At 49.3% G+C, this 69,657-nt stretch overlaps 2 protein-coding genes across 8 annotated transcripts; both read left to right on the top strand.

The window, feature by feature from the left end:
* The first annotated feature begins 4,902 nt into the window (after positions 1-4,902).
* Positions 4,903-15,609, top strand: Zp3 (zona pellucida glycoprotein 3). The gene is made up of 8 exons (XM_051161283.1): positions 4,903-5,208; positions 7,624-7,742; positions 8,686-8,789; positions 8,872-9,049; positions 12,050-12,167; positions 13,863-13,954; positions 14,096-14,232; positions 15,398-15,609. The coding sequence occupies exons 1-8, from the start codon at positions 4,903-4,905 to the stop codon at positions 15,607-15,609; spliced, it is 1,266 nt and encodes a 421-aa protein (XP_051017240.1).
* A 10,819-nt stretch (positions 15,610-26,428) lies between these two features.
* On the top strand, positions 26,429-68,054 carry Dtx2 (deltex E3 ubiquitin ligase 2). Of its 7 annotated transcripts, none has more exons than XM_051161273.1 (11): positions 26,429-26,571; positions 28,169-28,334; positions 43,158-43,500; positions 45,251-45,887; positions 55,479-55,582; positions 61,190-61,327; positions 63,341-63,414; positions 63,876-64,034; positions 65,645-65,806; positions 66,453-66,542; positions 67,442-68,054. In XM_051161273.1, exons 3-11 carry the CDS (start codon positions 43,233-43,235, stop codon positions 67,667-67,669), a joined length of 1,860 nt encoding a protein of 619 aa, XP_051017230.1. In that variant the 5' UTR covers positions 26,429-26,571; positions 28,169-28,334; positions 43,158-43,232; the 3' UTR covers positions 67,670-68,054. The 7 variants fall into 7 exon arrangements, with proteins under 7 accessions (XP_051017230.1, XP_051017233.1, XP_051017229.1 ...); XM_051161276.1 differs by having other exon boundaries at positions 26,429-26,622; positions 63,344-63,414; XM_051161272.1 differs by having other exon boundaries at positions 26,429-26,622.
* The last annotated feature ends 1,603 nt before the right edge of the window (positions 68,055-69,657 follow it).

The following is a 69,657-nucleotide window of genomic DNA, read 5'->3' as shown; positions in this document are numbered from 1 at the left end:
AGGCATCTGTCTAGCTCCTCTATTTACTTACGGGTATGTATGTGTGCCTGCACAAGTTTATGTGCATCTAACACGTGCTGGAACTGGGGTTACAGATGGTTGTGAGCCTCCATATGGGTGCTGGGAACTGGTCTTCTGTAACAGCGTCAAATGTGTGTTAACTACTGAGCCACCTCTCCTGCCCCCTTCTCTGTGTAGCCTTGATTGTCTTGGACTCACTCTCCAGACCAGGCTGGCCTCGAACTCAGAGATCCACCTCCTTCTGCCTCCTGAGTGCCAGGATTAAAGGTGTGCATGTGCCACATCTACCACTGCCCAGCTACTTATTTTTAAGGATTTATTTATTTGTGTGTGTGTGTGTGTGTGCGCGCGCGCGCGCGCGCGCACGCGCGCGCACCTGCTCACGCACCTTGTAAATGAGTGTCTGAGGAGGCCAGGAGAGGTTGTCGGATGCCCTTAGCTGGAGGTGGTTTGTGAGCCACCTAATATGAGTGCCAGGAATGGAACTCAGATCTTCTGAAGAGCAGTAAGTGCTCTTAATTACTGAGTCACATCTCCAGCCTTTTTGTGGATTCCAAAGATTGAACTGAGATTCTTAGACTTTGACACAAGTACTTTTTCTTTTTTTCTTTTCTTTTGGTTTCTCAAGACAGGGCTTCTCTGTGTAGCCCTGGCTGTCCTGGACTCTCACTCACAAAGATCCTCCTGCCTCTGCCTTCCAAGTGCTGGGATTAAAAGTGTGTGCCACCACGCTCAGCTACTTTTTTTTTTTGAGATTTATTTATTTCTTATGTATACAGTGCTCTGCCTGCACGTATACCTGCACACCAGAAGAGGGCATCAGATCTCATGAAAGATGGTTGTGAACCTGGGAATTGAACTCAGGACCTTTGGAAGAGCAGCCAGTACTCTTAACCTCTGAGCCATCTCTCCAGCCCCACGCAGGTATCTGCTGAGTCATTTCAACAACACGTATCATCAAGGCTGCCTTCAAACCGATGGCCCGCCTGCCTCAGTCTCCCAAGCACTGTGATTTTAGGAGTGTGGCACCACTCCAGCATTTTTTTTCTTTTTTGCAGCCTGAGAGGGAGGATTAGCTTTGTTCAAGGAGGAACGGGAACAAGCATAAAGCACAGATTAACTCTGGCCTTCCATCTCCAGCCTTGCTCAGTCTGTTTCCAGCAAACCCAGCTGAGGAAAACAAGCTTGCAAGCCAGGGTCCCTACTCCGAGGAAGCTTGAGCCTTTTACTAATTAGTGCTAGGAGTGGCACTGTAGACACCCGGCTCTAATCGCCTTTTCTCAACCAGCGCTGACCACATCATCCATCAGTTTCAGCATGTTTTGTTTTTGGTTTTTTTCAAGACAGGGTTTCTCTGTGGAGCCTTGGCTGTCCTGGACTTGCTTTGTAGACCAGGCTGGCCTCGAACTCACAGGACCCTCCTGCCTCTGCCTCCTCAGTGAGTGCTGGGATTATAGGTGTGTGCCACCACGCCCGGCAGTTTCGGCTTTTAATACTCTCACCAAATTCAACATCCCAGCCTGACACCCTGAGGGTCCAGCCTTCTAGGCTCACCTCCAGGGACCTGGGCTGATGTAACTGAGTTTCTTGTCCTTCATCTTGGCTCACACAGCTGCCTCTGCCTAAACAGAACTTCTTGCCTCTTCCCATAAAATGAAAGGAGTGAGCCTTGTTCCTAAGTGTATTCGGCCCAATCATTTGTCCCAAGACATTCTAAAACCAAAACTAGCGCAAGGTCCTGAGTTTGACTCCCAGTGTCACAAAAACAAAATGCTAAATCAAAGCTGGGTAGCACTAAGGAGGCTGAGGCAGGAGGATTCTGCTGTCTGAGAGATCTTACTATGTAACTCTGGCTGGCTGGAGTTGGCCTTGAATTTAGAGATCCACGTGCCTCTGCCTCCTTAGTGCTGTGATTAAAGATGTACACCCTCATGCCAGCAGTGGGAAGATTCTGATTTTGAGGCCAGCCTGGGATACATAGTAAGACCCTATTTGTTTACATAAATATATCCACTGGGGAAAAAATGTTGAGGCCCAGGTGGGTGGCAAAAATCTGGAGGCTAAGCCGGGCAGTGATGGTGTATGCTTTTAATCCCAGCACTTGGGAGGCAGAGGCAGGTGGATCTTTGTGAGTTCGAGGCCAGCCTGGTCTACAAAGTGAGTCCAGGACAGCCAAGGTCACACAGAGAAACACTGTCTTAAAAAAAACAAACAAACAGGGCTGGAGAGATGGCTCAGAGGTTAAGAGCACTGGCTGCTCTTCCAAAGGTCCTGAGTTCAATTCCCAGCAACCACATGGTGGCTCACAACCATCTATAATGAGATCTGGCATCCTCTTCTGGTGTGCAGGTGTACATACAGACAAGATCACTGTATAAATAGTAAATAAATCTTTAACAAACAAACAAATAAACAAAAAATCTGGAGGCTGAGACAGAAAGATTACTCTAGCCCAGAATTCAGGGATAGCCTGGGTGACGTAGTAAGAATACAGCTCTAAAAAGTAAAACAAACAAACAAACAAACAAAACAAAGCTATAGTCAGGTAAAAGGAAAAAGTAATAAAACAGAAAAATAGAGGCTGGCAAAATGGCTCAGCACAGAAAGGCACTTGCTGAATAGCCCTGGCCACATGAGTTGGATCCCTGGGCCCCACAAGATGGAAGGAGAGAACTAACTCTCAAAAGTTGTTGTCTGACTTCCACATGCATGCTGGTGACACACGCGCAGCCCCTCCATGCACATACACACACAAAAATGTTTTTGTTTTTAATCAGTTAAAGGAAAATAAAACTGGATGTGGTGGCATATACCTGTAATCCTGGCACTGGGAAAGCTAAATCAGGAAAATTTTTCTGTGTTTTAGGTCAGCCTGGGCTACAGTAGTTCCATGCCAGTCTGGGCTACTTAGCAAGGCCCTGCCTGAAAAAACAACAAAAATCAACATTTCCCTAGTAGAGGAAAATACCAAGCTCAGTAACCTGACTAGCAGAGAACATCTTTTTTTTTTTTTTTTTTTTTTTTTTAGCTGTATTGATTTATTATATATATGGTGCTCTGTTTGTATGTACACCTGCAGGCCAGAAGAGGGCACCGGATCACATTATAGTTGGTTGTGAGCCGCCACCTTGTGGTTGCTGGGAATTGAACTCGGGAAGTCTGGAAGAGCAGCCAGTGCTCCTAATGTCTGAGCCATCTCTCCAGCCCCCTAGCTGAGAACATCTTTAATCCCAGTGCTTGGAAGGCAGAGCAGGTGAATCTCTTTGAGTTCAAGGACTACATAGTGAGTTCCAGCACAGCCAGTAGTACCCTCAGAAAAACCCAGTCTTGAGAAACAAACTAGCAAGCCAGGCATGGTAGTGCACACCTGTAATCCCAACACTCAGGAGGCAGAGGCAGGTATGGATTTCTGTGAATTTGACGCCAGCCTAGTTTGACAAAGTGAGTCCAGAACAGCCAAGGCTGTCTTGAAAGAAAAAACAAACAAACAAACATGATAAATAAATAAAATAGTCAAATGAATGAACTTCATTTGCTTTTGACTGGCAGGGGTTAATCATAATTGAGGAATTTACCCCCAGGGAGAAGCTGTTGAATAGGTCCCAGGCACATACTTTTTCTCTTGATGCCTAATTAATGTCTTTTTATTCTTCACTTGGCAAGAATTCCCCAGCTGTTTCTAAGAAAATCCCTGCATCCTCCAAAGTCTCTCTCGAGCCTCTACCACCCCCCTGCCCCAGACCTGTGATGACTCTCAGCTGCCTAGAGCTGTGAGCTTCCTACATACAGAAACAGAACATGTGAGAACAGGGAGAAAGTGAAAAATTATGGCAGACCAGGCTTTAATGTGCATACAAAATTGAGACTCGTGGCCCAGGCCTTTTATCACTGCTACTTGGGAGATTGAGGAGCGAAGACTGAAATTCAGGCCGGCTAAGCCACAGAATGAGTTGAAGGACAGGTTGAACAACTTAGTAAGACTATCTCAAAATAAAGTGAAAAGAAGGCTGAGGTTAAAGCTTAGGGTAGAGCACCTGCCTAGAATGCCCCAGTGAGGGGCTAGGGTGTGGCTCAGTGGTAGAGAACCTGCCTAGAATCCCCCAGTGAGGGGCTGGGGTGTGGCTCAGTGGTAGAGCCCCTGCCTAGAATCCTCCAGTGAGGGGCTGGGGTGTGGCTCAGTGGTAGAGCCCCTGCCTAGAATCTCCCAGTGAGGGGCTGGGGTGTGGCTCAGTGGTAGAGCCCCTGCCTAGAATCCCCTAGTGAGGGGCTGGGGTGTGGCTCAGTGGTAGAGCCCCTGCCTAGAATCTCCCAGTGAGGGGCTGGGGTGTGGCTCAGTGGTAGAGCCCCTGCCTAGAATCCTCCAGTGAGGGGCTGGGGTGTGTCTCAGTGATAGAGCAGCTGCCTAGCATTCAAGAAGCACTGTGTTCAACCTTCAGTTCCACAGGGAAAAGAATTACAACTTGAATAGGAGCCTAGTGTGGCAGTGCACGCCTTTAATCCCAGCACTCGGGAGGTAGAGGCAGACAGATCTCAGTGAGTTCGAGGCCAGCCTGGTCTACAAAGTGAGTCCAGAACAGTCAGGGCTACACAGAGAAACCTTGTCTCAAAATACTAAGAAACAATGCTAAACAAAACAACAACAAAACCCCCAACCAAACAAGCAAATAAAAATTTCGAATACAAATCACGTGGGGCATCTTTAAACTACAACCCAGATTCTTATTGTTGGTCCAGATGAGGTTTGGGGTCACAGGTCTAATAATGTGTTGCTGATGAGCTTCACCGGGGACTGAGGCAAGCAGAGGGAATTCAGGTGGGAGAGTGGGCCGTCCACCGATATAAGACTCTACTCTACACCCGGGCTTTAATCCATGCAGCACCATGGGGCCAAGCTTTCATCTCTTCCTCTGTTTCCTACTGTGCGGAGGTCCCCAGCTGTGCCGTGCCCAGCCTCTGGGGCTCTTGCCGGATGGAACGCCCTCCCCAGTGGGGTCCTCCTCATCCGTGGAGGTGGAGTGTCTGGAAGCTGAGCTGGTGGTGACTGTCAGTAGAGACCTTTTTGGCACTGGGAAGCTCGTGCAGCCCGGGGACCTCACCCTTGGCTCCAAAGGCTGTCAGCCCCAGGTTTCTGTGGATACCGACGTGGTCACATTCCAGGCCCAATTGCACGAGTGCAGCAAGGTGCAGGTGAGGCTGAGCACCCCTGGACTTGGAAAACGGATGTTGGGAGGTGGGCCGGTGATGGAGCTGGTGAGGGACAGGATGGTCTCCTTTCACTGTGGATAGGAAGTGGTTGTTGATGGAGGATGGGGGTGAGTGCGGATGACTCCAGGCTCTGCTGGAAGCTGGTGAATGTTTTTTTTTTTTTTTTCCCCAAGATAAGGTTTCCCTGGGTAGCCCTGGCTTGTCCTGGAACTCACGCTGTAGACCAGGCTGGCTGGCCTCCAACCCAGAGCTGCTTGCCTCTGTCTTTTGAGTGCTGGCATTAAAGGCGTGCGCTACCACTGCTAGGTTCTCACTCCAACTCTTGATTCTCCTGAAGATCTGTGGTTCCTTCTTCACGAAAGGAGTACAAGCGAGATGGGACTAAGTGTTGGAGAGGAATGCAGGGGGCAGCTCAGGTACTTGACACAGGCATTAATAAAGCCCACTTAAGCCATGCCTGGTTATCACGCACCCAAAATTCCAGCACTCAGGGAGCAGAGGCAGGCCGATCTCTGAGTTCAAGGCCAGCCTGAGTCCAGAACAGCCAAGGTTACACAGAGAAACCCTGTCTCAAATAAAACTTAAAACCAAACCAAAACCAAAACAACTACAACCTCCTCCAAAAACAAACCTAAAAAAAAACAAAACAAAAAGAAACCAAGCAAGCAAGCAAAAATGCTGAACCTGGCATATGCTGTTGTAATCCCAGTACTTGGAAGGCTGGGACGGGAGGATCTAAAAGTCAAAACTAGCCAGAGCAACATCAGACATACCTCAAAAGTAAACAAAACAATAAAGGTCGGGCTGTGGTGGTGCACACCTACGGCCCCAGCCTTTACTTCCCCTGGTGCTGGGTGTACCGAGGTGCATCACTCCATGCCTGGCAGCTTTGAACTAAAAGATGGTATGGGGCAGAGGGCATTATGACAACCTTTATTTAAGATAAAGACCTTAAGCATTTCAATGGGGTTGCAGACCTAGCTCAGTTGGTTGAGTGCTCACTTAGCAAGCACAAGGCACCGAGTTTGAGCCCCAGCACCACAAAAAATAGGACGTGATGGTGCATGCCTGTGTAATTCAGCACTCAGGCAGAGGCAGAAGAGTTAGGCGTCCAAAGCCATCCCAGATTGCACAACGAGCTTAAGGACAGCCTGAGCTACACAAAAGCTTGTTTTTTCATGTTTCAACAGTGGTGGGCGGTAGGTCCAAGCAGATGAGGCTGAACCTGGGAGACAGGTGTGGGTAGACCTTGGATAAGCCAGGCTGGACCCTCCCTGATTCCTCACCTGCTCTCAATTGCCTCCTCATACTCCCTTCCAGCTAGCTGAATATCATTCTGCCTTCATTGCATACGGCTAGGAGGTGTGCAGGAGCACATAAGGGGAGAAGAGGTGCGGTGGGGGAGGGGCGATCCTACACAGCTATAGGAAAGTCGTCATCTCTGACACAGTAAGCTTTCCAGGGATGCCAGCAGCTTTGAAAGGCACCCATGATTAGTACATAAGCCCAGTAAATGCATAGGTGTCCTAAAGTAGACATTTGTAGACTCAAACCTCGATAATCCTATCTTTTGAGAGGCTGAGGCAGGAGGATAGCAAGTTTGAGGCCAACCTGGGCTTGACTTATCTCATAAAATTAATAGCCTGTTAATTTTTTTGTTTTGTTTTGTTTTTTGTTTTTCAAGACAGAGTTTCTCTATGTAGCCTTAACTGTCCTGAAGTCTCTTTGTAGACTAGGCTGGCCTCATACTCACAGCCATCCACCTGCCTCTGCCTCCCAGGAGCTGGGATTAAAGGTGTGCGCCACCACACCTGGCCTTTTCTTTTTGGTTTTTCAAGACGGGGATTCTCTTGTAGTCCTGGTTGTCCTGCCCCTGAGTGCTGGGATTAAAGGCATATGCCACCACGACTGGCTTCTTTTCATTTTTTTTCAAGATATGGTTTCTCTGTGTAGACCTGGCTTGTCCTGGCTGTAGAGTGTGCTGGACTCAAACTCGGAGACCCACCTGCCTCTGCCGAGCTGTCTGGCTGCTTCAGCTTTTTTTTTTGTTGTTTGTTTGTTTGTTTTTGAGACAGGGTTTCCCTGTGTAGCTTTGGTTGTCCTAGACTCGCTTTGTAGACCAGGCTGGCCTCGAACTTATAGCGATCCACCTGCCTCTGCCTCCCAAGTGCTGTGACTAAAGGCGTTTGGCACCACACCTGGCTCGAGTGCTTGCTCTTAATCACTGGGTTCTCTCTCTAGCCCAGCTCCTTAATTTCTTTACTGGCCAGCAGAGAGCAGGTTGAACTGAGCCCTGCCTGCTTTGCTAGGCTGGACTCCTATACCCTCCCATGGGCCAAGCAAACATCTTAAAGGGTGTGTGGCTTGGATCTGGTTAACACTACACCTTTGCTTCAGGTGACGGAGGATGCTCTTGTGTACAGCACCTTCCTGTTTCACGACCCTCACCCTGTGGGCGGCCTGACCATCCTGAGGACTAACCGCGTGGAGGTTCCCATCGAGTGCCGCTATCCCAGGTCAGAGTGGGAGGGGCTGCAAGGCTCCTAGATTGAGTAAGGCTGCCTGCATTATTAGGATGTTTGCTCTGCAAGGGAAAAAGGCTTCGCAGCTGTAGTTATTGTCCCATGTGTGACTTGTTAGGCAGTCTGCTGAGGATTCTGAGGCCAGGTGATCATTAAGGGACTGATTGCCTTTTGCGGGGGAGGAAAGAGATGAAGTTGAGACGGCTTAGGAAGCCTGGGCTGAAATTCAGATCCTCATGTCTCCCCACCTCCTAAATGCTGGGTTACTTACGTGTGTGGGTGTTTGCTAGCCTACGTGTTTTTCTTTTAAAGATTTATTTATCATTTGTATAGTATCATTTGTTTCACAGGATGGCCTGGTTTCTCTGTGTAGCCTTGGCTGTCCTGGACTCGCTTTGTAGACCAGGCTGGCCCCGAACTCACAGTGATCCGCCTGCCTCTGCCTCCCGAATGAATGCTGGGATTAAAGGCGTGAGCCACCACACCTGGCCAACTCGGTGATCTACCTTGGGCTCCCAAGTGCTAGGATGGAGGATGTTAGCCTGCCTGTTTTAAGATAGTGTTCTGCCTGCATGTACACCTGCAGACCTGACGAGGGCAAACCACCATGTGGTTGCTGGGAATTGAACTCAGGACCTCTGGAAGAGCAGTCAGTGCCCTTAACCTCTGAGCCATCTCTCCAGCCCCAGCTTGTAATGGATCTTTTACCTCCAGCCCTGTCACCCATGCTTCAGTCTCTGTCCTCACGATTGGTTGCTTTCAGGTGTAGGCATTATTGGGGTGGGAGTGGGGTTAAGGAGCAGGCCTTTGGGGACCTTAGCCTGGCTACGGAGGGATCCTATTACAGAACTCTATAAAAGGGTAGGGACAGTGCCCAAAGCCCACACAAACTGCTCCGGGAGGGGTTCTATGAAGGCAGCTGGAGTTTTTCTCACAGGCAGGGCAATGTAAGCAGCCATCCTATCCTGCCCACCTGGGTTCCCTTCAGCACCACCGTGTCTTCAGAGGAGAAGCTGGCTTTCTCTCTCCGTCTGATGGAGGGTGAGTCAGAGGCCTGGAGGAGTTGGGAGGGGAAACGCAGAGGCTTCTGGGTAGCCTTTAGCCCCTGACTGTGCTCCTTCAGAGAACTGGAACACCGAGAAAGCATCGCCCACCTTCCACCTGGGAGAGATAGCCCACCTCCAGGCAGAAGTCCGCACCGGAAGCCATGCCCCACTGCAGCTGTTTGTGGACCACTGTGTGGCCACACCTTCACCAGACCAGAACTCCTCTCCCTATCACGTCATTGTGGACTTCCATGGGTGAGGCCTTTCTCCATTATAGTTTTTTTAATTGTCCTTTGAATGTTTTATTAGTGTTGTATTAATTATATGAATTGAGGATGTTGTGACATTTTCTTTTAAAAAAATATATTTATTTATGAGTATTCTATTTGCATGTATGGCAGAAGAGGGCATCAAATCCCATTACAGATGGTCATGAGCCATCATGTGGTTGTTGGGAATTGAACTTGTACCTCTGTAGGAACAGACAGGAATTGAACTTGGACCTCTGTAGGAACAGACAGTGCTCTTTTTAAAAATTTATTTACTTATTATGTATACAGCATTCTGCCTGCAGGCCAGAAGAGATGGTTGTGAGCCACCTTGTGGTTGCTGAGAATTGAACTCATGACCTTTGGAAGAGCAGTCAGTGCTCTTAACCTCTGAGCCATCTCTCCAGCCTAGCCCTATGTTGTGACATTTTCCTTTTTTTTTTTTAAGATTTAAAGATTTCACCTTTAATCCCAGCACTCTGGAGGCAGAGGCAGGCGGATCTCTGAGTTCGAGGCCAGCCTGGTCTACAAAGTGAGTCTAGGACAGTCAAGGCTACACAGGGCAACCCTGTCTCAAAAAACCAAAAAAAAAAAAAAAATTAAAGATTATTTATTTGCTGGGCATGATGGCTCATGCCTTTAATCCCAGCACTCCGGGAGGCAGGCAGACAGGCAGACACAGGCAGATTGATGGAGTGTCAAGGCCAATAAAGAGTGTTCTGCCTGCACGTACACCTGCAGGCCAGAAGAGGGCATCAGATCACATTATAGATGGTTATGAGGCATCATCTGGTTGCTGGGAATTGAACTCCGCTCTCAAAGTGCAGTCAGTGCTCTTAACCTCTGAGCCATCTCTCCAGCCCATGGTGTGACATTTTCATTTGTGTGTGTTGGTCAGATTCACAAACACACACACAGACCCCTGTTACTTTTTTTATTTTGTTTTTGTTTTTTTCGAAACAGGGTTTCTCTGTGTAGTCTTGGATGTCCTGTTAATTTGTTTTTTGAAACAAGGTTTCTCTGTATAGCCCTGGCTGTCTTGGAACTCACTGTAGACCAGGCTGTCCTCGAACAAATTCTGAGATCTGCCTGCCTCTGCCTCCCACGTGCTGAGATTAAAGGAGTGTACCAGGCCTCACCTCCATTACTTTTTTTTTTTCTCCTCCAGTTGCTCCTTTTTCTATTCACAATGTCTTAAAAGATTGATACAATTTTTTTTTGTTTTTTGGTTTTTCCAGACAGGGTTTCTCTGTGTAGCCTTGCCTGCCCTGGACTCACTTTGTAGACCAGGCTGGCCTGGCACTCACAGCGATCTGCCTGCCTCTGCCTCCCGAGTGCTGGGATTAAAGATGTGCACCACAATGCCCGGCCTCAAATTTTTTAAAAATGGTCTGTCTTTCTTTTTTTTCCACCAGAGCTGAGAACTGAACCCATGGCCTTGTGCTTGCTAGGCAAGCGCTCTACCACTGAGCTAAATCCCCAGTGTTGGGATTACAAATGTGAAGCCACCCACTATGTTTGGTGTGATTGCTAATCTTGGTTTGTAATTTGACATACTTTAAAGGAGAGAGCCTCAGGTGAAGAAAATAACTCCATCGGATTGGCCTGTGGGCATGTCTGTGGGCCTTTTTAAAGTTACTAATTGATGGACGATCCAGTCCTTTGGTGCAGGCAGGCTTGGGTTATATAAGAAATATAGCCAGGTACGGTGGCGCACGCCTTTAATCCCAGCACTCGGGAGGCAGAGGCAGGCGGATCGGTGTGAGTTCGAGGCCAGCCTACAGGACAGCTACACAAAGGAACCCTGTCTCGAAAAACTAAAAAGAAAAAAGAAAAAGAAATGTAACTCAGGGGAGGAGATGTGGCTCAGCAGTTGAGAGCACTGGCTGCTCCTCTTGAGGACCCGGGTTCAATCCCCATCACCCACATGGCAGCTCACAACTGTCTGTGACTTCAGTTCCAGGAGATCCCACACCCTCACACAGACATACATGCTGGCAAAACACCAATGCACATAAAATAAAAATTCATTTTTAAAAAAGTAACGGAGTCCAGGATGGCCAAGGCTACACAGAGAAACCCTGTCTCGAAAAACCAAAAAAATGCCGGGCGTGGTGGCGCACGCCTTTAATCCCAGCACTCGGGAGGTAGAGGCAGGCGGATCGCTGTGAGTTCGAGGCCAGCCTGGTCTACAAAGCGAGTCCATGATGGCCAAGGCTACACAGAGAAACCCTGTCTCGAAACCCCCCCCCAAAAAAAAAAGAAAAAAGAAAAAGAAAAACCAAAAAAATAAAAAATGAAAAATAAAAAAGTAACTTGATGCATGGCAGTGGTGGCACACACCTTTAATCCCAGCACTTGGGAGGCAGAGGTAGGCTGATCTGAGTTTGAGGCCAGCCTGGTCTACTGATTTCAGGACAGCCAGGGCTACACAAAGAAACCTTGTCTCAAAAAACTAAAAACTAAAACTAAAAATAACAACAACCCCCCCTACAAAAAAACCCCAAAAAACAACAACAACAAAAAAAAAAAACCCAAAAATGAAAAACTTGAGCAAGCCTTAAGTTACTTTTCTTCCAGATCTGCACTTTAGCTCAGCTCAGGTCCCTTGACTTCCTACCTTGGTTTTCCTCAATGATGAACTGCCGCCTGTAAACCAAACACTTTCCTCCCCAAGATGCTACTGGTCAGTTCTTTTTTATTTATTTATTTATTTATTTATTATTATTATTATTTTGGTTTTTTGAGACAGGGTTTCTCTGTGTAGCCTTGGCTGTTCTGGACTCACTTTGTAGACCAGGCTGGCCTCGAACTCACAGGGATCCGTCTCTGCCTCCCGAATGTTGGGATTAAAGGTGTGCGCCATCACGCCCGGCTCTACTGGTCAGTTCTTATCATAGCCACAGAGAGCAAAGTAAGACACCTGGCCCTTTGGTAATGCGGTGTCCTAGCTGTTGATGACATTTTCCACTTCTTCCCTTCCAAGTTGCCTTGTGGATGGTCTGTTTGAGAGCTTTTCTGCATTTCAAGTCCCTAGACCCCAGCCAGAGACTCTCCAGTTCACAGTGGACGTGTTCCACTTCGCCAACAGCTCCAGGAACACGGTAAATGACACTTTCCCACAGCCAAGCGCAAGCTTGAACCCCTGGGTTGCCTTAATGTTTTCCCGCTGGTCCCCACACGTGCTTCCTTTAAGCAAAGGACTTGACCTTGATGGAACTAGAAAGTAAGAGCAGATGAAGCTGTGGGCTCAGTGAGATCCTCACAGGTAAGGGTTTGTGGGGTTTAAACTGGAGAGCTGGGTAAAATGGAGACTGTTGGAGAGATGGTTCAGCGGTTAAGAGCACTGGCTGCTCTTTCAGAGGACCTAGGTTTGAGTCCCAGCACCTACACGGTGGCTCACAACCATCTGTAATTCCAATTCTAGGGAATCCAGTGTTCTTTTGGCACTGGGTATGCATGCAGGCGAAACATACAGTCATAAAATTAAAACAAACAACTTAAGCTGGGCAGGTGGCGCATGCCTGAGGCAGAGGCAAGTAGATCTCTGAATTTAAAGCCAGCCTGGTCTACAAAGCAAGTCCAGGGCAGCCAGGGCTACACTGACTCTTTATCTCAACCAAACCAAAACAAAAAAGCCCTAAAAGAACAAAACACCTAAATATCTGGGTCACACATAGTGGCATGTATGTACACCTATTAATCTTGGGCACTCCAGAGGCAGAGGCAGAGGCAGAGGCAGAGGCAGGTAGTTTGAGGCCGAGCCTGGTCTACATAGTAGTTGCAGGCCAGCCAGCCAAGGCAAAGTAGTTGAGACCCTGTCTTTCCAAAAAAGCAATAAATAGCAAAAGTTAACCTCCAGGGCCGAGGAAGATGGCTCAATGCCAAGAGCTCTTGTGGAGGCCTGGATTTGGTTCCCAGGACCCACTATGCCTGGAATATAAGAGATGTCTCAAAAAGGCAAAAGCTGGGCTGAAGAGATGGCTCAGAGGTTAAGCGCACTTCCTGCTTGCTCTTCCAAAAGTCCTGAGTTCAATTCCCAGCAACCACACAACCATCCGTAATGAGATCTGGTGCCCTCTTCTGGCCTGCAAGCAGACATGCAGGCAGAACACTGTGAACATAATAAATATATACATCTCTTAAAATAAAAAAAGCTAGGCTGTACATAGACCTCAGTGGTAATACTTGTGTAGATACACAGAAAGGCTCAGGGCTTGATTCCCCCAGTCTCACAAATCAAGCCAAAAGTTATTTTAATTAAACTTAAAAATGTTTGTTTTGTCTTTTTTTTTTTTTTTTTTTTTTTTTTTTTAAAGATAGGTTCTCAGTGTGTACTGAGCCTGGAGCTCACTATGTAGACTAGGCTGGCCTTGAATTTACAGAGATCTACCTGCCTCTGCCTGGATTAAAGATGTGAGCTACCACACGTGGCTTAATTAAACTTGGCAATGTAGAACATTGTATCTGAGTGTGTAGGTCTTGAGGCCAGCTAGTGGCAGTTGGCTGTCTCCTCCTACCAGCCAACTTGATCCTTGTGGATTCCAGGGATCAAACATGAGTCACTTGTCTTGGTGACAATCACCTTCACCCAATGAGCCATCTATCTCTGCAGTCCCTTCAAGTTTATTTTTTGTTTTTGAGACGGGGATTCTCTGTCGCCCTGGCTCCCGTGGGCCTGGTGTCGAACTCAGATCTGCCTTGTCCCGACCTCCTGAATGCTGCGCCTCCACATCTGGCTTCCTGCCAAGTTTTCCAAGAGTGGTTGACACATTTTTAAACTCACAACTCTATTTCAGATCTACATCACCTGTCACCTCAAAGTCACCCCAGCTAACCAGATCCCAGATCAACTCAACAAAGCCTGTTCCTTCAACAAGACTTCTGAGAGGTGAGCAAATCAGATTCTGGGGTGAGGAGTGGGGTACCCCGGGTAGCCCTCACTTCTATTTCCCTCCCATTGTACAATGGGCAAACATCTTCCTCTCCTGGGAACCTGGAGCTGATAAGCCTCTTGTGTTTGTACTCTCAGCTGGTTGCCAGTAGAGGGCGAGGATGGCATCTGTAACTGCTGTACCAACGGCAACTGTAGTAGTTCAAGGTATTCCGATCACCAGGCCAATAGAGGGAACCAGTGGCCCAACTCGGTTTCTCGCAAACGCAGGCACGGTATGTCAGCAGCATAAGCTATTTATTCCTTTTCCTCTTTAAGACATCTGCTGTCGTGTCTTCCTTTTTTCCCCCCAAGATAGTTGACTTCAAGGGCACTGATCGATCTTGACTCTCAAGTGGGAGGGTGTTGAGCCTGTTCTTTCCTCTCAGTGGCTTTTGGGGTGTTTCTGCCAACTCTTAGATTCTCTCAAGACATTACGGGGTAGTGGGGGAGAATATGTGGCTGGTTGGATGATATTTCATTCAACCCACTGAGGCAGAGCAAAAATTTAATCCTTAGGAATTATACTTAACTGGTGAGCCATCACTCTCAGCTCTCATCTGTCATCCCAGCCCTGGGCAGGCTATAACAGGAGAAATCCCACTTCAAGGACAGCTTGGTCTACGTAGGGAAACTCTGTCTCAAGATACCAAACATGAAAGGCTGGGAGAAAGGCTCAGCAGTAGAGTAGCTGCCTAGAATCTCCCCAGTGATTCTGGGATGTGGCTCAGTGGTAGAGCCCCTGCCTAGGATCCCCCAGTGAGGGGCCTGGGGTGTGGCTCAGTGGTAGAGCACCTGCCTAGAATCCCCCAGTGAGGGGCTGGGGTGTGGCTCAGTGGTAGAGCACCTGCCTAGAATCCCCCAGTGAGGGGCTGGGGTGTGGCTCAGTGGTAGAGCACCTGCCTAGAATCCCCCAGTGAGGGGCTGGGGTGTGGCTCAGTGGTAGAGCACCTGCCTAGAATCCGCCAGTGAGGGGCTGGGGTGTAGCTCAGTGGTAGAGCCCCTGCCTAGGATCCCCCAGTGAGGGGCCTGGGGTGTGGCTCAGTGGTAGAGCCCCTGCCTAGGATCCCCCAGTGAGGGGCTGGGGTGTAGCTCAGTGGTAGAGCCCCTGCCTAGGATCCCCCAGTGAGGGGTGGGGTGTGGCTCAATGGTAGAGCACCTGCCTAGAATCCCCCAGTGAGGGGCTGGGGTGTGGCTCAGTGGTAGAGCCCCTGCCTAGGATCCCCCAGTGAGGGGCTGGGGTGTGGCTCAGTGGTAGAGCCCCTGCCTAGGATCCCCCAGTGAGGGGCTGGGGGTGTGGCTCACCAGTAGAGCTCTTGCCTAGCATTCCTGAGGACCCTGGTATGATTCTCTAGCATTAAGCATAAAACAAAACTTTCCCCATGTCCTGTTCTTCCACAGTAACCGATGAAGCTGATGTCACTGTGGGGCCCCTGATCTTCCTGGGAAAGGCAAGTGACCAGGCTGTGGAGGGCTGGACCTCTTCTGCTCAAACTTCTGTGGCTCTTGGCTTAGGCCTAGCCACGGTGGCATTCCTGACCCTGGCTGTTATTGTCCTTGGCGTCACCAGGAAGTGTCGCACTACTTCCAACCTTGCAGCCCTTCCGCAATAAAGAGAGAGACCCAGTTCTGAGCGTGGTTTGGTGCCTGTATCTAGCTGGAGGGTGTGGTATTGGTGGCCGGTTGCATGGGGGCAGGGTGGACTGGACTGTCACATGTCACATATGTGCTAATAGCACAATGCAGTAAGAACGCCTGGACCTCTTGTGAGCAGCCATTTAGAGGGCGGTGAGAGTTTGTAAACTCACCGTAGACTTGTACTTTCTGGGGGCAACATGTCCATCCGAGAGTTAGCTAAGTGACGTGACTCCATGGTTGGGCGATCAATACAGAGGTGGGAGCTGTTCAAAGAGCCAGGTGGGCCCAGACTAATGTAGCTCTTCCTGTCACGAGACCAAAGGAAATTGGGTATCTGGAAATCTTCTAGTGGTGGTCCCATGGATCTGACCCCAAGGGGGGTAAGGGTAGTAAGGGGGACTTCTTGCTACACTTTAGGTCAGCGAAGTTACCGGCCTAAAGCCAGGGGTGGGGGCTCAGGCCTCTCATCTCAGCACTTGGGAGGCGGAGACAGGAGGATGGTTTTGTAGCAAATTTGGAGGTCCTCCTAGGCTATGCATGACCCTGTTTCAAAAACAAACACGAGGTTACGGAGAGAGATGGCTCAGCGATTAAGAGTGCTTGATGGTTTTTTTTTGTTTTTTTTTTTTTTGTTTTTTTTGAGACAGGGTTTCTCTGTGTAGCCTTTGCCATCCTGGACTCACTTTGTTGACCAGGCTGGCCTCGAACTCACAGCGATCCGCCTGCCTCTGCCTCCCGAGTGCTGGGATTAAAGGCGTGCGCCACCACGCCCGGCAAGAGTGCTTGATGTTCTTACAGAAGACTAGGGGCTCAGCTCCCAGCACCCAGCACCCACACAGTGGCTCTGTCAAGCATCTATAACTCCAGTTCCAGGGGATCTGACCTCCACGGGCACCAGGAATGCACAGAAGATACACCCTTCTGTGGAAGCACAACACTGGCACACATAAATCTATAGGCACTGCAGAGATTGTTCAGTGGTTGGGAGCACACGCTGTTCTTCCAGAAGACCTGACTTCTGATCTTGGCACCCATGTCAAGTGGTTCACAATCTATGTTGGGAGCTACTTGTTACCTCCAGCCCCAGGAGGTTTGAGACCCTCCGTTGGCCTCCATGGCCACCTGTGCACTTGTGGCCCATACACAGAGATATACACATACACATAAATTAAAATATTAAAAGCCCTATAGATAATAAGCTCAAAGCAGACAAAAATATTTTCCCAATTAGGTTGTCAAAATTGTTTTAGCTCTGGGCTGTGGAGTAGAATTTTGGGGGGTGTATGGTTATGGGTTCTGACAAGAGGTCCCTTTGGTAGTTGAAAGCCTCAGAAAGAGTGTCTGGGATTTCCTTTGGTCTCGTGACAAGAAGAGCTACCTCAGCATGTCTTGGGTTTTAAATTTTTTTATTTTATTATTATTATTTTTTGGTTTTTCAAGAAAGGGTTTCTCTGTATAGCCTTGGCTGTCCTGGACTTACTTTGTAGACCAGACTGGCCTCGAACTCACAGAGATCCTTCTGCCTCCCAGGTGCTGGGATTAAAGGCATGTGCCACCACCGCCCAGCTTTTTTGGCTATTAAAAAAAAAAAAAAACTGGGGCTGGAGAGATGGCTCAGTGGTTAAGAGCACTGCCTGCTCTTCCGAAGGACCCGGGTTCAATTCCCAGCACCCACATGGCAACTCACAACTGTCTGTAACTCCAAGATCTGACACCCTCACACCAATGTACATAGATTAAAGTTAAATAAAATATATTAAAAAAAAAAACAAAAAAAAAAAAACTTATCACTCAGGTGGCAGAGGCAGGCGGATCGCTGTGAGTTCGAGGCCAGCCTGGTCTACAAAGCGAGTCCAGGACAGCCAAGGCTACACAGAGACCCTGTCTCAGAGAGGAGGGAGAGAGGGAGAGTGGGGGAGAGAGAAATAGACTTATTTCAGTGTTCTGCCTGCATATACACCTGCCAGCCAAAAGAGGGCACCAGATCTCATCATAGATGGTTGTGAGCCACCCATGTGGTTTCTGGGACTTGAACTCAAGACCTCTTGAAGAGCAATCTGTGCTCTTAAGCACTAAACCATCTATTCAGTCCTGGCACCTCTTGTTTTTATGTCCCATCTCCACTGGAAAGAGTTGTTTTCCTTTTGAGGGGCTGACTACCACTCACTCAACCTTTTTTTTTTTTTTAATTTTTATTTCCTGTGTATTGGTGGTGGTTTTACCTGCAATCATGTCCATGTGAGAGTGTCTGATCCCCTGGGTCTGGAGTTACGATTGTGAGCTTTCATGTGGGTGCTGGGAATAGAACCCAGGTTCTTTGAAAGAGCAGCCAGTGCTCTTAACCACAGCCATTGCTCCCGCCCACCTACCCTTTTACTTACATATTTTTTTTAAAAGATTTATTTATTTATGTATACTGTGCTCTGCTTGCATGTACTCCTGCAAGTCAGAAGAGGGCGCCATATCACATTACAGATGGTTATGAGCCACCATGTGGTTGCTGGGAATTGAACTCAGGACCTTTGGAAGAGCAGGCAGCACTCTTAACCACTGAGCCATCTCTCCAGCCCTACTTACATATTTTCTTAAAAGATTTTATTTATTATTTATACAGTAGTCTGCCCCCATGTGTTCCTGCATGCCAGAAGAGGGCACCAGATCTCATTAAAGATGGTTGTGAGCCACCATGTGGTTACTGGGAATTGAACTCAGGAACTCTGGAAGAACAGCCAGTGCTCTTAACCTCTGAGCCATCTCTTCAGCCCCTTACTTACTTATTTTTGAGACGTTTCGCTAACTTTGGCTGTTCTTTTGTTGTTGTTTTTTGTTTTTCGAGGCAGGATCTCTCTGTGTAGCCTTGACTGTCCTGGACTCACTTTGTAGACCAGGCTGGCCTCGAACTCACAGCAGTCCGCCTGCCTCTGCCTCTCAAGTGCCGGGGTTAAAGGCATGCACCACCACTGCCCAGCCAACTTTGGCTGTTCTAGAACTCTCTGTAGACCAGCAGGCTGAACTTGAACTCAGATCTGTCTGCCTCCACCTCCCTAGTGCTGGGATTACAGGCTTGCGCATGCGTGCACGCACACACACACACACACACACACACGCCCCACCCTACCCTGCCCAAGCACACAGCCTTTAATTCCTGTGAGACTGTGGAGTGACTCCGGGCCTTTGCACATGCTGAGCAAGCACTCCACCACTGAGCTACATTCCCAGTTCCCTTTCCTTTTTTTGTTTGATTTGAGATTGCATCATTGCACAGAGCCAGCTTGGGCTTGGCATAACTGAGGACAACGTTGTGTTCCCTGTACTCCCTTCTGCTTATGTCTCCCAAGTGCTAAGACTCCAGGCGTTTATCATGGGGCTCAGCCGCAGCTCAGCCTTATCAGCGACTTATGTGACACACAGGGCTTTGATTGATCAAATGAACGTTTGCCTGCTGGCCAGTTAGGTGTAGGCCTACAGGGTCTGGAAGATGCTGTCATACATCGGCTGGGAGCAGGTCCCACTGGAGGCAGGTGTTCCAGCGGCGTGGTGTGGCTTGGGCTGGAGCAGAGCGCTTGCCTAGTGTGCGCAAGGCTGATTTCTCCAGATCTCTTGTGACTGGATCTCATGAAACAAGCCTAAACTCCTGAGTCCCTTACCCCTACCCCGCCCCACCTCCAACTCCCAAGTGCTAGGAGTATAAATCTGTCGCCACATGCCTCTAGGTGTCCACAGTGTATTTAGAGCGCGATTGATTCTTGGTCTACTGAGGAGGAGTTGTTGATGTACAGTGTTGTTGAGAAGTGTGACTGGTGACAAAATCTGGGTGAAGTCCCAAAGCCAGACTAGACAAGGCTGGGGAGATAGGTTTGCCAACACAAGTACCTTTATCAGCTAAGTCAACACCCTTATAGGGAGCCATTCTTGCAAGTTGTCCAACCTTAGAACACAGGCACAGACACACAGTTAAAAAACAAAACCAATGAATGGACGAGTAAAAGACTAGACTGGCACTTGTTTCTAGGACCTCTTTTTTCCTCCATTAAACAATTCAGAGATTGGCCAGGCATGGTGGCACACACCTGTAATCCCAGCACTCACTACTCTGGGGAGACAGAGGCAGGCAGATCGCTGTGAGTTCGAGGCCAGCCTGGTCTACAAAGTGAGTCCATGAGAGCCAAGGCTACACAGAGAAACCCTGTCTCAAAAACAAAAAATTCAGAGATAAAATTAGGAACTGGAAATTTATGATAGAATGGTGTGTGTGTGTGTGTGTACGTGTACGTACGTGTGTACATGAGGGTAAATGTAGGATTTAGTGAGAGTTGCAGTTTGGGATTTTTGTTTTTGAGGTTGGGAGTCTTACTGTTGGGGCTGACCTTGAACTTGCTATGTAGCTGAGGATAACTTTTGGCTTTCCTGCCTATACCTTCTGCATGCTGGGATTGTAGATATCTACCACCAAATCTAGTTATGCAGTGTGAGGAATGGACTCCAGGCCTTTATGCATGCTAGGCAACCACACTACACACTGAGGTATCTGCACATCCCCGCATATCCAGCCTGAGTTTTTCTTTTTTTTATATATATATTTATTTATCATATATACAGTGTTCTGCTGCATGCCAGAAGAGGACACCAGATCGCATTATAGATGGTTGTGAACCACCATGTGGTTGCTGGGAATTGAACTCAAGACCTTTGGGAGAGCAGCCAGTGCTCTTAACCTCTGAGCCATCTCTCCAGTCCCCCAGCCTGAGTTTTTCTTTCTTTCTTTGTGTGTTTTTTCAGGACAGGGTTTCCCGGTGTAGCCTTGGCTGTCCTGGACTTCTTTTGTAAACTAGGCTGGCCTCAAACTCACAGTGATCCACCTGCCTCTGCCCTCCTGCCTCTGAATGCTGAGATTAAAGGTATGGGCCACTGCACCTGGCTTTACAATTTTTTTTCTGTTTTTAAAAAGATTTATTTATTTTTATTATGTATACAGTGCTCTGCTTGCATGTACACCTGCAGGCCAGAAGAAGGTACCACATCTCATTATAGATGGCTATGAGCCACCATGTGGTTGCTGGGAATTGAACTCAGGACCTCTGGAAGAGCAGCCAGTGCTCTTAACCTCTGAGCCATCTCTACAGCACCTCTGAGTTTTTAAATTTTGAGACATGTAGTACATGATGATTTTGTAGTCACTCTGTAGCTGAAGATGACCTTGACATCAAGATCCCCCTGCTTCAACCTCCCAGGTGTTAGGAGGACAGATGTCCACCAGTATACCAGCTTGGCTTTTTAAAAAGGATGTGTATTTACTCCGTGTACCTATGTACATATGGAGGTCAGAGGCAGTTGTATGGGAGTTAGTTTTCTTCCACCACCATGTGAGGCCTGGCCATTAAACTCAGGTTATCCATTGGACCATTTCATTGGCCTGAGTCTGGTTTGTGTGTGTGTGCATCTTGTGTCTGTCTGTCTCTGTCTGTCTTACACTGTAGCCTAGGCTGTCCTGTAACTATTCATCTCTTTTTGTTTTGTTTTGTTTTTCTTTTTTTTTAAAGATTTATTTATTTATTATGCATAGTCTTCTGCCTGCAGGTACACCTGCACGCCAGAAGAGGGCATCAGATCACATCACAGATGGTTGTGAGCCACCATGTGGTTGCTGGGACTTGAACTCAGGACCTTTGGAAGAGCAGTCGGTGCTCTTAACCTCTGAGCCATCTCTCCAGCCCCAAGTTTTGGGTTTTTCGAGACAGGGTCTCTCTGTGATAGCATTAGCTGTCCTGGACTCGCTTTGTAGACCAGGCTGGCCTCAAACTCAGTGATCTACCTGTCTCTGCCCTGCCTCCTAGGCATGCGCCACCACGCCTGGCAATATCTATCTCTTTGCCTTCGCTTTCTGGGTATTGGGATAACAAGTGTGTGCGACTACAGTGTGCTGATACAGCAGAACTGTGGCGAAGAACTCTGGGGATGGTCAGGTGGTTTATTTGCCATCTCACCTACCTTTTTCCCACTAATCATCTCTGCCTCAAATTATCCCCAGCTTCCTCCACGTAAACGCATGCATGCATGCTTTCTTTTCGGGTCTAAGAGATGGCTAATTTTCTTTTTTATTGTTTTTTTTTTCTTTTTTTTTTTTTGAGACAGGGTTTCTCTGTGTAGCCTTGACCATCCTGGACTTGCTTTGTAGAGCAGGCTGGCCTCAAAACTCACAGCGATCCGCCTGCCTCTGCCTCCCGAGTGCTAGGATTAAAGGCGTGCGCCACCACGCCCGGCAATTTTCCTTTTTAAAGATTTATTTATTATGTATACTGTGTTCTGCTGTATGTATATCTGCATGCCAGAAGAGGGCACCAGATCTCATTATAGATGGTTGTGAACCATCATGAGGTTTCTGGGACTTGAACTCAGGACCTTTGAAAGAGCACTAGTGCTCTTTGTTTTCTTTTGTTTCTCAAGACAAGGTCTCTCTGTGTTAGCCTGTCCTGGACTCACTTTGTAGATCAGGCTGACCTTGAACTCACAGCGATCCACCGGCCTCTGCCTCCCGAATGCTGGGATTAAAGGCATGTGTCACCTCTGCTGCCCAGCCTCAGCCAGTGCTATTAACCTCTGATCAGAGATGACTAATTTTCATATGTCATGTGTTTAGTATGCACTGTTTTTCAAAAAATATGTATTTTTGAGGCTGGGGAATACGCAGGAAGCAGAGGCAGTTGAATCTCTGAGTTCTAGGTTAGCCTGGTCTACAGAGTGAGTTCTAGGGAAGCCAGAACTGCGCAGAGAAACTGTCTTGATAAAACAAAAGTAACCAACCAACCAAACAAACAAACAAAAAAACCCTGTATTTTTGGAGGCTGGTGAGATGGCTCAGTGGATAATGGCACTTGCTGTGAAGTACCCCTACATATGTGTCCCCCGTATAAAAATAGATTGAGTAACTAGCACTCGAGAGGCAGAGGCAGGTGGATCCCTGTGAGTTCGAGGCCAGCCTGGTCTACAAATCAAGTCTAGGACAGCCAGGACTACAAGAGAAACCCTGTCTCAAACAAACAAACAAACAAAAAATGGATTGAGTGGCCAGGCATGGTGGCCCATACCTTTAATCCTAGTACTCTGGAGGCAGAGGCAAGCAGATCTCTGAGTTTGAGGCTAGCTTGGTCTACAAAGAGTTCTAGGACAGCCAGTGCTACACAGAGAAACCCTGTCTTGAGAAACAAACAAAACAAAACAAAAAACCAAACCCAAACCAAACCAAAACAAAAGCAAAAAACCAAAACCAAAATAAAATTACAATTTTGTGTGTATGGAGATTTTGTCTGCCTTGTATGTTTGTGCCCTGTGTGTATGCCGTGCCAGAAGAGGGCATTGGATCACCTACGAGTAAAGTCCCAGATGGTCATGAGCCATCAAGTGGGTGTTAGAGAGCAAACTCAGGTCCTCTGCAAGAGCACCTGGCTGAGGCCTGAACTGGGCATTGCCTCTCCAGAAGCTGGAGTTGCCGATAGTTGTGAACCACCCCATGTGGGTTCTGGGAGCCAAACTTGGGTCCTCTGGAAGAGCAAACAGGATGTGCTCTTAACTGCTGAGCCCTCTCTTCAGCCCCCAATAGGCACTGTTCTGGGTGACTCCAAGGACATGCTGGGGACCATTTCTTTAATGAAACTCCATCTGTTCTTTGTCCTCAAGTTTCTGAGCGTTGTAGTAATCTTCCATTCAACTGTTCTTTCATTTCCTCACAACAAGGAGGAAGCAGCTGAGTCTAGGGTACAGAGGAAATGCAACTAAGATTTGACTTGCAGGCGGTGCCGTCTTACCTTCAACTGAAAGGCTCTCCTATCCCGGGGAGAAGCAGTCTCCACCAGGCAGAGGCAGGTGGATCGCTGTGAGTTTGAGGCCAGCCTTGTCTACAAAGTGAGTCCAGGACAGCCAAGGATACACAGAGAAAACCCTGTCTCGGAAAAAACAAAAGCCAAGAAAACAAAAGGAGCAATTATGGAGACATGGGAGAGGGTGGAGTGTTTGCTCCTGTAGCCTGATCTGCCTTAACTGATGAGAAAGGTAGAAATTATGCTCACTTAGGGCTGGGCGATGCTTTCCCAAGAGAGACATCAAAGATGTCAAGGTGGCGATTAGGCTGTGATTACTTAGAGATCGAATGATGTGTGACCCTGGGCTGGCATGGTGGCTCAGTGGGGAAAGGTGCTGGAGGACCAGAGGAATTTAAGTCAGAGTTATGCAAGTTGGTGCAGAACCACATAAGCCAGGCCTAGTGGTGCACGGCTATACATAACAGTAACACTCAAGAGGTACAGTCAGGAGGGCCAGGGGTTCAAGGCTACCCTCAGCCACACAGGAGTTTGAAGTGAGTCTGGGCTCTCCCTGACCCCCCAAAAAGGGCCAAGGAAGGGTATTTGTGGCAGCTGAAGGCTGTCTTCATATATGTTACCGGAACCTCCTTTTTCTCTAGTGTTTATGTCCGCTCCCTTCATTTGACCTTGTCCCAAAGGCCTCAAGCACATCCTGTAGAAATGTCAAGGATGCCTTGAAAACTTTGTCTTTGTGCTTCAAAAAGCAGCCAGAGGGAAAGGGGGAAGTTGCAGGAGAAAGAGAGTCATTAAAGAACTGAAAATTGGCCGGATGTGGTGGCGCACGCCTTTAATCTCAGCACTCGGGGGAGGTAGAGGCAGGTGGATCGCTGTGAGTTCCAGGCTAGCCTGGTCTACAAAGCAAGCCTAGGACAGCTAAGATAACACAGAGAAACCCTGTCATGAAAAACCAAAGGGGGAAAAAAAAAAAAAAGAACTGAAAATCGGCTGTCATCAGGGTGGCACACCCTTCAATCCCAGCACTTGTGGGAGGCAGAGCCAGGGGAATTTCTGAGTTCGAGGCCAGCCTGGTCTACAGAGCAAGTCTAAGACAGCCAAGACTACAAGAGAAACCCTGTCTCGAAAAACAAACAAACAAAAAACTTATGAATACATCAAAATGGCTCGATGAGCATGTAAAGATGCTTGTCACCAAGTCCCATGCCTTGAGTTTGATCCCAGGACTCACATGGTGGAAGGAGAGAGCTGAAGGACACATTCTCTGTCCTCTATATGCATGCTGTGGCACGATCCGTCCCTGCACAAAGAAATAAAAATTATAAAAAAATATGAGCCCTTGTCCGTTGCAAGGCAGAAATTAGCAGACAGGAGGAGTCCATTCAATGCTTGAAGGGCTGGGAATATGGCTGAGTTAGCAGAACACCCGCACAGCACGCTGGAAGCTCTGGTTTCCACCTGCAACACACCCCTCTCCGCAGTGCGCGCCCTCCCTTTCCCCAACTGCATAAAGCTGGGAACAGTGGAACACACCTGCAATTCCAGTGCTCAGAAGGTAGAGGCAGGAGGATTAGGCCATGTTTGAAGCCAGATTGGTTATATGACACCCTCTCTCAACAAAACAAAACAAAACAAAACAAAAACCCTCCATTAGAAGGGATTTCTATAGTGCTTTTGGGGACAGGCTTGTTTTCCTTGGGGCTGTGAAGTTATTAAGATCTTTCTGGCTTTGTAGGTTACTTGTGGGGCCTGGGTGGCTACCATTGCCACTAGGAGATGCCAGGTGCCATCCATTCATCAGAAATAATGAGCAAAGCAGCTGTGTCTTATCAGACTGTCCCTCTAGAGTGTCAGATGGAGACCAATTAGCAGAGGCAGGAAGCAACACAATTCTGCCTTTCCAAGCAAAACAGTAATCGCTCCAGGCCCTCAGCGAGGACAATGCTGAGGCCAGGCCTTCTCCATTTTCTGGCTGTGTTCATCTTTTCTTGCTTCTGGGTGAGTTGGGAGCTGGTTCTGGGACATGGAATAGGCTCTGTCATGATGAAGTGCAGTTTTAAGGATTTCTTTTGCAAACCTAGGGTCTCCTGCCTACCAGATAGTGCCCTACTACTGAGCCATGTCTCCCAAAGCCTAGGCTTAAACTTTTAAAAATAGATCATTTTCTCTTTCTTTCTTTTCTTTTCTTTTCTTTTTTTTCTTTCTATTTATTTATTTATTATTTTTTGATTTTCTTTTTGAGACAGGGTTTCTCTTGTGGTCCTGGCTGTTCTAGACTCATTTTGTAGACCTGGCTGGCCTCGAACTCACTGAGATCCGCCTGCCTCTGCCTCCCGGTGCTGGGATTAAAGTCAAGCACTTCCACCACCTCGCCCGGCTATTTTCTTATTTTTAAAATTAAGATTATGTTTCTTAAAACTCTGCTTGTAAGCTCTGCAATTAGGAAGCAGCGACAGGAAGTTCAGGAATTCAAAGCCAGCCTTGGCTATATAGCAAATTCAAAGCCTCTCTTGAGTTACATGAGATTGTCCCCCCTCCCAAGTGAATTTTACATCTGGGGATTCGTTAGTAGTAGAACACTTGCCTAATGTGTTTACATTGAATTTGATCCCTAGTACCCCCAAAATAAACATGGGGGCCAGGGGAGGGGGGAGCTGAGATAGATCAGAGGGTAAAAGCACTTGCTGTTAAGTCTGACAACTTAAATTCAATTCATAGAACCCATGTGAAGGTGAAAGGGGAGAACGGACTCCTAAAGTTGTCCTTTGACCTCTATAAGTAATACACACATAATAATAACACAAATGAATATAAAATTACTAAAAAAACAAATGCATCAGCAATTACTGAAGTGAGTAAGTAAGCAGAAGGCTGGGTACATGTACATTTGCTGGTGCGCTTTTGGTTCAGCCCACTCTGGCTTGCCAGAACTACATTTCCCAGAAGGCACCGCACGAGAAGGGCATGCGCAGCACGGCGCTGGGAGGCTGCGACGCCGAGTTTCACTCCGGCTGCCTCCCCCTCGGAGTCGGGGCTACAGACGAGGGTTCTCCTCAGGCCGAGCCGTAGCTGAACCCGGAGGTCGGCGGTCCTCTCAACCTGTTCCTTCTGCTTCCCTCAGACTCGGTGAGCGGGACGGGCGGGCCACCTGCTGGCGCCCAGGCTGGGGTCCCGAAGGTGGGTGTGTGGGTTGAGGAGAGGGGGGCTATTGAGGCAAGCTGGGACCGGAAGGGGGCGGTCGTGTGAGGGAGGGAGGGCCGTGCCGGCGGGATGGGTGAGTCCTGGGGGCGTTGGGAGCACCGGGCACTGGGGCACTGGGGTCCTGGAAGCGGGAAGTCGCAGTTGGGACGCTCTGAGCGTTAGAGACAGAGCTGGGTGTGGTGAGAGCCCTGTTTTTGCAGAGTCTGGGGTCGCATCTCTGGGAGTTTGAGTCCTATAAGACCTGTGAGACCAGTGAGGCTATTAGCCACCTTAGTTTCCTGAGGGGACAGTTTCAGTCTTGGGGTGGGGACGTCACATCCAAGAGATAGTGCTCCACCGCAGGCTGGGAGTTGGGCTTTGGAGGCGGTTGCCTTTCCTTTCTCGCTCTCTGTCAAAACTGGGTCCCTGAGGCACTTGGAGGAGTCTCTGTTTTGAAGCTCCGCTTTTCATCCTGTCCCTCAGACAGCTTCGGCGTGGCCCGTGTCAGCTTTGCCTCCACAGTGGCATAAATACAAACGTGTACAGAGGCAAGACCTTTAAGGAACTCTATTTCTACACGCCACCCCTAGCCCTTTTTAAGTTACGGAGAGCCCAGTGATGTGGTGTACGCCTGTAGTCCCCGCATTTAGGAGACTAACGGTAGCGGGTTCAAAGCTTGCTACATAGCCAGACTCTCTAGCTCTCTCTTCTTCTTCTTCTTCTTCTTCTTCTTCTTCTTCTTCTTCTTCTTCTTCTTCTTCTTCTTCTTCTTCTTCTTCTCCCTCTTCTTCTTCCTCTTCTTCTTTTTCTTCCTCTTCTTCTTCTTCTTCTTCTCTGTTTTGGTTTGTTTGTTTTTCTGAGACAGGGTCTCTCTGTGTTAGCCTTGGCTGTCTTGGACTTGCTTTGTAGACCAGGCTGGCCTCGAACTCGCAGAGATCCCTCTGCTTCTGCCTCCCAAGTGCTGAGACTAAAGGCGTGCGCCACCACGCCTGACCATAGTCAGACTATCTATTAACAACCCTCCTCCCATAAAAAAAGGTGTTAGCTAGGTGACTTACACCTGTAATCTCAGCACATGGGCGGCAGAAACATGAGAATTAGGAGTTCCAGGCCACCCCTAACCTATACTGTGGACCCTGCTCAAAACCAAAAAGTAAACGTTCTATAAAGTAGGCTTCCCAGTCGTCAAAAAATCAGGGAAGACTTCAGCTACTCAGGTATCTTAGTCTCTTTGTTTATTTACTGTGTGACCTTGACTAAATTTTTATCCTGTCTGGTGTGCCAATTCCTGCGTGTGGACTGCCCTGTGGACTGCTTTCTGAAGTCCTGATACAGGCTTTTCTGGGAAACGGTTTAGTTGAGTGGGCTGAGAAAGACTGTCATACCTTCTGCTCTCTGCCCAGGCTGTTGGAAAATAAGTCTGGTAATTTCCAGCCGCCAGTCACAGCACACGGGATCCAACATCTGTGCGCCCGTTTTTTTTTTTTTTTTTTTTCCCTCTCGACATTTCTTCATTGAAGACTTAATCATCTTTTTGGCAAAGGTACCACGGCATTGGTGTGGCTGAGTCAGCAAGCCCTCAGATTTGCCGGGTTCTTGTTGCTTGCTATTCATATCAAGATGGGAACTCAGACAAGTTATTGCTCCTGAGGATCCGGTGTACTCCATCAAGAAGGGACTGTTTGGGGCCAGCCCTTCAGTGAGAGGAGGTGAGAGCCACGGGGAAATTCACCTTGCTGCTTTTTGAAATCTCTGGTTTTCCAAAAGAGAAGGCTGGTGTGGGCACTGAAGGAAGATGGCTCAGTCCATTACAGTGCTTCTCTGGCAAGTGGGAGTATCTGGATTTGTTCTCCAAAGCCAATGTTTAAAAAAAAAAAAAAAAAAAAAGCCTGGCAGGGTGGTATGTACCTGTAATTCCAGTGCTGTGGAGGAGACAGGCAAGGCCCTGGGGTTTGCTAGTCAGCCAGTCAGCCAGCCTTGTCTGTTTGGTGAGTGAGCAAGGTCGATGGTGCCTAAGGAACTGCAATCCAGGCTGTCCTCTGTCCTCCAAGAGCGCACACATGCACATGTTTTTGCACATACACACATCTGGGAGGTGATTGCTGATTGCCAGCTGTTGCAAAGAAATTCAGCTGGCTCCTTGCCAACCCTGCTTCTGTCTAACTGGTCTTAGAGGCTGTGTCCCACCATAGGACATGCATTATGAGCTGGGCAGTGGCTTTGGTAAAGTGCCCAGCTAGCATACAAGACCTGGGTTTGATCCCCAGCACTTTAAAACAATTATTTTTTTCTTTATTATTATGTTTAAAACAAAACGAAACATTTATTTGTTGTGCGCGCGCCGTGATGCAGGTGTGGAAGTGAGAGGACACTTTGCAGAAGTCACTTCTGCCCACCATGTGAGTTTTGGAGATCTAAGTCAGGTGATGAGGATTGGCAGTCAGTGTCCTTACCTGCCGAGCCATCTAGCCACTCCCCCACCCCCCTTTTATTCTGTTAAGAAATAACACTTTACCCCTTGCGGCACCAACTAACTACTTGAGCCCTATGCCTGGATCCCGTGGTGGAAGGAGAGACTGGATCTCTGAACGCTGTTCTCTGACTTCTGCCCGTCTCCATTTCAGACACAAGGCCAGACTCACACAATAATAATAAATTAAAGGGAAAACATGTCTAGCAAGGTGATGCATGCCTGTCACTCCGCACTTGGGAGGCTTCACAGAACTGAAAGTTTGAGGTCAGCCTAAGCTATGTAGCCAGTTCATTCTGGCAAAGTGTTATAAGTTGTGATCCCAGTTTTTAGGAAACTGAGGCAAGAGAATCATGAGTTTGCAGCCATCCTGGGGTGTGTAGTGAATTCTAACCCAGCCTGAACTACATAGAGTGATATTATCTCAAAACTAAAAGAAGAAAAAAGAGCTGGGCGGCGCATGCCTTTAATCCCAGCACTCAGGAGGCAGAGGCAGGCAAATTGCTGTGAATTCGAGGCCAAACCTGGTTTACAAAGTGAGTCCAGGACAACCAAGACTACACAAAGAAACCCTGTCTTGAAAAAAACCAAAAAGAAAAAAGAAAAGCCCCCCCCCCAAAAAATACAACCAGCAAAACTCTGCTTTATAGGCTAGAGAAAGAAGCCACTATTACTGCATTTGAGCCAGAATTCATTTCTTTGTTTACACAAACCTCTGCTGGGTGCCAGACAAGATCTCTGTCTTCTGGCAACTTCTTGGGTGGAAAGACAGACACACCAGTTAGTGACAAGGTGTTGTGATGGGTGTAGAGAGAGCCAAGTCACAAGATGCCTCCCCTTCCTCCAGGAGGAGGTGGGCGAACAGGATCAGGAAGGCTTCTGGAAGTGGTGGCCAAGGTGAGCCTTAGTAAAATAAGACTAAGGAGAAAGTGGAGCGGGGAGGGGTGTCAGCATTTGCATAGTCATGAGGCAGCTAGGGCAGGGCAGGGCCAGGCTGCTGTAAATGTAGTTGTGGAGTGGAGAGGCTGGGAGTGTGGGCAGAAGGCAGAGTATATGTATAGTGAGTTTTGAGGGCCTTGCTGACTGCTAATGGGTTGGCACCCAAAGATGTGCACACACCAGAAGCCTGGTCTCCAGTGTAGAGATGCACCCTTTAAAGGGCGCACTCTAGGGGCCCAGAGATGGTTCAGCAGTTAAGAGCACTTCCTGGGGCTGGAGAGATGGCTTAGAGGTTAAGAGCACTGACTGCTCTTCCAGAGGACTTGAGTTCAATTCCCAACAACCACGTGGTGGCTCACAACCATCTATAATTTGATCTAATGCTCTCTTCTGATGTGTAGATATACATGTAGGCAGAACACTGTATAGCTAATAAATAAATAAATCTTAAAAAGAAAAAAAGAGCACTTCCTGGTCTTGTAGATGACCCTAATTCAGTTGCTAGCACCCATGTCAGGTAGTGCACAACCATCTGTAACTCCAGCTCCAGGGGATCCAGTGCCCTCTCTGGCTTCTGTTGTCATTCTTCGTATATGGCATAAACATACGGCACACATGCCATAGATTTCCTATCTATCTATCAGTTTTTTATTTGTTATTTTTGGAGACAGGGTTTTTCTGTATAACCTTGGTGGTCCCGGACTCCCAAGTGCTGGGATCAAAGATGTGCTCTACCATGCCTGGGCTATCTATATTTGAAAAAGCTAGTTGGCTTCAGGGTCTTTACTTATGAGCAGATGAATGCTGATCTTGAGCAGTGGGTCGTGTTTCCCAGAAGTGAATTAGTTCTTCAGATGCTGGGTTAAGAGAAGGCAAAGTCGCCCCCATATGCTTGGCCACTTCTGTGCCTCTGTTTCTCTTTCTGCTTCCCTACTCAATAGGGCTGGTGCTATGTTTGAATGGCCCCTCCAGCCATTACAGGGATGAGCCAAATACATTGCTTTAGGGGCTGGGAATGTGGCTTAGTTGGTAGAGTGTTTGCCTGCCTCGCTCAAAGCCCTAGGTTCCATCCCCAGCGTTGCATAGGCATGGTGGTGCCACAGGCTTGTCGTCCTAGCACGGAGGAGGCAGAAGCTGGAGGAGTAGAAAGTTCAAAATCATCGTCAGGTACCTGATGGGTTCATGGTACAGGAGACTTTGTCTGGAAAAAAAAAAAAAAAAAAAAAAAAAAAAAAAAAAAAAAAATATATATATATATATATATATATATATATATATATATATATATATATCTTATAAGTTAACATCACAAATGGGCACTAAGGCTCTGGGGATTAGAAGGATTTTAGCAGAATTCCATGAAGGATAGATAGAATTAAGAACGTGTTTTCTCTCTGTTAGGCACATCAAAGCATGGTGCTTAAATTGAGCCTTGGTTCTCGGATGTAACTGAGTGGTAGAGCAGTTGGCCTGCAGTCTGCCAGTGAGGGGCTAGGGTGTGGCTCAGTCACAGAGCCTTGCCTAGCATGCTCAAGGCTCTGGGTTCCATCCCCAGCACCAAATAAATAAAATCATAACTGGAAATACAGGGGAAGGTCGAGGAGTGAACTTGAGAATGTGAGCTTAGGTCTCCAGAACCCACGTAAAAAAGTGGGTGGACTGGCCGGGCACTTGGGAGGCAGAGGCAGGCGGACTGCTGTGAGTTCAAGGCCAGCCTGGTCTACAAAACAAGTCTAGGACAGCCAAGGCTACACAGTGAAACCCTGTCTTGAAAAACAAAAACAAAACAAAACAAAACAAAAAAATGGGTGGGCTAGTCTGTGCTTGTAATCCCAGGGCTGGGAAGGTGGGGACAGGTCAGTCCCAGGGGCTTGCCAGGCAGCTTTTCCTGCTGAATGGATGAGCTCCACTGTCAGTGAGAGATCGGTCTCAAGCAATAAGGAGGTCCGGGCTGGAGAGATGGTTCTGCAGTGAAGAAAAAGCACTTGCTGGTCTCTCAGGACTGGCGTTGAGTTCCCAGCACCCCATCAGGCCATCAAAATCCTTTAACTCTGCCTCCTGGGGACCATTTTGTGGCCTTCATGGGTACTCACGCACAGACATGAAATCAGTCTTTAACGAGATAGCGAGGAGGTGGACAGTGTTTTCAGAAGATACCCAGTATGAACCCCTGGTTTCCACATACATGGTCACACACCCCTACATCCACACCCATGCACAGAGAAAGTACAGGTCTGGTGCCGATAGTCTTTGGGGTGGAGCAGAGCATGGAGGTCTTCAATCAGATTGTTTTTTGGTTGTTTATGGCAGAGTCCGGCCCAGAATGGCCTGTAGGTAAGGCTACCTAGCATATCAGACTTTGATTGACACTCCTGCTCTGCCTCCAGAGTGCTGGAATTACACTTGTGTGCCCCCATATTATGACGGCCGTGAGTGTTGCCCAGTAGAAGGCAAACTCCATTCTGCAGATTCTGGGGATGGGAGCAGGGACAAGATCAGAGCAGACACTTGAAGGGGCTAATGTTGCACCTGTGTTTGTGGTAAGACTAGGCAAGATGATTTGGTGAGTCTGCTGGGAGCACGTGCTAATGAACACGGGAGGCAGAAGGGCCGCAACAGGTGCTGGCAGCAGGAGCTGATGGTTGTGTAGGGTCGAGGCAGTGTGGGGCTTAGGGTGGGGCAGAGGTTGAGAGGAAGCAAGAATCTCTAGTTTTTCTCATGGCCTGAAGCAGAGTAGAACCTGGCAAAGGAGCATTGGAAGGAAAGGTGGAGTGCTTTCAGACTGTGTGTCTGTGTCTGTGCACTGCATGTTTGTGCATGCCCACATGCATGTATGTACGTGTTTACATGACTATGCATTCACATGTGTGTAGAGGTTGGAGGTTGATAATGACTGTCTTCGTTTTTTTTTTTTTTTTTTTGGTTTTTCAAGACAGGGTTTCTTTGTATAGCCTTGGCTAACCTGGACTCCCTGTGTAGACCAGGCTGGCCTTGAACTCACAGCAATCGACCTGCCTCTGCCTCCCAAGTGCTGGGATTAAAGGCATGTGCCACTATGCCTGGCTGTTTTTATTTGTTTATCTTTTTAAAAAAATATTTGTTTATGTATATAAGTGCTCTATCTGCATGTACAGCTGCAGGCCAGAAGAGGGCTTCAGATCTCATTATAGATGGTTGTCAGCCACCACGTGGTTGCAGGGGATTGAACTCAGGACCTCTGGAAGAGCAGCCAGTGCTCTTAACCTCTGAGCTATCTCTAGCCCCATGACTTTCTTCCCTAACCATTCTCATTTTTTTCAGATGAGGTCTCTCCTTTGGAGCTCCCTGATCCTGGCCAGGGAGCTCCAGGGGTTCTCCTGTCTTTGCCTTTCCAGTGCTGGGATTATGGTCCACTGTGCTTGACTTTTTTTTTTTTTTAAATAACATGAACTTAGGGCCTTGAACTCAGGTCCTAATGCTTATACAGCAAGCACTTACCAGCTGAGCTTCAGACATTTTGAGGAGAATTAAGAGGCCAGCAAGGAATGAGGCCTTGGGCTACAGAGAAAAGTCCCTCAGCCCACAGATATTGGGCTTGCACTGTACTTGCAGTTCTAAGATGGTTGAGCATTCTCTTAGGTAATTGTTTATCAGGTGAAAACTGGCACTCAATTAAAGCACACACATTGCTCTTCTTGTATGGTCTGCTTGTCAAATTAAAAAAAATTTTTCTTGAGATGCGTTCTCATTGTTGATTTTTAGCCTTTCTTCAAGTTTGTAGTTTATACTTCTACTTTTATGACGGGGAGCTGGAGACAGCCTTTCTCTGTAGCCCATGCTAGCCTTTAACTTGCAGTACTTCTCCTACCTCAGCCTTCCAGGTGCTGGGATAACTTATAGCCGTGCACCACCAACGTCTAGCTCTGCACCTGTTTGTTCATAGACAGCTTGTTGTAGGTATTGGGGATTGAACCCAGTACCTTGTGCATGCTGGGCAGGTCCTCTACCACTGTGTCCAGCCCACAGCCCCTCGCCTGAGGATTCCAAGCGGTCATTCTACCACATCCCTAGACCTTCACTGGGGGATTGTAAGTATGTGCTCTACTACCTGATCCAAACCCCCAGTTCTCACTGGGGAGTCTAGGCCAGCACAGTACTATTGGGTCATGTCTCCAACCTCTGATTGGATGAGTCTAGGTAAATGCTCTACCACTGAGCCACACCCCAGCCCCTCACTGGGGGATTCTAGGCAGGTGCTCTACCACTGAGCCACACCCCAGCCCCTCACTGGGGGATTCTAGGCAGGTGCTCTACCACTGAGCCACACCCCAGCCCCCTCACTGGAGGATTCTAGGCAGGTGCTCTCCCACTGAGCCACACCCCAGCCCCTCACTGGGGGATTCTAGGCAGGGGCTCTACCACTGAGCCACACCCCAGCCCCTCACTGGAGGATTCTAGGCAGGAGCTCTACCACTGAGCCACACCCCAGCCCCTCACTGGGGGATTCTAGGCAGGGGCTCTACCACTGAGCTACTTCTGCTGTTCTATGGTTTGACTGGAATGTAGTCACTCCTGTTAGTTTACATATTGTTTTTGCCTCATGGCAGCAGATTTGTAACTGGAACAGACTGAAATATTTGCTTTTGGTATTGGCAGGAGGTTTGCTATTTCTCCTTATTCTGGGCAGTTGTGGGAGCCATGGTACCTTAGGGCACCTCCAGGGCCTCACACATGTCAGGCTGGCCTCTAACTCACACAAACATCCTGCTTTCTTAGTTGGGGCCCATGTGATTTTAAGCAGCTCACTGCTGTTTCTTTCTTTTCTTCCTTTTTGTTTTTTCTTTGCTTTGCTCTCTTTTGTTCTGTGCTAATTATAGAACCCAGGGCCCTGTGTATGGTAGGCAAATGCTCTACCACTAAGGTAAGCTCTCAACTCTTGAGCACACCTGTCATTCCAGTCCCTGGGGGCGGAAGCAGGAAGATTAGGGCTTCAAAGTCATCCCCTGCTTCATAGTAAGTTGTACATGGGTCAGGTCAAGGGGCCTGACCCCGGCCACTCAAAACAGTAAAACAGAAGGAAGATTGCGTGTCTGCAGTTCCAGGGCTTGTAATCCCTGGGTGGTAGCTGAGGGGTTAGTTTTTCTAGGAGTTCAGGGATGGGGTGTGTGTGTTGAGAGGGAGTTGCTCTGATGAGTTGGCCGGTCAGCCCCCTTCCCACCCCTCCCATCCCCCACCTCCTGCTAATGAAACCCCACTGGGGTAGGAACAGCTGTGCACAGTAATGCTTTTGAACAACAGAGGGTGGCACTGGCTTGGTTTGGTGGTGAGTTTGACCTTTTAAATGTGTTTGACATTTTAGGTAAGTGTTCTGTCACTGAGCTGTACCTCTAGCAGGGTTTGGCATATTAAAGAGGTTTTAAAAAAAAAATCTTTTTTTTTTTTTTCCTTTTTTGTTTTATCTTGTTTTTTCTTTTCAAAACTGGGTTTCTTGTGTTAGCACTGACTGCTCTGGAACTCACTATATAGACCAGGTTGGCCTCAGCCTTATAGATCTGCGTGCCTCTGCCTCCTGAGTGCTAGGATTAAAGGCATGCGCCGCCGCCACCACCACCACTGCCTGGCTAAATTTTTTTAAAATCAGAGGCAGGCAGATCTCAGTGAGTTTGAGGCCAGCCTGGTCTACAAAGAGAGTTCCAGAACTGCCAGAGCTATTACACAGAGAAACCCTATCTTAAACAAAACAAAACAAAACAAAAACCCCAAAATAATAGTAGTAAAAATTTTCCCCTTAAAATCTGTGTGTGTTGCGTTGCATGTTTGTGACTGTGTGTTCATGAGGAGGCTAGAATAGGACTTCATCTGCCTTCCTCTGTTGCTCTGTATCTTATTTATTGCTTTGAGGCAGGGTCATTGACTGAACTGGGAGCTTGTGTCTTCAGCTAGGCTGGTCAGCTGGCTGGCTCCCAGGACCTCTCCATACCCTGTGTCTGCTACCCCCAGTGCTAGGGTTACTGACAGCTATGCATGGTTTATTTTATATGAGTGCTAGGGATTCAAATTCAGGTCCTCAGGGTGGCAGAGCAAAGGTCTCACCCAGCTAGCCATTTCTTCAGCCTCAGATTACTTATTCTTATTTTATATATATTTATATTGCTTTTGTTGTTGTTGTTTTTCGAGACAGGGTCTCTCTGTATTAACCTTGGCTGTCCTGGACTTGCTTTGTATAGGCCAGGCTGGCCTCGAACTCACAGTGATTCACCTGCCTCTGCCTCCTGTGTGCTGGGATTAAAGGTATGCGCCACCACGCCTGACCCTATATTTCATATTTATAAATAATTTTACTTTTACTTTATGGTCATTGGTGTTCTGCCCACATTCATGTCTATGTGAAGGTGTTGGATCTGTGGGAACTAGAGCTACAGACAGTTGTGGGCTTCCATGTAGGCGCTGAGATTGAACCCAGGTCCCCTGGAAGAGCAGACAGTGCTCTTAGACACTGAGCCACCTCTCTAGCTCCTTGTATTTATTTTGTTTTATTTAGAGACAGGGTTTCTCTGTAGCCTGGCTGTCCTGAACTCACTTTGTAGACCAGGTTGGCCTCGAACTTACAATGATCCACCTGCCTCTGCCTCCCTAGTGCTGGGATTAAAGGCGTGTGCCACCATGCCTGGTTATATTTATTTTAAGGGAAGAAACTAATACTTTCCTACTTTAGAAAAAGTGAAAAATTAGGAGCTGAGGATAAGTGTGGTTCACTGGCAGTTAGCATGCTTAGCATCTGAGTGTCTGGGTTCTGTCCTCAGCACCAATTTAAAACAATTATTCAGTGTATGGGTGTTTGCTTGCATGTATGTGTTATACTATGTTCATGCCAAGTGCCCATGGAAGCCAGAGAAGGACATTGGATCCCCTGGACCTGGAGTTACAGATGGTTGTGAGTGGCCATGTGTGTGCTGAGAATTAAACCTAGGTCCTCTTAAGAGAGTAGCCAGTAGTCTGAACGTCTGTCCAGCCCCCTCAGCACCAAATTTTAATTTTGTGGTTTCATTGTATGGTCTGGTGCTAGGGTTGAAAACCAGGGCCGTGTGCATGCAAGGCAGTGCCGTGCTACTATAATTTCATAGCCCTTACTTAAAAAGCTGTTCCGTTCTTTTTTGGGGAGGGGGGTTCAAGAAAGAGTTTCTCTGTGTAACAGCCCTGGCTGTCCTGGACTCTCTTTGTAGACCAGGCTGGCCTTGAACTCAGAGATCCACCTGCCTCTGCCTGCTGTTCGATTCTTTTGTTGCTGTTGTTTTGTTTTTTTGAGACAGGGTTTCTCTGTGTAGCCTTGGCTGTCCTGGACTCTCTTTGTAGACCAGGCTGGCCTTGAATTCACAGCGATCCGCCTGCCTCTGCCTTGCTGTTCCATTCTTTTTTGTTGTGTGTGTACTATCTATGTGCTCATGGTGTGGAGTACACAGATGTGGAAGTCAGAGGACAACATGCAGGAACCTATTCTTTTTTTCTATTATGTGTTCCCAGGAATCAAAATCAGGTCATCTTGACCTCCCCCCCCCCCACTTTAAATCAGATTTTATAATAAAGCATTTCTTATATTTGTACTTGGGATCTGACTTTCCCTGGTCTTTGGAGAGGCTTTCCCAACCTTGGAGAAGTGTCTGTGGGTCTCTGACTGCTTACAGATACGTTAACTTTTTGTGGGATCTCAGACCCATGTGTTTTGGAAAGCACCTGAATTTAGAGAGACAGCTTAGAAAATGGTTTGAAGAGTCAAGTGGGTAGGGCTGGCTGCATGTGGTAGCCCAGGCCTATAATCCCAGCTCTTGGGAGGCTGAAACAGGAGGGTTTGCTGGAGGTCCAGGCCAGCTTGGACTAAAGAGGGAGGCTTTGAGCCAGCTGTGGTAGCACATGCCTTTAATCCCAGCACTTGGGAGGCAGAGGCAGGCGGATTGCTGTGAGTTTGAGGCCAGCCGGGTCTACAAGGCAAGTCTAGGACAGCTAAGGCTACACAGTGAAACCCTGTCTCGAAAAACAAAAAACAAAACAAAACAAAAAACAAAAGAAAGAAAGAAAGAGGGAAGGAGGGAGGCTCTGTCTTAAAAAGTAAGTGGCTAGAGAGGTGGCTCAGTTGTTAAGAGTGCCTGCTGCTTTTCCAGAGTATCTGGTTCCTAGCCCAGGCCACAGCTGCCTGTAATTCCAGCTCCAGGGGCATCTGAAGCTTCTGCAGGTACCTGGATTCACCAAGGTACACAATTAAAAACATAAACAATAAAAAAATTTAAAAGAACCGGACATAGTGGCTCATGCCTGTAACAGCGTCACTTGGAGGCGGAAGCAAGAGAATTGCCTGGACTTCAAGGTCAATTTGTGCTCTGGAGCCAGACCTTGTCTCAAAGAAACCCCATCATTAGAGCTGGTGGTATATAGTTCAATGGCAGCCTTGGGTGCCACCCCCAGTATTAAAAGACCTCATATTGTGGGGTGTTTATATTGCCTCCAGACTGTGGCTTTTTCCCACAGCCAATTAGTGTAATTTCCATAATTAAGAATACCCTAAATAGCCCCACCATTAGGGGCTGAAACAAATTAGGTTTTTGAAGCACAGCTTGCTGCCGGCTGGGGCTGTGGTAGAGAATGGGTGCATTGACACAGGGCTGCAATGTGCATGATTGCAGGGTTGCAGTGCAAGCCAGTGGGCATGTCTAGGGACCAACCTGAAGAGCCCAGGCCCCTGGAGTAGGTGGGTCTCTCCCTATTTTTTTATTAAATCTATACATCCACACATGTGTGTGTCTGTCTGTCTGTTTCACTATTTGTGGGTGGAGGCCAGAGGACAACTTGCAGGAGTCAGTTCTCGTCTGTCTTGTGGATCCTGGGGATCGAACTCAGGCAGCCAGGCCTAGTGGCAGGTATCTAACTATTCAGCCATCTCACTAACCCTGCCTCCCTCAGTTGTCCTGGGATTTTAGATCCTCTGTGTTGAGGGACATTTGAAGTTCTGTAGCCTCATATTGGAGTCGGTAACATCTGTCCCCTCCAGGTGTCTGAGGATGTGCTGGCTGGCCTCCTGGGATGATTGTGGCCTCTGTGCTAAAGGGGACTGGAGGGTAGCACCATCTCCCCTGTGATGATGTGGGCCGGAGGGCTCAGGAGAAGATTCAGTGAGTCTGGGAAGATGTACATGTTCTTACTGAGGCACCAGTGGAACCAGTGGCTGATGGCTGGGAAAGGCTTGGAATGTTCTGGAACTTGTAGGAGTCAGCTACGGCTGGCCATGAGGTACCAAAGATGGGGAGACTGTTATGAAGGGCCCCTGGCCAACCCTGGAGGTAGTGGTGGACCCAGGATCTGCCATGGTCTTCATGGAAAGCTGGAGCAGCATTCCTGATTGTGGCCCTGGCTGTCGTGCAGGGCTCTGGGAGCTGGTTTATCTGAGGATGGACAGACATGTTAGAACATGCCTGTATGCTGCAGGCTCTGGCTGCTTGAGCTGTGAGTGGCATCTCAGGAGCCACGGACTCTGAAACAACCCTCTGGTTTATGCCTAGAATAGGTTATATAGGCACTTTCCATTGTAGATTCTGAGCTGAGCCAGCCTTGCCCAGGACACCCAGGTCTCGTCCTCAGTCTGGGCCTTTGTGGGAGGCCTGGAGGCCTTGGTGGCAGGCCTGGCACCAGAGTTACACTCCTCACAGGCCTGATTCACTACTGTGTTTGCATACTGTGGCCTCTCTTCCCTTTGCTACCTGAAGGGTGTGCCCATGAGTAAACAGCAGAAAGGCAAAAGCCTGTGGCTGCCAATCTGCCTTAGGCCTGGCAGGGTGGAGGATACTTTAAGTTAACTTTTCGTTTTTGTTTTTGTTTGTTTGTCTCTTGGAGGCATCCTCTCATGTAACTCAGGCTGGCTTTGAACTTCTGATCCTCTGTCTCTACCCTTCAGGTCCTGGAATTATAGGTGTGTTCCACTACACCTAGCTTTAAATTGTGTGTGTGTGTTTGTGTGTGTGTGTTTGTGTGTGTGTGTGTATCTGTCTGTCTCCAGTGAGGGTGCATGTGTGCATGTGTTATGTGTCAGGTACTCTTTCCTGTGAGGGTGCATATGGAGACCAGAAACTGATGTCAAGATGTCTTTGCCCCACCGTATTGTCTGTCACTGGCCCTGTTTCATTTCAGCTACGCTGGCTGGTGATCAAAGCTGAACCTGCCTGTTTGCACCCCTCCAGGTCTGGGGTTATAGACACAGTACATGGGTTCTGGGGTTCTAAACTCAGATCCTCCCCACTTCACCCACTGAGCCTCTCAACAGCCCTTAACTTACTTACTTACTTACTTACTTACTTACTTACTTTATTTATTTATTTGAGATAGTGCTATATAGTCTGGGCCAGCCTCAAACTCTAAATGTGAGAATGAAACTTGCAGTCTCCAGCTTCAGCCTCTGCCGTGCTGGGTTTTACAGGAATGTGACACCACCCAGCTGGGTGGGTGCTCCATACTGTCTGGCTGAGTTCCCATGAAAGTAACTTAACATATATGTCAACATCTCCATTTTCTAAGTGAAAGCAAGCAAACCGGGAGAGCAAGGGCTTCTAGAGACACCGGAGCTTGTGCCTCTTTGTCTTGTCCTCTCTAGTACCATGGCCTTGGCCCTCTTATTGTATCAGCTTTGAAGGGTGGTAGCGTCTAGGAAGCTCCAGTGTCCATAGCCGGTTAACCAAGCTAGTCTCAGTTCCCCATCCGGGAAACGGAAGGAATTTGATATGCACTTAGGTAGCTGGTTGTAGAAATCAGGAGAGTGGAGGGGACACTGTCTGTTCAGGGTCCAAGAGCTGGTGCAGGACTGTGCCCTGGCAGGTCTTTCATGGGACAGCTGTGGGCACGGAGTGGTGTCACTGTCTCTGGCTGTGTTCTAGGGCTAGTGTGTGGCCTGCCTCCTGGGAGCTGACCCTACAGCTGTGACTAGGTTATTGGGATGTTGTCATGTGGTGGGTTAGGGCGGCTCGAGCAGAATTGTGCCTGTATGTTCTCCTGTTGGGTGGGAGGGTGCCCATGGTCATGAGCTCATGTGACACTGGGGGATTCTAGGTAGGCGGTGTACCAGTGAGCCATGCTTCCTGAATCACACAAGTTGAGCATGTTCACGGAGGAAAGAGGAGCAGAGTGTCCCTGGGGTAAACAGACGTTAGATAGCTGCTGAGCAAGACCCAGGTGCAGGGAGAGGCTGTGGAGACAGCCAAGGGACACTTTAGGTGCCCCCTCCATCCCTCGACAAAGACAGAGTTTCTCTGTGTGGCACTGGCTGTACTGGAACTTGGTCTGAAGACCAGGCTGGCCTAGAACTCACGGATATCTGTCTGCCTCCGCCTCCTGAGTGCTGGGATCAAAAGCACAAAAGCAGCACTTTAGTTTTTTATCTAGGGTTTCCTGTGGTCAGTGATACTCCCTTAGCTGTTTTGTTTTTGTGGGTCTAAACTTGTGTCCTTAGGCTGTATAGCACACCGTTCATCTCCCCAGCCTAGGAGCGTGTGTAAGTCCCACCTAAGCTACTGCCCAAGAGTGTCCTGGAATACCCTTGAGGATAATGGAAGGTGTTACTCTGATAAATAGGGCCCAAATATTACACAAGTGCAGGGTCATCATGGCCTTTTCCACAAAGATTTGGGCTGACTCACAAATACACTGAGTGCTGGGGGCATGGCTCATCGGTAGAGCATCTGCTGAGAATTTCCCATTAATGGCCGGGGATGTGGTGCACCTGTAGAGCAGAGAGGAGCTGTGATGTGTGTGTGTGGCATGTACATGGTCTTAGGTGCATGTATTTCCAAATGCAAAGAAAGGAAGGAAGGAAAAAATGGAGCAGAAAGTAGTAGAACCAGAAGGAAGTGACTGGGTAGTGATCAGCACCCCACTTTCACTGTGCTCCTTATTCTAGAATGTGTGCTGAAGTAGGGGTAACAACAGGAATGACTATTAACAAATTTTTTTATTGTTTGTGAATTTCACATCATGTACCCCAATCCTACTCATCTCTTCACCCTTTTGTATCTGCCCTTTGCCCTCCCAAAAGAAAATTAAAACAAACAAACAAACAAAATCCAAAACAAAGAATTATCTCTCTGTGAAAGCTGTAGTGTATTACAGTGTGTCCACGGCATACCATTTTGTCCACACATCTTTACTTGCAAATGTTTATTGCTGTGAGTCATTGGTCTGGTTTGAGGCCTCTGGCTTCGGCTACATTGTCAAATTGGATCCTCACTAGGACTCCTTTCAGGTACCCCGTTGTTGCCCTGTGTCATGGATATCCTGTAGCTTTGGATCTACAGGACCAGCCCCTTCACACAGTCCAGCAGTTCACAGATGAAGTAGATAGATGTTGGGGTGGGCCAACTCAAAGCCCTGGATCTGGGCCTGGGTGGTGGCTGAGCTGGTCAGCCCGCCAGCTCTCCTGCACCCACACCACCAGGGCGAACTCTCCAGCAGTGCCCTGGCTAGCTCACTTAGTGTTGCAGCTGACAAGCGGCAGGGCCTGCTCTCCTGCTCTCATGCCCTTGGGACCAGCTCTACAGTACTGCCCAGGTGAAGAGTGGGGCCTGCTCTCCCTTGGGGCTGGCTCACCCTTCCCAAGAATGACTTTTTTTTTGTTTTCAAGACAAGGTTTCTCTATGATAGCCTTGGCTATCCTGGACTCCCTTTATAGACTAGGCTGACCTCGAACTTGCAGAGATCCTTTTGCCTCTGCCTCCAGAGTGCTGGGATTAAAGGCATTTACAACTACTGCCCGGCTCCAAGAATGCCTTCTAATTATCCTGTCTGTTCAAGCAGAGATGAGGATCAAGAGTTGATTGATGGTACTCTGAAGGTGGTAGAGAAAAGCTGGTTTTCAGCCATGCAGTGGTGGTACACACCTTTAATCTTAGCACTTGGGAGGCAGAGGTGGGTGGATCTCTCAATTGGAGGCCAGCCTGGTCTACAGAGAGAGTTCCAGGATAGCCAGGGCTACACAAAGAAACCTTGTCTCAAAAAAAAAAAAAAAGAAAAAAAAAAAAAGAAAGAAAGAAAGAAACAAGTAAAGAAAAAGTTGATTTTCTTCAGCTGCCTGACAAGGTCCCCAGTGTGAGTAACTGCTGTGTCTTTTCCCCAGGTTCCTTGGAGGTGCTGGGCAATGAACTTGAGCCTGCAACCCAGAGTGGTCTGAAGTCTTCAGGGAAAGCGGAAGATGGCCATGGCCCCAAGTTCGTCTCTGCCACAGGTGTACCCTAGCCCTGTGGTGGTAGCTGTGTGGGAATGGCAGGATGGGCTTGGTACCTGGCACCCCTACAGTGCCAGTGTCTGCTCCTTCATTGAGCAGCAGTTTGTTCAGCAGAAGGGCCAGCGTTATGGACTGGGGAGCCTGGCCCACAGCATCCCCTTAGGCCAGGTTGACCCCTCACTGGCCCCTTACATCATCGACCTCCCCAGCTGGACCCAGTTCCGCCAGGACACTGGTAAGACCCTTGTGCTCCCATGAGGGGCCTGGCTTTGGGCTGGGTACCAAGCCTGGCTTTAGCTTATGGTTGTGACTGACAGGTCTTCTATCTCTACTCTTTGCATGTTCACATCTGATGGGAGGGTGCTTTAATTAACAGCTTCTGGGGCTGGAGGATGTAGCTCAGTTGGTAGAGCGCATACCTCAAATGCAGGAAGCCCTGGGCTCTAGTCCCTGCACTGTATAAAACTGTTGCTGAGTATATACCTGTGTCTGTAGCATTCTGGAGGTGGAGGCTGAAGGGTCAGGAGTTCAAGGTCATCCCTGACTATATAGTAAGTTCTAGATCAAGCTAGGCTACACAAAATCTTATCCTAAAAGAAATCAGCCGTCACCTGGGAGAAATGGACATTTTAACAGATGGGTTGGGAGCACATGCAGAGGCTCTCTTGTCTCCTTCCTCCTCCAGCAGACTGGAGAGCAGAGCCTGGATTTGGTAATGCCGTAGTAGTTTAGAGAGTCTTGTGCTTATATTCACTTCAATACTTGGGAGGCCAAGGGTAGAGTACTGGTATTTGATTTTGAGACTAAACTGTCTCAAGGAGGATTAAAAAAAAAAAAAGCCTTATTGCTGGGTATGGTGGCGCATGCCTGTAATCCCAGCACTTGGGAGGCAGAGGCAGGTGGATCGCTGTAAGTTCCAGGACAGCCTGGTCTACAAAAAGAGTCCAGGACAGCCAGGAGTACACACTGAGCCTTGTTTGACAAGAAAGCTACTAGCCTCTCTTGCCATAGAGGGTGAGCCCTGGCTTTGTGACTTGGTCCTTTGGTGCGCTTTGCCTTGTGAGCCTCTGCACCCTACAGTGAAATTGGACAGAATAGGCTCTGCCAGTCCCTGAGTCAAATAGTCATGTGACCATGTGCCTACAGTGATGATGTTGAGTTACTCAGGGGAAAGAACTGAGGCTGGGGATGTAGCTCAGTGGTAGAACCCTGGGGTCCATCTTCAGCAACACAGACACAGAGATATACATATGCAGACACAGATGCACATGTAGACAAACATATACCCCAGACGTGCCACACATATACCACAGACACATGCACACACATAGATACATGTGCAGACATACACAGACACAGATGCATATACAAACATGACACATACACACCACTGACAAACATATACCACAGATGGGTGCACATATACACCATAGACACTTGCACACACAGAGATGTAAATACACACACACACACACACACACAGAGATGTATACATACACACATGTGAACAGACAGCATGGGGACACCACAGACACACACATGCAGACATAGGTACAAACGTAGTTATCCATACAAAACACAGAAACACACAGATGTATATATTTTTTAAAGATTTATTTGTTATTTATATAGTATTCTGCTCACATGTGTGCCTGGACTCCAGAAAAGACATCAGATCTCATTATAGATGGTTGTGAGCCACCATGTGATTGCTGGGAATTAAACTCAGGACCTTTGGAAGAACAGCCAGTGATCTTAACCTCTGAGCCATCTATCCAGCCCCCACACAGATATATTTTGACACCACAGACATACCACAGACAGGCAGATGCACACACATACATAGGCACACATGCCACAGGCATATGCATACAAAGCAAATACATATACCCACAGAAAGATGGGTGTGGCACTATACACCTGCAGTGTTAGCATGTGCAATGGCAAGAGGGGTCTCCTTTATGGGTTCTGATCTTTTTCTGCAGGCACCATGAGGTCTGTGCGCAGACACCTGTTCTCACAGAATTCTGCCCCAGGCCAGGGCATCGTCTGGGAGTGGCTGGGCGATGATGGATCCTGGATAGCCTATGAAGCTAGTGTCTGTGACTATCTGGAGCAGCAAGTGGCCCGGGGCATCCAGGTTGTGGACTTGGCCCCACTGGGGTATAACTATACCATCAACTATGCCTCCCTAACGCAAACCAACAAGACTTCCAGCTTCTGCCGGAATGTGCGACGCCAAGTGGGGCCAGTCTACCCAGTGACTTCAGTCATTGCCCCCCCAGGCCAAATGGGACTCGTCTGCTCTTGCCAACAGTGCCTCCACGGTAGCGGAACTGGCCCCGTGTCAGGTCGCTACCGCCACTCCATGACCAACCTGCCTGCGTATCCTGCTCCCCAAGCGCCCCACCGGACTGCCACTGTCTTTGGGGCCCACCAGGCCTTTGCCCCATACAATAAACCTTCACTGTCTGGGGCCAGGTCTGCGCCCCGGTTGAACACCACCAACCCCTGGGGTGCACCACCTCCTGCTCCAGGCAGCCAGTCCTTGTTCCACTCCAGCCTTTCCCACCTGGGGCCACAGCTCCTGCCCTTAGGACCGTCCACCTCCAGTGGAACCAGGTACCTCACAGTGGGAACTTCACCTTTACCCATGTGGAAAGCCTCTCCCTCAGCCTTGCATCTACAGGCCTGCTTACCCCTGGTGTGTTGTCTGTTGCGTGTGCCACATACGTGCTGAGCTTCCTTAGTTTTCCAGTTTGGCATCTCGTGGAGCTGCTGTAACTGTGGCAGTCGGATTATTGAGTCCTGGAGGCCAGGGATTGGCAGTTTTGTTTTTAAGTGATAGGGTCTTATGTAGCTCAATTTGGCCTCAAAAATTGCCTATATAGCTTTATAGCTCTATGTTGCTCTACCAAGCGAGTGCTGGGGACCAAACCCACGGAGGGCTTTGTACCTGCCAGGCATGCACTTTACCGATTAAGCACAGCCCCAGCTCTGTTTCCATTATTTTAAAACAGACTCAGTCTGTAACCCAGGCTGGCCTGGAACTCCATGTGCAGCCCAGGCTGTCTTTGAACCTTCAACACACTCCCTGCCTCAGTGTTGGGATTATAAGCCACTCCCCATTCCCCAAGAGTCCGCTCTTTCTCAGGATTGTAGAGTGCTTGTTGTGAGTTGGTTCTCTCTCACCACATGGGGCTGGGATTGAACTCAGATCATCAGGCTTGACGACAGTCTCCTTCACCCACTGAACCAGCTCACTGGCTCTGGTATTTTATCTTTCTCTTTATTTTGTTTTGTTTTTAGAAAAAGTTTCCCTTTGTAGTTTCAGCTGGCCTAGAATTCTCCATCCTCCTATTTCTTCCTCTTGAGTGTTAGGCAATCACTGTCCCATCCTCAGCACCGCCATCAAAAAAAAAAAAAAAAAGGGAAGAAGAAGAAGAAAAAGCAAGTGCCCAGCACATTCTTGGCTAGTAGAGTTCTCTAAGGCCCACTTGAATAAAAGGAGCAGCCCAGGCCTTTGATACCTTGGCAAGCTTTATTCTTCAAAATTGCGGCATGAAAGCCAGGCGTGGTGGCGCACGCCTTTAATCCCAGCACTCGGGAGGCAGAGGCAGGTGGATCGCTGTGAGTTCGAGGCCAGCTTGGTCTACAAAGCGAGTCCAGGATGGCCAAGGCTACACAGAAGAACCCTGTCTCGAAAAACAAAAAACAAAAAAAAATTGCGACATGAGCTGGCATGGATATCAGAGATGTTTGCCTAGAACCTGCAGATGTGGCTTAGTGCAAGAATGACTCTTTAGAATCCTCCACGCTTGGGGCGTGGCTCAGTGGTAGAGCCCCTGCCTAGAATCCCCCAGTGAGGGGCTGGGGTGTGGCTCGGTGGTAGAGCCCCTGCCTAGAATCTCCCAGTGAGGGGCTGGGGTGTGGCTCAGTGGTAGAGCACCTGCCTAGAATCCCCCAGTGAGGGGCTGGGGTGTGGCTCAGTGGTAGAGCACCTGCCTAGAATCCCCCAGTGAGGGGCTGGGGTGTGGCTCAGTGGTAGAGCACCTGCCTAGAATCCCCCAGTGAGGGGCTGGGGGTGGGGCTCAGTGGTAGAGCACCTGCCTAGAATCCCCCAGTGAGGGGCTGGGGTGTGGCTCAGTGGTAGAGCACCTCCCTAGAATCCCCCAGTGAGGGGCTGGGGTATGGCTCAGTGGTAGAGCACCTGCCTAGACTCCCCCAGTCAGGGGCTTTGGGTGTGGCTCAGTGGTAGAGCACCTGCCTAGAATCCCCCAGCAAGCTCAATAGTATCCTGCCTGCCTAGCATGGTACCTAGATGCCTGCCAGCACCTTAAAAAGAAAAGCAGTGAGTTGTGTGGGGCACATGAGGCTGGCATGAGTATGCAGAGTAAAGGGAGGGAGGTGCCCTTGGGGGGCAGTGAGGACGGGTCTGCTAGACAAGGGAGAGTAGAGGGCATGGGTCAGCATTCCCCAGGGTGTCCTTCTTTTATCATTGGAGCATGTGAACTTCCTCTGGGACGTGAGAATTGGGGGTCCAGACAGGTAACACCAGGGCATGAGCTGCAGGGCTCCCAGAGATGTCACTCCCTCATGTGTCAGTCTTTGAGGGAACGGGATTCTGTGGCTAGCCTAGGACAGTGTGAGGTAGACTTAAGCTTTGTTGAGGTATGTCTCTTTCTACGTCTTCTTTTCCTGTCTTCCCTCTTTCTCCTCACCACCTCATCCTCCTGTTCTTTTTCTCCCCGTCCCCTCCCCGTTCTGTTATTCTCTTCCTCTCCCAAGCAGTGTCTCACTCTGTAGGCTGGCCTAGAATTTACTGTGTAGCTCAGGGTGTCCTCAGACTCAGTCCTTCAGCTCATGAGTGCCACCACACCCCGCTGGGGCAACTCAACAGAGCTCTAACTGGGGACCTGGGATGAGTCAGACCTCGTGAGCCTTGGATCTTTTTTCCTGGTGTAGGGCTCCTGCAGGTTGGGGCTCTCTTCTCCCCATGTACAGGCCTACAGACACTGCAGGGACTCTGGCAGGCCAGGCAGATGATGAGGGAGGCCCCCGGGCAAGCTTATGTCTGCTGGACAGGCGCTGCCTGTTGCTTCTTGCCGGGTGGCAGGAGACAGGAGAAACTGGGCCAGCCTGCTGTGTTGGTCGGATAGCCTCAGAGCAAGCTGGGTGCCTCTTGGCATCAGTCACTGCATCCCTGTTCCCTCAGGCCTTTCTGGATCTGGGAGGGGTGTCCTTTCACTTGCATGGACCTATCCAGTCTGGAAAAGCAAGCATTTACCCATATCTCTTTAAATTAAAAAAATAATAATAATTACATGTATATATTTTGTGTGTGTGAGAGGGTTAATGTGTGCTTGTGGAAGTTAGAGATGGCCTGTTGGCGTCAGCTCTCTCCTTCCACCATGTAGACCCTGGGGAATTGTGCTCAGCTCTTCAGGCTTGGTGCCATGTTGCCATCCTTCCATATCTCATTTATTCTGTGGCTTTCTTTAAGCACTGTGCTATGAGGGGTGGTAGAGCCACGGGTAGCCCGCCTGCCCTGCCCCCATCTCCTCCCCCAGCTGGCACTGAGAGAAATGCAAACATTTGGCCCCTTGATCTCCCCAGGGGCTGTGGGAACAGGTCTCACAGCCAAGTGAGGGTCAACAGCATTGGGTGAGAGTTTACTGAGCTGTGTGTGGAGGGAGGAGGTGGCTCGGCAGGCAGCTTGAGCCTGAAGAGAGCACATAGGGTTGGGGAAGCCTAGCGACCATGAGCGAGCTGATATGCCAGGCTTTTGTGGAAACGCACATTCTTTTTCTTTTTTTGCTCAGTCTAGGTGAAATTTGCTGTGCCCCCTGGGAACATGCACTCCAGACAAAGCTGTGTCATTTGTAACTGAGCTTCTGGGTGTAACTACATTTCCTTGTAGCTGAAGTTTTATCCCTTTAAGCAGCAAAACATGTGCTGTAATGAGGGCACTGGAAAACTTTCCAAAATGTGTCATGTTCACGCCTGTCCCTGTAAATCAGGGCAGGACAACCCTTAGCGTTTTGATGAAGGGTGGTGATGAGAGCTGGCGGCTTTGAAACACTAGCCAGGTGTGTCCAACCCGTGCCGCACAAGCTTCATTCAGCTGAGGATAGCCATGAATGAGGCCTAACCGTGGTGTTAACTTTATGTGGACAAGAGAGTGCTGTAGGTGTGCATGTGCATGTGTGCTGCGGATAGAGGCTTACATGCAAATAAAGTCAGAGGTCCTGCCTCAGGACTTAGTTACCTTGTTTTTAAAAGAACTTAAGGGCTGGAGAGATGGCTCAGAGGTTAAGAGCACTGCTTTTCCAAAGATCCTGAGTTCAATTCCCAGCAACCACATGGTGGCTCACAACTTTCTGTAATGTGATATGATGCCCTCTTCTGGCGTGTGGGTGTACATGCAAGCAGAACACTGTATATATAATAAATAGATCTTTTTTAAAAAAAAAAGAACTTTAAAAAAGGATCTTAAAAATATGTGTATTAGCCGGGCGTGGTGGCGCACGCCTTTAATCCCAGCACTTGGGAGGCAGAGGCAGGCGGATCGCTGTGAGTTCGAGTCCAGCCTGGTCTACAAAGTGAGTCCAGGATGGCCAAGGCTACACAGAGAAACCCTGTCTCGAAAAACCAAAAAAAAAAAAAAAAAAAAAAAAAATGTGTATATGATATGTGAGTGTGAGTGTGCGTGTGTCTGAGGAGGTCAGAAGTGGGTGATGGATCCCCGGGCCTGGAGTTACAGATGGTTGTGAGCTACCTTGTGGGTGCTGGGAATCAAATCTGGGTACTCTGGAAGAGCAGCCGGAACTCTTACTTGGTTTGGTTTTTTGGTTTTTTGAGACAGGGTTTCTCTGTGTAGTCTTGGCTGTCCTGGACTCACTTTGTAGACCAGGCGCCTCGAGCTCAGTGATCCACCTGCCTCTGCCTCTTGAGTGCTGGGATTAAAGGTGTGCACCACCACGCCCAGCAGCAGGCAGAACTCTTACCAATCTCTCCAGCCCCTGACTGTAGTTTTTATATTAATTTTGTTAATCTAGTTTGTGTGTGTGTACAAGTGTGCACTCTCCACACTACAGGTATAGAGATAAGAGGATTGCTCACAGAAGTTGCTTCTCCTTCCGTCATGTGGGTACTAAGGAATGATTCAGGTCCTCAGGCTGGCCAGCCTGTGCCTTTACCCACTCAGCCACCTCACCCTGCCCACCACCACCTCTCCCTCCTCACCTTTGATTTTGGTTTTCGGTTTGTGTGTGTTTTTGGGTTTTTTTTGGAGACAGGAGTTTGCAATTTAGTCAGCTGGCTTGGACTGTATGTAACTCAGCTTGGCTTGAACTCTCCTGCCTTTTGGGACTACATCTGTTGGGTTCTTCTTGCAGTTCTGCGGGCCCTCCCCCCACTGCTGCTGCCCTGGGAGTCCAGCTGCCACCGCCTGTGTGATTAGACAAGGATGCTGCCTTGTCCCTGTCCTTGGGTCAGCCAATGTCTGTCTGTGTCTCTGGCTCTCTTGTCCTCTTTGAGATTAGGGTGTTATATGTTGCAGGTCCAGAATTTTTCATTATTAAATGCTATTTAAGCTGGGTGTGGTGGCACACTCCTTTAATCCTAGCACTCGGGAGGCAGAGGCAGAGACAGGTGAATCTCTGTAAGTTTGAGGCCAACCTGGTCTACAAAGCAAGTCTAGGACAGCCAAGGTTACACAGAGAAATCCTGTCTTGAAAACCTCCCCCCCAAAAAAATTAATTTAATGAATTAACTTATTTTTGAGACAGTATCTCACTGTGTAGCTCTGGCCACCTGGGAACTCACTGTGTAGTCCAGGCTGACCTCAGATTTATAGATTCCATCTGCCTCTGCTTCCTGAGTGCTAAGATCAAAGGCATGTGCCACCCCAGAAAAACAGCTCAGCTGCTTTTAAATATTTTTCATTACATTTATGTGTGTGTCCACATACACACATGCATATGCATACCTGTGCTGTGGCACACATGCAAGGTTAGAGCACTACTTGTGGGAATTAGTTCTCGCCTATCAGTGTGTTCCCAGGGACACAAGTCAGACTCGGTCATCAGGCCTGGTAGCAAGGCTCTTTACCTTACTGAGGCATCTTGCTGACCCCTGAACTTTTCTTTTTCTCTTATGCTGTGCTGGGACTGTCTATTCAGTGAGGGCTCTGGGGCCTGCTTTGTCTTTATTCTGTTCCTGGGAGAGATGCAACACCCCTCTATAGATAGCTCCGGAGTGGGACTTGGCATGCTCATTTCATAGTCTCGCCTCAGAGACTGTCATTAGCCTGTCCAGATTGGAGCTGAATGTAGCCCAAGTCCGGGAGGGGGGGGGGGCGACTTTGGATTTCCTTCTGCTTGAGCTTCATCCTGCCTGGGACAGTGAAGTTCTGTACAGAACGTTGAAAGTCAGGATGGGGGTGTGGCTCCGTTAAAGCTCTTGATTATTAAGTGGGAGTTCAGAGCCCCCAGAAAACCACACAAATGCCTGGTAGGTGTCACAGTTCTCCCAGAATTCCATCCTCTGAAAGGTGAGAGAAAAGATCCCCAGAGCAAAGTGGCTGGCAGGACCAGTCAGTCATAGGTGAGCTCCTGGTTTGATTGCCAGATCCTTCCTCAGTGAGTAAGATAGAAGAGCAACTGAGGATGGTGTCAGACATGATGTCTACATGCCATACATACATACACATACATACATACATACATACACACATGCATATCACAGCCAGGCAGTGGTGGCACACGCCTTTAATCCCAGCACTCGGGAGGCAGAGGTGGGCGGATCTCTGTGAGTTCAAAGCCAGCCTGGTCTACAAAGCAAGTCCTTGACACGGAGAAACCCTGTCTCCAAAAACAACAAACAAACAAAAACACCAAACATGTATATCACATACGCTCGCATATCACACATTCAGATTCCTTGTCTCACAGACTCAGCGTCATTTAGTTTGGAGTCCAGCTTCTTCTCACTTGTGTGTCTTCCTGGTGAGGGAAGACTTGGAAATGGGGCAGCAGTCAGGGACCCCATCTCTGTGGGCCCATGGGCTTTTCTCCCTGGCAGCTCTCTCGTGTTGGGAAGTTGTACAGCCAGGCTTTGATGCTTCTGGCACTCTTGATTCAGGGCTCACGTTCACTGCTGTCTGGAGAGGTGACTGGGGCAAAGGGCGTTTGTTGCATTTATTTATTTGTCTGTCTTTTAGAACAAGGTCTTGGCTGTGTGGCCCTTGGCTGGCCTGGAATTACTCTGTAGTGTAGTCTTGTCTCTTCTTCCCGAGTGCCGGGTTTGCAGGTGTGTGCCACCACACTCTGCTGAGTACCCTCACTTGTGGGGTGTCTGAGTCATTCACATCACAGCTGACCCACCTGAGAAGGGGAGGGGGAAGCAGCTGCTATGGTGGCTTGCACCTGTAGTCCTAGCACTTAGTTTGAGCACAGCCTGGGCTACATGCTGAGTTCAAGGACAGCCTGGGATACATATGAGACTATCTAAAAGGGGAAGGGGCACCTGAGCCGGGGTTGTAGCTTAAGTAGTCTTGCCTAGGAAGTCCCAGGTTTAATCTTTAGCACCTCGTAAACGGAGTGCATAGTGTACACCTATAATTCCAACACTCCAGAGCTGGAGGCTGGAGTTCAGAGTCATCGTCAACTACTTAGTGAGTTCCCAGCCAGCTTGGGTCGCTTGTTACCATAGCTGAAGGGAAAAGGTAGAAACAGGCTCAGGGAAAGGTGGAGCTTGCACCTACTGACGCCTACTGACAGTTGGGTAGACTCAGTACCTCAGCCCAACTCTGACTCTAACAGAGCACTCTCAGCCTTCTTTTGGGGCTGAGAATATAGGGGACAGGGAACCCCACCAGATGAGGCTATCTTTTTTTTTTTTTTTTTTTTTTTTTTTTTTTTTTTTTTTTTTTGGTTTTCTGAGACAGGGTTTCTCTATGTAGCCCTGCCTGGCTATCCCAAGCTGGCCTCAGACTCACAGTCACCCACCTGCCTCTGCCTCCTGAGCACTAGATTAAAGGTATATGCCACTGCCGCCCTGCCTAGAACCCATACTTTAGACCAGATTGGCTTGGAACTAAGATATCCATCTGCCTCTGTCCTGGGCTTAAAGGCATGCTCCACCACTGTTCAGCAAATAAAGCGCCTTTCATCACTCAGGCCAGCCCTAGAGCACTGCTCTCTTTCAGACCCCAGGAGGCTTTCCCTCAGCCCAGCCCCAGTTGGGGGTGTGTGTGTGTGTGTGTGTGTGTGTGTGTGTGTGTGCTTCCCAGCTGGATGAGATCACCAGCTTTCTACCCTCTACCTCTGTGATCTGTGGCCGGCTGTGTGGCAGGTCTGGGGCCGACCCTGGAGGCAGTGGCTGGTACGCCCTTAGCTGTACACTGTGCCAGAGTGCCTTCCATGTTGTGGGCTGGGCTCTGAGGAGCTTCCATGTGTGGGAAGGTCTGTAATCTTCACATTTCATCATCAGAATGGGCAGGGATGCATGGAAGGATGCCGAAGGGCCCCAGGAGTGGGAAGGAGGGGCTGGCAGGAACTCAGGCCTTTGGCCAACTGTTTTCAAAGTAGAGCTCTGCCTCAAACCAGAATGGCCTGCATGTGGTGTGTTACCATGTGGGCTGTTCATGCATCCATTTATTCTGTAGTATTAGGGATTGAACCTACGGCCTCACTCACATTAGACAAAGATTTCCCACTGAGCTACAGCCATAAGTCTCTTTTTTACGTTCACTTGTATATTCTCTATGTGTATGCATGCATACATACCGTTCACTTACATTTGCTTTTTCATGTATGCATGGAGGTCAGAGGACAACTTTCCGGATTGAGTTCTCTCTTTCCACCCTATCAGTTCAAGGGCTTGAATTCAGGTCATCAGGTTTGTTAGCAAGTGCCTTTCCCCTCTGAGCCATCTCACTAACTTCCCATAGAAACAAAGTCTTAGCAAGTTGCCCAGGCTCTTAAACTCTGTGTGGCCCAGGCTGGTGTTGACCATGGTAACCCTCCAGAATACCCAGGCTGACAGACCTGTACCATCCAGCCTGCCTGTCGCCATTTGAATGTGAGGACTTAGAACCAAATAATGTTGATAATAGTCACTGTGATAAACAGTTTTATCTCATTTATGTACACGTGTGCGTGGTGTATGTGTACATGTGGATACATGCATGTTGAAACCAAAAGTCAACACTGGGTGTCTTCTCACACTACTGTTTTTAATTTATTTACTTATTTTTATTTTGCTGACTGGGAACTTGCCACAGAGACCAGGCTGGCCTTGAACTCAGCCTTCCACCTGCCTCTGCCTCCTAAGTGCTGGGATTAAAGGTGTGCGCCACCACACCTGGCCATAAGCTTTATTTTGAGGATTCATCTTGGTAGGAATTCCACAGAAAGAGTGTTGGATCTTCCTGGTTGCACAGTGTGTGATACTGTCTTGGCCATGACTGGCAATCTTGGTCTCTATTGCTTGTCACCATGGCCCAATTGTGCAGGTTCCCTGAGAGCTTTCCTGGTTTGTTTTTGTTTCTGTATTGGCCCTTTGAGGCAGTCTCCCTCTGTAGCCTAGGCTGGACCGAGGCTGCCTCTGAACTCATTATATAGACGAGGGTGGTCCTAACTCCTGTCAAATCTCCTGCCTGTGCCTCTTGAGTACTGGGATTACAAGCATGTGTCACGATGCCCAGCTGAGAGCCCTCCTTAATTTTTTTCATACATTTATTTAGTGTGTAGGGATGCCCACACGCTGCAGCCCACATGTCACAGATCAGAGGGCAGTTTGTAGGAATTGCTTCTCTGCTTCCACCCTGTGGTTCTGGGAATTGAATTCAAAGCTGCCAGGCTCTGTGATAGGAAACCCCACAAATACAGCGTTGTGCCACCTGTTGGTCTGAATGCTCTCCGTGTGTGTGTGTGTGTGTGTGTGTGTGTGTGTGTGTGTGTGTGTGTGTGTGTTTTGCATGATTCACCATATGAAACACCATATGTAAGTGACAGAATGCCTTTTAATGTGCACTTGAAACCTGGTTGAATGCCTTGTCTTGAGAGTTTGTGAACCGCCTGAGGAAATAGCTCATGGGCCTCCACCCACAGTTTGCTGAAGAAAGTGCAGCCAAAGAACTACCCAGGCTTGCAGATTCCCTGCTCTGCGTGGCACCACCCACTGAGTTTGCTCTCTTTTCTCCTCAAGTGCCTCCTTCCCCATCGGTCCCTCCTCCAGCAGCCCAGGGAGCACCCCTACCACTGTGCCCGTGCAGATGCCAAAGCCCAGCAGGGTCCAGCAGGCGCTTGCAGGTAAGTGTCCTAACAGACTGTGACCCATGGGGCTCAGTGGGGAGGGAAGAGTGAAGACCCTGTCACCCTTTGGGGACCTTAGGGAAATCCAAAGTGACTTCTTGGGGATCAGTGCCACTTTGGGATTATCAGTATTCCACAGGGAGTAGTTAAGGACCCTTTGTAGCCCTGGGAGTGAGGGTGGGGTTGAGAGTGAGGTGGGGGCACCAGCCTGGTGGAGAGCTTTCTAGTATTTGCATCCAGTTAAACTGTAGTTAGAGCATATCCTTACAGGATTCTCAAGGGAGTCATGAGACCTTTTGGCCCCAGTTAGGTCTCTGTGTGTGTGTGTGTGTGTGTGTGTGTGTGTGTGTGTGTGTGTGTGTGTGTGTGTTTTAGGATTTGTTTATTATATGTATGTGCCTGGGTGCTGGGAACTGACCTGAGTCCTCTGCAAGAACAGCAAGTGTTTTTAACTGTTGAGCTGTCTCTCCAGCCCTAGGTCTTGGAGGTTTGCCTTTGGGTTTGTTTTCTGTGAGAGTACATGTGGTGGAGCCAGAGGACTACTGCAGGTGGTGGTCTTCAGCAGCCAGTCGCCTTGGTTTTTAAGAGTCAGTCTTTCTCGGCCTGGGACTCACAGGTTCTGCTAGGCTGGCTGACTACCTAGCCAGCTCTAGGGATTTGACTGTCCCCACTTCCCCAGCCTGAGATTACAAGTGCACACTTATGAGCATAGCTTTTTTGGGGATGGTAAAGGTTTTGAGACAGAGTCTCTCTGTGTAGCCTTGGCTGTCCTGGAACTCACTCTGTAGAACAGGCTGATCTCGAACTCACAGAGATCCCCCTGCCTCTGCCTCCCAAGTGCTGGGATTAAAGGTGTTTGCCACTACTACCCAGCTGTGGGCCTACCTTTTCTATTTAGTTTCTCATACTTGGCCCAATAATTTTTTACTAACTGTACTATGTTCCCATACCTTAAAACTTTTTTTTTTTTTTTTTTTTTTTTTTTGCTTTTTCAAGACAGGGCTTCTCTGTGTAGCCTTGGCTGTCCTGGACTTGCTTTGCCCTTGCCTCTGCTTCCATAAGTGCTAGGATTACAGGCATGCACCACCATGCTTAGCTTCTTAAAACCCTTTAAAATTGCATTCATTTGTGTGTAGAAGTGGTGGAGGGCATGCCATGGAGCATGTATGCAGGCCAGAGAACAGCCTGTAGGAGTCGGTGCTCGCCTTCTATCGTGTGACTCCCAGGGATCAAACTCAAGTCACGAAGCTCTGATGGAAGTATCTTGTCCTACTGGGCCATCTCACTGGCCACCCACCTGGCTCCACCCAGCCTCCTTTTTTCAAACAAAGTTCATGTAGCCCAGGCTGGTGGCAGAAGACCTTGAACTCCTGATGCTCCTTGCCTGTGCTTCTCAAGTGGCAGAGTTGCTCTCATGTGCCACTGTGCCTGCTTTATGAGGTGCTACAGCTTTGTGTGTGTTAGACAAGTACCCTACCAACGGCACTACATCCCTAGCCCTAAATAGGTCTTATCTTGTTTTGTTTGAGACAGGGACTCCATGTAGACCTCAGCCTCCTGACTGTTGGGATTACAGTTTTTGTTTTGCAATAGGATCTCAATATATATACATATATATATCACCCTAGATGGCATCAAAGTCCTGATCACCTTGCCTTAGTCTCCTGAATTCCTGAATTCTGTTTGGTTTGAAGTTGTTTTTTTTTTTTTAAATACCCACCCGGTACAGCCCCTAGCTATTTTGTGATGCATTGGTGTCCTGAGTTATGGCAAGAACATTGGATGGGGTGATGGCTGTGATGTTGACAGGTGGAACAGTTCAGAGGTACTAGGAATGTGTTTCCATCTCAGGAGAGCTATCTTCAGAGGAAGTGTGGGTGCCTTTGGCCTTTGTGGTGGGAGATACTGTGCAGGATATGAGAAGGCACCTTTGGAGCCCTCGAAGCTCTCCACAACCACGCCTACCATTACTTTATCACACCTTCTTTCCGGGGAACCACTGAGGTGATTTGCCACTTGTGGGGTGTGTGAAAAGGAGGACAAGCTGGAGAGATGACTCAGCAGTTGCGAGCACTTGATGCTGTGGTAGAGGAACAAGGCTTGGTTCCCAGCACCCATGTGGCAGTTCCCATGTCTTCTCCTGACCTCTGCAGGCACCAGGCACACACACGGTTCAGAAACATGCATGCAGGCAAAACAGTCATAGGCTTAAATGAAAAAACTTTTTTTTTGGTGGGGTAGGGGTTTCTGAGCATGCACACTGGGCAGCTTACATTCATAATCAAAAATAAATAAATTTGTTTTTGAAGCAGGGTCTCACTGGCTGGCTTTGAACTCACAGAGATCTGCCTGCTTCTGCCTTCTGAGTGCTATGGTTACAAGGTGTTCACTGTCATGCTTGGCCCCTCCCAAAAAAAATATCGAGGAGGACAGAACAGTGCCATGACTCTTGGTCATTTTCAGCTGATACAGGGCAATTAGCAACCAAGTTTGTTTGTAGTGAGTCCCTGTGTTGCACTGGGTGGTTAGATGGTGCAAGCTGTGGGCAGGGAAGTCTTCTGCAGCCTGGCCTCACACCTAGGTAAAGTCCATGTCAGTGGGGTGTAGGAAGAGGTTTGGTTTCGACCATTTTGAAGGAAGAGCCTTTCAGCTTGGCATCTAGGGAGGTCATGTGAAGTGGGAAAGGGTCATCCTGCCGTGCCCAGCTGTTGGATAGTGTTGTCACTAAGACAGCCCTTGGGTATTCATATTTTATCACTACATAACTGTGAAGTGGGAACTTTTTGCTAGCCTCAAACTGACTGTGTAGCTGCAGATGACCATGGACTCCTGAACTTCCTGCCTCTACCTCTCAAATGCTGGGATCACAGGGGTGTACCATCAGGCCCTGCTTATGGAGTATTGAGGATGGAACTCAGAGCACTGTACATGCTAGGCAAGCACCCTGCCAACTGAACCACATCCCCACCCCAGAGGTAGCTTTCCTTCCAAGCATCTTCGTTCTGGTGGAGGGTTTTTTTGTGTGTATGACTGGGGTTGTAGGCCCGGGCACTGTGTTAGACATGGCAGGAATATTGCGGCTTGGGGCCTGGGGGCTCATAGCAGGGGGGCGTCTCTGCTCCTCTGTAGACATGTACTGCGCCTCTGGCATAGGTGTACTGCCTGGGATGCTGAGCAGACAATAGTAGGTCAGTAGCATCCTTATCCTATAGGGATAAGGGAATGATACCAGCAAAAACAAACCTGAGCCGGGTAGGGTGGCGCAGGCCTTTAATCTCAGCACTTGGGAGGCAGGGGCAGGGGGATCGCTGTGAGTTCGAGGCCAGCCTGGTCTACAGAGTGAGGCCAGGACAGCCAAGGATACACAGAGAAACCTTGTCTCAAAAGAAAACAGCAACAACAAAACCAAACAAACCTGAGTGGTTTCAGACAGCTAGGTACAGAGAAGAAGGGAGCACAGTGAAGAAGCTAAGGTGGAGACAGCAGTGTGTACAGTGACGCCTGTCTGCTGAGAGTCACCTGCTCAGCCCCCCGGGACATGAGGGAAGCAACTCTATATTGCTTGCTTTTCTTCGTCATTGTGACTAAACACCCTGAGAGGTGACTGCGATGTAGAGGATTTTTAGTTCGGCTTACTATTCCACGGGGTGCACTGTCGCAGCCGGGAAGTATGGCTGCAGTCCTATGTGGCAGCTGGTCACATTGCGTGCTGTCTGGAAGCAGAGAGGTTGAAGGGTGATGCTCAGCTGGCCTCCTCCTTTTTATCCAGTCCAGTACCATGAAATGGTGCTGCCCATGGTTGGGGTGGGTCTCCCGCCTTAGTTACCCTAACCTAAAACCTCCCTCAGACATGCCATGATTCCTGTCAGTTGATGATGCTAACCACCAAAAGTCCACCTGTCGGCTTGACACCAAAGCAAGATGCTGCTGGGACCTGCATTCTAGTCAGAGAGTCATTACAAAATATTGGGGTGCTCTGAAGGAAAGCTAATTCATCCCTTTGCCACACAGCCCCCATATCCTGTGGGGACTGCATTTGAGCCCAGGAGCATCCTGAGTGTGGGATGATCTACGCTGGTGGCCCCACCCAGTAGATCCTGTGTGTACTTTGGTGCCTAAGTAAGAAGCGGCCCCATGATCCCCAGCCTGCCTTGGCTGTGCTGTCCAGGTGGTGGCTGGCCTCTGCTTCCATCCCCAGGGTGGCCTGCTCATTGCCTAGTTGAGAGCGGTGGCCCTGACTGCCCCTCAGCCCTTGTGCAGCAACAGCTCTGCTACAGGCAGTGCTCTCTAGTTCAGCCTGCCCTAGAAAGGAATGGCATGCTGGAGGGCTGTGCTTAGCCCTGGAGGCCTGTTCAGAGGACCAAGAAAGATGTTGTCAAGGTGGCTAAGAAGCCATTCCTGGAAGGAGGGTCTTCGGAGCCAGGCTAAGAACTGGGAGGGCTTGTATGTGTTTCTGTGTGGGGTGACAGTGTGGCAGTGACAAGAACCTCCAGGAAATATTGAGTTACCAGAGAGTGCAGAGGAGGGACAGCACAGCATAGGGGGTGGAGCGTCCATCTAGGAAGTGTGAGCCCCAAATAGGCGGTAGTCCTGTGGTTTGGAGACAGGAGCCTGTCCAGTGTCAACACCAGTGCCTATTGCAGGTTCTTGACAGAGAAGGCCACCGCTGGGGGCCCTGGGATGGCTTCAGTGTGGGGGCAGTCCACGGGTTACCACCGCAGCTCAGCAGTGTCTCTGACGCTGTATGTTAGTTACCTCACTCCTTACTGTGACACAAAACCAGACCAAAACAAACTAGGGAGGGAGAGAGGAAGGAAGACTCAGGGTTATTTTGTCTCACAGTCTGAGGACATGGTGTCGAAGGCACCCCCAGTCAGGAAGCCAGAGAGACGCATGCTGGTAGCTTGGCTTCCTTTCTCCTTTCCCAGACCGCAGCCCAGGGGGCAGAGTTGCCCACAGTCAGAGTGGTCTCCACCCCAGTTAATCTGGAGCCTCTCACAGATGTGCTCTGAGTGTGTCTCCTGGTGCTTTTGGAGCCTGCCATGTTGACCCTTGGTATCAGCCATTACCGTTATTACGGCACAGTCCAGAGGGACTGTGGACAGCTGGTGGAAGGCATCTCACTAGAGGCCAGGTGATCACAAGCCAAGAGGGTGCAGCCAGGCCAGGTGGAGCCAGTGCTGCTGGGACTGCCCCCTGTTGCCACAGTTTGGCTGCACCCTGCCACATCCCTGTCTCTTCTTCCTTCCCTGTACCTGACATGGGAGATGCCACTCGGGAGGCCCCTGCGCTGTTCTGCCTCTGCTCTCCTAAAGCCACCAGCCTTGTCCCTCCACCTCTCCTTGCATGCTGTGGGCGCAGGCTCAGCAGTTGCTTGTGCAGACTCCTGGGGAACTTGGGGTCCAAGTTCTCTGTTGTCTACCCTGGAGCTGCGTTGCTGGTAACCTTCCAGTCCCCAGATCCCCTCTCCCGGGGAGATTTCCGGTCTTGGTGGCCATCCACAATGTCATCACTTGGCCCCTGGGCAGTGTCATGAACAGCAGGTGTGGAATGCCTCCATCTAACGTTTGTCCCCTCTGCATGTCTGATCTCGCACCCGTGCAGGCATGACGAGTGTGCTGTCAGCCATTGGACTCCCTGTGTGTCTTAGCCGCGCACCCCGGCCCACCGGCCCTCCTGCCTCCCGTCCGGCCTCTAAAGGTCACAGCTCAGTTAAGAGGCTGAGGAAAATGTCCATGAAAGGTAGTTCCGGTTCACACACATTCTCCAGCCCTGCTCAGCTTCCTCCAGATCTTGCTGCCTGGACTCTTCCTTTGCCCTCTATGGCTCTTCTCTCCTTTTGCACCTCTTCCCCCCCACCCTGTCTGCCAGCAGAGGTGGCTGCTGGCATTTTACCATCTCGGCATTGTTGGGTGACAGGCTTGTCGCTGAGGACACGTAACTCTGCAATGTTTGCTGCAGATTGTGATACCACTGTCTCTTCAGGGGGCCTTACTGTCCTTGAACTCTGACCATCTTGCTGCCATCTCCCAAACATCGGTGTTGCAGGCATGTGCCACCACGTCCAGTTTATGTAGCATTGGGTTTGGAACCCAGGGAAGGCTCCATGCATGCTAGACAAATGGTCTACCAACTAAGTCAACCGTCCCAGCCTTCTGCAGAGGCAGATTTGTGGACAGGGTAGGCTGGCAGCTAATCAGCACACCCAGTTTGTTTGGGAAGAACACACACTTGGCAGTCCCTCTGGCCTTCTTGGATGTAGGTGCCTCTCATGGGATTGATGTAGCCTGCTGGCCTGTTTTAAGAAATGCCAATAACCGAAGCTCCTTTCAGCTCTAGAAGGCTGTGTGGGCAGGTGGGCAGCAAGATGTTTAGCTGGTCCTGAGCAGAGGGAGGTCAGGAGCTAGTGCTGGAAGAGAGGTCCTAAGGAAACCTGAAGACTGGTCTGTATAGCCATGGGACCTTCCTATCTTCTGTTTTTGAGACAGGCTGATGATGTATACCCAAGGCTAGCTACTTCAAGGCATTGTATTACCAGGCCTGATTAACTGGGCTTTTCTTTTTCATTTTAGCTAACTGAACTTTTCTTAAAGGCCCCCTAGTCTCCCATGTGGCAGCTTTTTGTCTTTTTTTTTTTTTTCCAGAGTATAGGTGTTTTGTAGGGACTGTGAGAGGGGTGTGTGTGTGTGTGTCTTTGGTGAGTATAAGGCATATATGGCGTATATGTGGTACCCTTCTACATTTCTACATTTCCCAGGAGCTAACAGCTCCTACCTTCCTACCAGTGACAACTCTTTGGGCCCCTGAGGTGGTAGGATTTGGTCATAGCATTTGAACTCTATCAAACCCCAGGTCCCCCGATTCCAGCTTTAATACTAAGGCACCTCCCCATGTGGCTGTCATGTGCTTCTCTGGGCTGAAGGGGTCCTATGGTCTGTCTCTCAGATTCTGAATCTTTGCAGCCATGGGCTGAGGGCTATAAGATAGCCTCAAACAGGAGCCCCACTGTGACCTCAGGCGACGTGGAGCCCCTGGCTGGATGGCTGCTTCAGATCTGCATTGTTCTCCCCTGGTCCCTTTTCTGGCCCTTTTCTGGCTTGGCTGCGACTGAGACCTTGCTGCCCCTTCTGCCCGACTTTTGCTTTTTGGAGAGTTCTAGCCCCTGGTTCCTGGTCCCCTGAGCTTCGTGCACTCATGCATAGCCAGCCATTTCCAGGATCACTTGGCTTGAGAGCCCAGTGAGCTTGTGACCCAGGCCCTCCAGCCCCAAGGCTGGGGGTGATGTGTTGTGACAACATTTCTCCATGCACACAGATGCTCACAAAGCCCCTCCCACACCCACTAGACCGGAAACTACTTCTCTCACTGAAATTTCCACAAAAGTGTGCTGACAGTTGGACAGGTGGCACTGCCAGGATCTGCTGGCATGCATTGCTCTCAGAGCTGCCCTTTGACACTTCTGGGGTGGTTTCCTGGGGGACATGATTCAGGGGAGTGAGCTGCTCTGTTATGGATCCTCTACCTCTGTGACCTTCCCTGCTGGACCAGCCCTGCCCCTCAGCAGGTAACCTGGGCTGGTGTCTGCGTCCTGCACCTGTGTGGAGGCTGCCCTGTCTTTTGAGCTAACTCTCCTATCTCGGCCCTGCTAACCTTTCCTCTTCGCAGCTGGAACTTCTGCCTGCCTGCTTCTTTCCTCAGCATTGCTCTCCCCATCTTGCATGCCTGGGACAGCACTCACATCCCACTCTCTTCCAGAAGGGGTACCTAAGCCCGAGCCGGAGCAGGTGATCAGAAAGTACAGTGATGAGCTGAGAGTGGCCCCCGATGAGGTATGTGTCCTAGCAGGAGGATCTCAGCCCTGGGGGTTCCAGCCTCTCATGGTTAGGTAGACATCACCAAGATGAGGCATGGCCAAGCTGAGATCCTGAGCAGTGTGCTTTCCCCTCAGGCCTGTGGGGTAGCCTGCCTGCCTGGCTCTGCTCGGGCCAGCTTTGTGAAGGGACAAGGTGGCCTTGTCCAAGAGACACCATTTCTCTCCTGGGTCTTGTCTCTAGTGAGAAACTTCGGGTTGTACTTTTTGCCTCATGGCCTGTGATTTTGGGCAGCCCTTCAGAGACGTTTGTGAAAGATGGCTCTGTGGACCTATGTCCTAGAGCAGTCACTGGGCTGTCTACAATGGCCTAGCATTATCTTCTTCTAACAGAACCAGGACTTTCTCCCCTGTACTGGTGCACTGTGACCCAAATAGTGGGTCACAGTGACAAATGTGTGCTGTGTGCCCTGCCTACAGGACTGCATCATCTGTATGGAGAAACTGACTGTGGCTTCTGGATACAGCGACATGACTGACAGCAAAGCCCTTGGCCCCATGGCTGTGGGCTGCCTAACCAAGTGCAGCCATACCTTCCACCTGCTGTGCCTGCTGGCAATGTATTGCAATGGGAACAAGGTACCACAATGGGTCTGGGTGGGGCTGCGAGGACAGGCCTGTCCCATGGTCCTTTTCAGGCCTACTGCCTCAGTGTGGTATTACATACCTGTAATCTCAATCTCAGTACTTGAGAAGCTGAGGCAGTAGGAACATAAGTTCTAGGCCAGCCTGAGATATATAGAGATCCTGTTTCAAGAAAACAAAACAAAGAAATAGCTAAGATATCTTTGGTGGTAGTGCAGCAGCAGGCTAAAGGGCGGCTGTGAGCCATGAGGTGACAGGCTTGGGATTGCTACTGATTAGACCAATAAGGGCCTGGACTGGGGTCATGTTTCAGTGGTAGAGCACTGCCCAGAGATCCCCAGTGAGGGCCTGTGGATGTGGCTCAGTGGTAGAGCCCCTGCCGAGAATCCCCCAGTGAGGGGCTGGGGTGTGGCTCAGTGGTAGAGCACTGCCCAGACATCCCCAGTGAGGGGCTGGGGTGTGGCTCAGTGGTAGAGCCCCTGCCTAGAATCCCCCAGTGAGGGGCTGGGTGTGGCTCAGTGGTAGAGCCCCTGCCTAGAATCCCCCAGTGAGGGGCTGGGGTGTGGCTCAGTGGTAGAGCACTGCCCAGACATCCCCAGTGAGGGGCTGGGGGTGTGCCTCAGTGGTAGAGCACCTGCCCTGGGTCCCACCATTAGCATCAGAAAAATAACCAAGGGCTTAGAGATGAATGTACATGAGAGTCCCTGAAGCCAACTCCAAGCTTTAGGGATATGACCAACAGGACTAAGTATGTGACTCCTCCAGCTTCCCTGAGGGAGGTATTCTAGACTCCTCCAAGCATTAGGCCTCTATCTCCTACACACTACCACTTCTACTGATCTCATATCTTCCTATCATCTGCTGTGTGCAGATGAAAAGGCTCAGGGCACCATGCATGGAACATACATGCTCTCTCAGCACTTAGGAGGTTGATGCAAGAGGCTCAGGAGTGTATGCAAGGCCAGTGCACTGCCTAAGACTTTGCCTCAAACCAAGCAACCAACCAACAACCAGCTAACAGACAGGGCAAGTACAATAGCTCGGCATGCAAAGGCCTTTCTGTATAAGTGTAATCCCCATGTAAAGGCGGAAGAAAGAACCAGCTCCATAAAGCAGTCCTCTGACCTCCACATGCATGTGCACACACAGAAGCACACAGGACTCTGCCCAGGGTCCTAACCCACTCCCCTCTGCAGGTTCACACAGGGAGAGTCCTACTCAGGCCTGCAGCAACTGAGCTGGCTGCTGTCCTGTGGGGTTTAGTCAGGCTGGGAAGGTAGGAGGGGGAACCAAGTCACACAGTAGTCACTGAGGTCTGGTTCCTTGTCCACTCTGTGACAGCTGTGTGCAAGAAGGTCTGTGAGGGTGACTAAGTGGAGACTTGACCCTCATTTTCCTACCACGGGCCAGTCTCCCAGTACCTCGCCAGTTGAGTGAGAATCAGGAGTTTGTGGTGCATAGTTTAGTCTTCTACAGTGCACCACCGAGGTCCAGTTTCTGTGAGGAGAGGTTGTGTGGGGTGCTGACCTCTCCTGCCATCTGGACGTGGCTGTTCAGGTGTGCTGGAAACTGCCTGCTCATTCTGTCATATCTGCCCTCTCTAGGACGGGAGCCTGCAATGTCCATCTTGTAAAACCATCTATGGGGAGAAGACTGGAACACAGCCATGGGGGAAGATGGAGGTGTTCAGGTTCCACGTGTCGCTCCCAGGCCACGAAGACTGTGGGACTATTCTCATTGTTTACAACATCCCTCATGGCATCCAGGTGAGGGGCAGCCCCCAACCAGGGATAGCCATTCCTGAGCACCCTTCTTCCTGCCGACTGTGCTCTCAGCATCTGCACCCAGAATAGGGGTTAGGACAGCCCTGCCTGGAGGAGTGCTGGAGTGTTGAGTAATGGAAGGCCTTTGGCCCTTCCCTGAGTGAGGGAAGGCTTTCCATAGGAGGTGACATCTGAGCTGATGTAGTCTGGGCAGAAGATCAAGCTTAAAGGCATGAAGAGTACTGTGTTGGGGGCTGGAGAATTGGAAGGGCCCATAAGTGTCTTGTGTAGGTGGTGGGGTACGGGGCAGGGAGGCTAAAGAGTGGGACAGGCCTCTTGTTCCTAAGGAACTCAACACCCAGGTTCCATGTCAAGAGACCCAGTCCAGGGGGTCAAAAAGAAAGGGAAGCCAGCAGGAGTGCCTATCCTTGCCCCTGGTAGAGTTCGGTGTCCTTAGGAAAGAGGAAGTTGTCAAGTCAATGGGCACAGGTTAAAGGCAGGTAGTCATGGCTGGGAGGCCACATTCACTTTGAGTCTTGGCACAGGAGGGACCCAGCTTGGAAGACTAGGCTGTGGATAACGCTTCAATGTCCTGTGAGCTGTGGCTGGCCACAGTTCTGCCATCAAGTTGTCTGCATTCCTCTCACAGGGACCAGAGCACCCCAGCCCTGGGAAACCCTTCACTGCCCGAGGCTTTCCCCGCCAGTGCTACCTGCCAGACAACCCCCAAGGCCGAAAGGTAAGGCCTCACCCCTACCCTGTTTGCTCTCCCTCCTCAGGGACCCACCCTGTGATTGGAGCATTGGCTCCAGAGAGGAGAGCCAGGTTCCACACTGGGGACACATGCCAGCTTGGGACCTCAGCAAGGACTTAGAGGCTAGGAAGAGCCTTCCAGGTCCGTAGAACAGCTGCCTTGGGGCCTGGGGAAGGGCTGAGGAAGCTCCAGGCACTCCAAGACCACTGCGGGTAGAGCTCTCCTGGCCGCTGCCTGTGGCTTGGTTGGTAGAGTGCTTGCCTTGTATGTGCAGAGCTGTGTAAACTGAGTACAGTGGCACATTTCTACAATCCCAGCCCTTGAGAGATGGAGGCAGAAGCGTTTAAAGCCAACCTCAGCTACATAGTGAGGTCCTCAGAAAATAAAACACTGAAGGTCTTCCAGCTACTGGGTGCTGGGATGGACTCTTTGTTTGTTTTCCTTTTATTTGGGGACCTGGGGCTGGGAGGGCCATGCCATGGCTCTCATGCAGAATTCATGAGAGAGAGCTCTCACCATGACATGAGGCCTGAGCACCAGGCTCTGGTCATCAGGTTTGTGTTGTGCACTGTGTCGTCTTGCGGCTAGCCGTCTTCATCTCTGTGCCTTCTGAGCTAGAGTTGGCAGACAAAGGCTCTACCACTGACTTCTACTCCTTGCCCCAAGCTATATGTGGACGACCTGAGGACAGGAGGGAGGGAGGCAGGGAGGCCTCTGGTCTAATCAGATTTGGACAGAAGGCCAACTCAGGGTGATCCCAAGATGGAGAGGGCTGGTGTCAAGCGTTCCAGGAGTCCCCAGTCCTTGGGACTGCGTGGGTCCACCTCACAGACATTCAAGGGCAGTGCGGCAGAGCCGAGCCCCAGTGGCTGTCTTCTCGGCAGGTCCTGGAGCTACTGAAGGTAGCCTGGAAGAGACGGCTCATCTTCACCGTGGGGACTTCCAGCACCACAGGTGAAACTGACACAGTGGTGTGGAACGAGATCCACCACAAGACCGAGATGGACCGGAACCTGACAGGCCATGGCTACCCAGACCCCAACTACCTGCAGAACGTGCTGGCTGAGCTGGCTGCCCAGGGCGTGACGGAGGACTGCCTGGAGCAGCAGTGACCCTTCAGGCCTGCCTCTGTCAGCCACCCCAACAGCCCCAGGGTGGGTGGGCAGGAAGGTGTGCCTTCATTGAGAGGCAAGAATTTTTGTCCGGGGTGCACAATGCACCCCTTCTTGAACTTGGGGCTTCTCCTTACCTCTCCTGCCACCCTCCTGTCTGGGCCAGGCTCTGCCTGGAAAATGGGCACCCTCAGTATTGTACTTGTGGAGGCTTACGCTGGAGCTACCTCAATGCATGGATGGGATCCGCCCTGCCAGCATCAGGTGGGCTGGTGACCCAGCAAGGGGTGAGCAGGGACGACCCTCCCAGCTTCTGGTCAGCTTCTCATACCTCAGTTTATTTGCAATAAAGACCCTATAGCCAACATGCATCTGTGTGTGCATGCACGCGCACCTGTCTGTCTGTGTGTGTATGACACTTGTATGTCACACTTAGCTTGCTGTGGTGGAGCAGGAGGCCATCTTCCTTGATCCCTAGCAAACCCCCCTCATACTTTCTTGTTTTTGCAAGCTACGGAGGTTCATTAGAGTTGCTTGCACAAACGTGGAAGGAGGGCTATTTATAGGAATGTGGGTAAATTAGCACTGGGTATACCAGCAATCACTACACCCCTATACACTCCTCCCTGTCTGTGATGGAGTGTTGCTAGGTAACGACAGCTGCGGTGACTTCATGAGTGCAATGTCCATGCCATGTCCAGAAGACAGTGTTTCATTCATAGCTCTACTCCCCAACCTCTGGAATTTTTTTTTTCTTTTTTTCTTTTTGGTTTTTTGAGACAGGGTTTGTCTGTGTAGCCCTGGCTGACCTGATCTCTTTTTGTAGACACGGCTGGCCTTGAATTCAACAGTGATCCGCCTGCCTCTGCCTCCCTGAGTGCTGGGATTACAGGTGTGCACCACTGTGCCTAGCTCTAACCTCTGACTTTCCTCCCCCTCTTCCTCTTCTGATTTTAAAAGAACATTTCCAGGTGGCCCTAAAATACTCTGAGCTAGCAAGGCTTGGTGGCACACACCTTTAATCCCAGCACTTGGGAGGCTGAGACAGGTGGATCACTGTGAGTTCAAGGCCAGCCTGGTCTACAAAGAGAGACCAGGACAGCCAAGGCTACACAAAGAAACCTTGTCTCAAAAAAAAAAGCAAAAACAAAAACAAAATACTGTGATCTAAGACTCACGTAAGTTATCCCTGGGGAAAAGGCCATTGGTTTCCTTGGCAGAGCCCCTAACTTGGCTGTACCCCAATCCTCAATCTTAGGCTGCCCAGGACAGCATTGGGCTGCATCCCCAGATTCTGTCATCCTCTGGGCTCTTATGGAGTCTTAGTGCTTTGAAGGATAGCAAGACTCAGGGAGAAGATGGACAAGACAGGCTAGAGAGGCTCAACAGTTAAGAACACTTGTGGTCCTTCCAGAGGACCCACGTTTGATTTCTAGCATCCATTGTCAGGGAGCTCAGACCTGCCTGTAACTCCAGGCAGCCCCAGGAGATAAATGACCTCTTTTATTCATGCACGCACATAAAACCCACGTAAAGAACTTATTTCCTTCTGTTTCTTTCAAGACAGGGTTTCTCTGTGTAGCCCTGGCTATCCTGAAAGTCACTTTGTAGAACAGGCTGGCTTTGAACTCACAGAGATCCACCTGCCTCTGCCTCCCCAGTGCCGGGATTAAAGGTGTGGGGGCCACCACCACCACTGGACAATTTTCTTTTAATGGACAGGGTCTGGCTGGGCTTGGTGGCACACGCCTTTAATTCCAGCACTTAGGAAGCATAGGCAGGAAGATCTCTGTAATTTCAAGGCCAGCCTGGCCTCCAAAGTGAGTCCAGGACAGCCAGGGCTACACAGAGAAATCCTGTCTCAAAAAAAAAAAATAAATAAATAAATAAATAAAAATAAAAATAAAAAAATAAACGGATAGCGTCTGAAGACATGGCTCAGCAGTTAGGTGTACATTCTCTTCTTGTGGAAAACCTAAGATCAATTC

The sequence above is a fragment of the Acomys russatus genome, chromosome 19 (assembly GCF_903995435.1).
Source record: "Acomys russatus chromosome 19, mAcoRus1.1, whole genome shotgun sequence".
NCBI classification, from domain to species: domain Eukaryota; kingdom Metazoa; phylum Chordata; class Mammalia; order Rodentia; family Muridae; genus Acomys; species Acomys russatus.
The sequence above is the reverse complement of the archived record's forward strand: the minus strand, read 5'-3'. Positions and strand labels throughout refer to the sequence as shown.

Excerpts from the sequence above, each read along its gene's own strand:
- Dtx2 (XM_051161273.1), top strand. The coding sequence starts at position 43,233 with ATGGCCATGGCCCCAAGTTCGTCTCTGCCACAGGTGTACCCTAGCCCT. Across the intron at positions 43,501-45,250 it reads CCAGTTCCGCCAGGACACTG|GCACCATGAGGTCTGTGCGC; the intron begins GTAAGACCCTTG and ends CTTTTTCTGCAG. Across the intron at positions 66,543-67,441 it reads ACAACCCCCAAGGCCGAAAG|GTCCTGGAGCTACTGAAGGT; the intron begins GTAAGGCCTCAC and ends TCTTCTCGGCAG.
- Zp3 (XM_051161283.1), top strand. The coding sequence starts at position 4,903 with ATGGGGCCAAGCTTTCATCTCTTCCTCTGTTTCCTACTGTGCGGAGGT. Across the intron at positions 8,790-8,871 it reads CTCTCTCCGTCTGATGGAGG|AGAACTGGAACACCGAGAAA; the intron begins GTGAGTCAGAGG and ends GTGCTCCTTCAG. Across the intron at positions 9,050-12,049 it reads GTCATTGTGGACTTCCATGG|TTGCCTTGTGGATGGTCTGT; the intron begins GTGAGGCCTTTC and ends TTCCCTTCCAAG.